Raw genomic sequence first — 72,089 nt, 5'->3', positions numbered from 1 at the left:
TAGACTTTTTATTAGCTTATTCGTTCAGTGATTTTTTTTTAAGAATCTCTCTTCTACTTGGTTTTTCCATTCCTTTTAAGAGTGACAAGTTCACCAACTCAAATTTTAAAGAGCTCTAAGAAAAAGACCTTTTTTATGACAAGGTCTTGACCATTAAATTTCTTTATTTTTCTCCTGACAAAATTTAAGTATGTTAAGTTCCAGAATGTTGGACCAGGACTGTGGCTAAATATAAGAGAATAATTTATATACTTAAACAATTATTTAAATGTTATTTTATAGGAAGCATCAAGAGAAACTTTACATGAATCCAGAAATTTTAAGAAATGAAATATTAAGCTGTGTTTTAAAAATAAGATTATTTCAAATTTTCATATGTATGTACATATGTGTGTCTGTGTTTGTGTGTGTGTGTGTGTGTGTGTGTGTGTGTGTGTGTGTGTATGTCATCTATAGATAATTTTCTATTGTGGTGCTTCAATTGAAGTAGAATAATTCATTTCTAGTCCAGACCTTTGTGGTAGGAAGACTTATCTTTAATAAGGGCCATGCTTTTTGCAGGAAGTCTATATGAGGTCATAGATGAAGGAAGCATTTGCTCTTTGTTTCCTCTCAACTTGCTAGAAAATCCATTTCCTCACTGGCATTGGAGCCTATTTCACCAGAAGTCCAGTATTTTAACACCCAGCCATGTGGGACTGAGCAACTATTAGATTCTTGGAATTTATATTCATAGCTAGCCATTGTTGGATTAGCTGGACTACAACCTATAAGATATTCCAATGAATATACTATATACATATATAGATATAAATGAGAGAGAGAGAGAGAGAGAGAGAGAGAGAGAGAGAGAGAGGGAGGGAGAGAGGGAGAAATTCATTTAGGTTTGTGACTCTAGAGCACCTCAGCTAACACACCATTCAACTTACAAAATTGAGAGTTTAATTGGGCTTATGGTTCCAGAATGTTACAGTCTATGATGCAGATGTGAAGCCATGGTGGCAGAGAGATGGAGCAGTGGGCTGAAGCACTGGAATCTCAATCCACAAGCAAGAGGCAGAGGACACACTGCAAATGAATCATTTGGAGCCTGAATGACTTTTTTCTCAGTAATATACCCCCTCTAATAGTGTACAAATAATCCCCCCAAATGGGCACTAAATCGTCAAACATGTGACTCCATGAAGGACATTCTCGTTCAAGCCACCACATTCCACTTCCAGACTCCCTCAGGGTTATGGCTATATTATAATCCAAATTACTTTTAGTTCAAATTCAAAATTCTCTGTAGTCTTTTAGTTTCCACACAATTTAAAACTCTGAACTTTCAAATAGCTTCTCAGACACAGTAAATGGGAAACCTACTCACGACTATGCTTTGAGAGTAAATGTTCTAAGGAAAATCTGAAAGTAGGAAATGAGTAGAAGAACAATGTAGAGAGTGAATTGAAATAGAAGATACGCATATTTAAATAAATACAAAGAAGAAAGGAGTAGGAAGGAATGTATTGGAAAGGAATAGAAAAGACCAGGAGATATGAAAATATTGAAAAGAAAAGAAAAATTAAGAGAGCAAAGAATAATCTCCCAATAATGGGAAACCTGAAAAATAAAATTAGATACACGAAAGAAAGAAAAAGTTAGAATAAAAACATAGGTTTAAAAAAAAACAAAAACAAAAACAAAAAAAATACTACCATAAGTACTGTCAAAATGGCTTAAAAATAAAAGGAAAAAAATTAATTGTCCAAAAGTGAAAATATATAAATAAAGTTAGACAAATACATGGAGGGAAATAACAAATGGAAACAGTAGCTAATGAGGTGCCTTAGTGAGTCTGAGCACTTAGCTTTACAAGCACAGGAACCACTTAAAAACCGAGCACAGCTGTGGTTTTGTTACTGAAACACCAGCAGTGGGGCACTAGGGACAAGGGGCAAAGACAGGTAGTTCTTGAGAGCTTGCTGGTTGGCCAGCCTAATCAAAATGGCCACCTTCGGGTTTAGTGAGAGATACCGTGTTAAAAAATAATGCAGAGAATAATACAAAGAAGACAACTTCATCTTATGGCCTCTGCATGTACTTGCGCTAGCACACTCACACAAAAGCATACAACACACATGCATGTTCTGCCCCCTGCCCCCACATAAGCACACTACACTCCATACACTTTAGAGTGTTCAGCCTCCTCCGCAGCAACAAGTGAATCCAGAGATTAACCTATCCATGGCTTTGGGCTCAGGATAATGAAACTCCAGTGTTCTCAGTCGGGGTTGGTTCTAGCAAGTCTAAGCTGCGCCCAAAGCCACATGAATCTTTTAGTTTGTGAACATCTGCCCCTCGAATGATTATCTCCCTCATATAGCTGTGTCAGATTAAGTTCTGACACACACTATTTTGTGGATATGCTTGCTTTCAAGTATCTGAAGTAGCTCAGTTTAAAATAACAGTTTCTTTCTCAAGATGGTGCCTTGCCCTGGGCATCTAGTCATCTTCCCTACTGTTGGCTCATCTTGACAAAAGAATCACCATCTCAACAAAGTGTGCAAGTGAATTTAAGGCTTGTGGGGCCTGAATGCTGGTCCAGAAGGTAGGACTCTCTTTCTGCACCAGGACCCTACAGCTGTCCTGCTTTTCCTCCTCCACGCTGAGGAGCTGTGCAAGTGAAGCTGGGTGCTGCTAGGCTTCCTCTCCAAGAGGCCCTTGCTGATTTTGCCAGTTTTCTGGGATCTTGTGATGCCTGAAAAGCACAAAGACCTTTGTGATTTTCTTGCTGCTCTTCCTTTCTCTGCAATAAATTGCTTTCTTATTCGGAGTCTTCTTCAACAGCCCACACAAAGGGCCACACTGTCTTGTCCATCATAACTGTATATTCAGTTCTACAAGCTAGAACTAAAAAGAAAATGTGGGTTCAGTGTTTGGTGCTGATTGCATTAACAATTTCAGTCTGATACTTTTTTAGGTATGTCTAAATGTGTACAAAGAAAGAACATTACTTTAAATAGCATTTTTGGGTCATAGTATTAAAAAATTGAGGGCACAGTTGTAAGATTTACATTCTCAAAAATAAAGTTAGTTATAAAAATTATTTACAATGATTATAAAATATTTATAATATTCTAGCCCCTTATAAACAATATAGGCTAGAAAAAACAGCTCACCTTTTGAAAAACTCAAGACAAATATTAAATAAATGATTTATGATCATTCAAATTTGAGCTATGTAAAAGAGAATTGAACTATGGATTTCACTAAACTTAAATTATGTAATCATTTCCTATCTAATATTTTCTATGTAGAATTTAAACAAATGTTATGTGAAAAAAAGTAACAGAAGAATTAAATATTTAATGCATGTATTTTTTAGTAAATGCCAAGCTAGTGGAGCCTCATTTCAATATTGTTACTCATATACTATTGTTCATAATTATTTTATGTACATGAATATAAGCATTCTATAAGTATTTTTAGAATTAAGCAATATTTCCTTTTAAAACATTATTAAATAGAAAGGAAAGAAAGCTTTTCCATATTCCTTTTAGACATATTTCTCTCCAAAGAGTCTGGCTATTTCAGTTGTATTTCATGATAAGACTTGGAATAGCTAGAGGAAATTGAAAGTAAAGAATTCAGTCAGAGTCTATTCATAGCTGAGTAAGGCACTTCAGCAACATTTCCCCATAGATGCATCATTTGAACAGCTATCAATGTGTCAAACTACCTTCACAAGGTCTAAGGAAGCTCTACAGAAGTCTATAGTGGCACCAAACAGACAAGCAAGCTGTAATGAGCAGGATTCACATTTCTATCTGTTTTGCTAGCAGCTGTGTCATGGCCTATGTGACATGTCAGGTTTAAGACTCAAGTGTGATTGAGTATTCAGGCTTTCTAGCTATTAAAACACAACCAGAGGAGAAAAGAAGAAAACAGAATGAAGGAGGAAAGCTTATAGCCTTACATTTATAGGTTAGTGTCTATTTAAAGTCTCATTTCTCACATAGCCTAAATGACTTATTTAGATTCTTGTAACTTGTATAAGCTTTCCAGATTTCTTATGTATTCTAGAAAAGCATCCAGACATCTTACTCTTTACATATGCCTTTCTTTACTAAAAATATTTTCATTTTTACATCCCAACATCTTATAGTATTTTAATACCATAATAACATTTGTACAAGTTTATCAAGTACATTTCCCATTTGTTATAGAACTTCTTACATCTCTGATGGAATTAAACAATGTATATTCCCTCTTTATAAGATCTCAATCACAAAGTGATTTCTGTTCCTTCCAAAGCTCACCATGGAATACCAATGAGTTTGTTCAGCTTCCTTACAGAGAATAGGCAAGAGATACTGAGTGGAATATGAATGACACGAAAGCAGCCATATTGGAAAGCTTACTGCCCATGCTAGAAAATTCTTTTTTTTTTTTCTCCCTCCAGTCCTACCTTGAAATCTAACAAGTATTCTTGATGAGACCCAATAAAAAATAGACTAATGGGTCTCCTAAAATTTTTACCAAGGCTATTGAGGGCAATTGTACTTTGTTTATTTGTTTATTATATTTCTAGTCTATTTCATAGTTTGTACACTCCATAGAATGATCTAACAGAGACATGCTTTTTATTTTGTGTAAGTGTAAGTAGCAAAGAAAGAGAATCAGCAGATGCATAACAGAACACTTTCCAATCTATATTTACAACCTTCCCCAGATGCAAGAAAGGAAGCCCTGTCAAAACTATTATATTGCCGTGACTGGTTGAGAAGCATCTAGGCAGGAAGTCTTCTCCTTGCATAAGATCATTAGTCATTTTTACTATAGGCATCTCTATATTATGAGATGAGTAATAACTTGTGCTAGAAATAGTTCACCCATTAGCTAGCCTTAAGGACACAATGCCTTTATTCTTGAATTATTTTGTTGTTCTCCTGTTCCTTGTCACAAACTCAGGGGGTGCAGCCTGACTTAGGACAGAGATTTTGAAGAATATTTTGGGATGAACATGCTTGATTTTGATGTGGAAAGACTAAATCTTAACTTCAGAGGCCCCTTCGCAGCTTTAAACAGCACAGAACGGTAGATGTATTCATAAAATAAATTTGCTTCTCTGTAAAACTAAACTCAGTGGCTTATAGTGAATAGGAAACATACTGTTGAGCCCTGTGACAACTTTTGAGATCCAAAGCACCTGTCCTCCTTATCATCTGGATAGACATGGCCAAATGAGACTTACCTTCTGAGACCAGCTTTGGGAATAGGAACTGACAAGAGACAGACAGCATTTTCTTTCCTTTTATAGTGCAATAAGAGACAGAAGAGAAGATTTTTAAAAGCTTGCCCTCTGGTTTCTTTAAGCATTAACAGCATTGGTGTGTGGCAATCTGTGCTTGTGATCAAGCTGACAGGGGTACGTGTCTCCACCAGTGTCTAACCCGAGATCCTTCCTGACAAGTCTTAGGCTGAGCAACTGCTTAAAAACCTGTACTCACAGTGATTGTGTCTAGGACTAAAGATGGAGGCAGACAACCTGACAAGTGTAACAAGTATTCTTCATCCTATACAAAACAAGCTTCTATCTGCTTGTCCTTCCTTTGAGCAATGGAAGAAAGGATATTCAGAGATCTAGGCCTTTGAACTTTTAGGCAGTTGGGTGTTTCTCATGGAATCCATTTTTATGGACAAGGGCTTTAGAGAAATTCTGTTTTAAATTTGATATCAGCACTTTCTAACTCCATCTTATAGGTTTTACTGTGCTCCGGATGGTATCACAGGTAAAAGAAAAATTGGATATAAGAAATTTCATGGGAGTCTCCCCCACATTTACAGAAAAGATCCACAAGTTGAGAAAAATTTTCTTCCTAACACCATGCTCTAGTTTTCCAGGAAGCAAGCCATGGGGACCCTGGAGATGGAGTTCATCCCCATCTGCAAAGCAGAGACATTAGAGAGAGCCTGATAGAGGGGGAAGGGTGCATTTTGTTCCTGAGAAAATAGAAAGAGAAGTTACTCTGTTATAGAGTTTCTCTAGTCTCAAGCTCATTTTCTTTATGTGTAAAGCCACAAGCTATATTTTTAAAGTCCAGATCAGGAGCAAGCATGAAAAGCACTCATGGTAACTTTCTTTTTATTTAAAGAGGGCTGTCTAGATTGAGAAATCCTCCTTGTAATTTACCACATGTCCACTGGATTCAAATTCCTGTAATCCAGAGAATACTAAACAGTAACAGCATGAACCAAACTCAACATGAGAATAAAACTAAAAGAACCAAGAAAGTGATGGCATTTGAATCTTTCCTTCTTCCAAAGTACTCTTTATTTTCTTTTGGATATGACTGAAAAGTGGAAGCAAAGTCACAGGAATCCACAGGAATCCAGAAGCCCATGGGTCAGGAAAGCAGACATTGAGGAAAATGAACCTGGAGACACAAGGAGAAATAGCGGGCACTAAGGGCCCACAGAGACTATGTTCCCAATCTTTTGTCCAGGGTGATCTCCTGCCTTTGTTGTAGCAGCTGCCTACGGCAGCAGCTTGCACAGCACCAGGCAATTTCTCCTTTCATCCCTGTGTGGATCGGTGTGTTACAAATACTCAGACCCAGGCTGCTGCAAACTTGGGAGTGCTCAGTCTATGTCAGTAAGTCAGTGACGGAGGCACATGGCTTGGGAGTCTATAATCTTAAAAAATAAGAAATAATATGGTCTAAAACAAAAATTGAAAACAAAATACAAACAACAATATAATGCCCCCCAAAACCACAACGTTGAATGTCTATTATTTCCTTCTTAGTCAACTGTAAAAAGGGGTGTACTTATCCCCAAGATCAGTGGAAATGGAAAGTTTAATGGATGCTGTTATTTTAGTTTATTCCACGTGGCTGTGCTAAACAAGATGGCAGTGAAGTCACATAGCTTTTGACCTTGTTAGGAAATCATTAGCCTAGAGGGCATCCAAGTTACATGCTCACCTTTATCACAAGTAGGCCAATAGCCAAGATGGCAGCAAACCTACTTTCTGCTGATGGTGATTCAGCTTGATACATTGAATGCATCCTTCATCAGGACACAAATATCGATGAGATGCATACATTTCACAGATTAAGTGTGGACCAGTATGCCCATATTCTTAAAGAAAGAAAGAAAGAAACAAAGAAACAAAGAAACAAAGAAAGTAGGGCACCCAGGGCCAGATCTGCCCATCATAATGTTCTTTTTGTAGGTTTCTAAGACCCTCTGTAGCCTTCTATTTCCCCATTCCCCATGCATCTCTCACCTAGAGTCCCAATAGGATGTCCTCCCTCTGTCCCACTTTCCTGGTAAGTGAAGACTTTCCTGCTCAAACTATGGCACCAGCCAAGGACAATATGTGAAGTAAACTTCGAGCCCCTACCCAGATCTAGCCAATGGACAAGACATTCTTCACAGTTGAGTGGAGAGTGGGGTCTGACTTTCACATGAACTCTGATGCCCCATATTTGACCATGTCTCCTGGATGGGGAGACCTGGTGGCACTCAGAGGAAGGATAGCAGGCTACCAAGAAGAGACTTGATAGCCTATGAGCATACACAGGGGGAAGAAGTCCCCCTCAGTCACAGTTGTATGGGAGTAGGGGGAAAACGGGAGGGAGGGAGGATACAAGGGATGGGATAACAATTTAGATGTAATATGAATAAATTAATAGTATATATATATATATATATATATATATATACCACAAACAAACAAAAAACAAGAAACAAAGAATGAAACAAAGAAAGGGAAAGAAAGAAAGAATAGGAAAGAAATTTTTTAGTTAGGTTAGGTTAGTATAGATATAGGAGACAGTAGCAGTAGCCTCAGAAGGTAGGCCCTAAATAGCAAAATAAGAACTGGAGGAAGGAACTCCATGATCTGTGTAGCTGTAAGAGTAGCTAGAATCAGTGTAGGTCTCTCTCGGGAGGCTTTGAAGAGAGGGAAGAAAAAAAGCCATACAAATTTTAGTTCAAAATAGTAGTGGTCCTATCTCTTTTTCAAGGTTGCAAAGAGACAAGAGAAGAAGGAACACAATGTAGTCCTTTTACAAATTAAAAAAGCTTTGTCTGTCTCCAGATGAAGAATGATTTTCTTTAGCATCTGGATGCTGAAAACTTCTCCCTTACCAGTGTGAGATAACATCTCTGTGGAACCAGGTCCTAGGTTAACAGTGGAGATTTAGTCTCTGTTCACAAGACTTTAGCCACCAAATAGATTACCTTGCTTCCTAAGATACACAGTCATCAGGATGAGAATAAAAAAGCACTCAGAGGACCTTCTTTGTTAGAAAGAAGGAGAAACTTCTTTCTCTGCTGTTCTAGGATAAGGAAAGGGTGCTGGCCTAACAGTCAATTCTTATCCTTTCAGATTTGGCATGGTTTATACTTAGCTTGATGATTTGCTGGTACTCAGAAAAGAGGCAACATCAACAAACTATTACTATCTCAGAGTCTTGACTGGGTTCTTTTTCTCTGCTATTTACAATTAAAAGGCAGGAAAAAATGTTGAATATAACAGGTATCCATAGAGGAAATCTCAGACACAGACAGAACCAGACCTTAAAAGAAAAGCTTTTATTAGGGGTGAGGAAATATATATATCAAAATACACAGACATAAACATCCACTGCAAAAACCCATAGGGAACTTGGGAATTGAAATGTTTAAGTGCTATGAATCACAATCAGCATAGCTAAATGAGTATTGTGCTAAATATAAGGAAAGTATGCAGTAACGCTGACTCATAAGAAATGGGTAGAAAAATTCTTCTATTTGCTTTACGGGTGAAAACAAAGGCATGGTTTCTATGTTGGCAACTTGCTTATGAGTGAAGTTTAAAGGCATTCAGGTATGAAGCTTTGCTATTTTAACATATGATGATCTCAGATTCGGTATTTCATTCCTTCATACCTCACTGTGATCTTGTCTATTGTCTTCCCATGCTATAGACATTTAAAATGCTGTCTGATATAAAAAAGAAAGCTGTTTCTCTATGTTGTGAAAAATCTGGAAGAATCTTAAATCTGGGAAAACAACTATATTTTTGACATGATAGAATGGTATCAATGCCTTCCTGTTAACTCCTGTGAAAAAGTTATCAATTTGATTATAAAATAAATATTTTATTCAAACATTGAATATGTACAGAAGACCAGAAAATTAGATTTTCTTTCTGAGTCATGATTTCATTACGTATCCCAGACTATTCTCTCACAGGCTAGTCTCAGTTCTCTTGGCACAAGAGACAAACATCAGACTCAACCCCTCTGATCTCAGTGCACTGTGTTTAAGGAGTAAGTGTAAAAAATCACCATGAGAGTTTCCACACATTTATTATAAACAGCACAGTACAGTCCTATGTAAATACATACAAGTAAAAACATAAAACAGTTGAAAATTTTCTAGATGCCTCCCTTAAGACCCATTACATTTGTTATCCTCCTAAAAGCATTGTTATTTCCCCATTTAAACATACTTTTTAGCTGTCATTGACTTTGCAAAAATGGATTTAAGCTACTCATATGCATCTATGGCCTGAGTGTCTCAATAGATAAGCTTTTGAAATACATCTAAATTGTTGCAAGTTTCCAATAGTTCATTATTTTCTATTGCTGTAAACTACAATTTCAAGAATTCCCTTTTGACTATCAATAAGCATACAGTGTGTCTCTACTTTATAGTTATTAACAATGCAAAACTTATTAACAATGCATAACATTCAACAGTCCATATTTTGTACATGTGTGTTTGCTTTTCTTGTAACTGTAAATATAGAGACCATGCTACAATCTTGTAAAAAGTTACAAATATTCATATGGCTATACATCTTCAACTAGATTTCCAAAATATGACATTTGATATTGTCATAAAATTGAAGATTGTTACAGGGCATGATCATGCACACACACACACACACACACAGAGAGAGAGAGAAAGAGAGAGAGAGAGAGAGAGAGAGAGAGAGAGAGAGAGAGAGAGAGAGAGAGAGAGAGAAGAGACAGAGAGACAGAGAGAGAGAGAGAGAGAGGGAGGGAGGGAGGGAGAGAGAAGTGGGAGGATTAAGGATTTGAAGCCAGCCTGAGGTACATAGTATGTTTAAAGTCAATCCAAGCTAGAAAATGAGACCCCATCTTGAAAAGCCAGAGGGCAAGAAGGTGGATCTGTGGCAGAGCATGCAGAAGGCCCTAAGTTGGGGCCCAAGCACTGAAAAGGTAGTGGGTGAGTGAGAGCCTATTTTCCAATCTTACCTATCTTATCTTTGACAGTGTTTTTAGACTGCAGTGAGTATAGCGCTTACCACTTTATTTCTATAGTAAAAATGGCAAAGATTCTTTCACATATTTATTCCCACTTAACACATTTTCTTTTACTGTTGCTTACTTAGCTCTTTCTCACATATTTTCAGTTGATCTCTGCCTAACTTTTTGGCTCATAAATTTCCTTGCATGTACTGTTTACACAGATTCTGTTACATTAACTTTGGAAATGTTTTCTCCCATTCTGTGGCTTGTAATTTTTGTTTGCTTGTTTGATTATTGCTGGTTGAAAAAAATTCACATATTTAACATGAACACTTGACATATAGAAAGTGTGTAGAATCAATAAATAAATGATGGGATGTGATCTTTATTAAAGTGTTTCATCAAGGCTGCTTGTGATTGTAGCCTAACACACAGGAAACTAAGGTGGGAGATTTAGAAGTTCAGGGTCATTCTCATCTACATCCTAAGTTTGGTGTCAGTCTGTGTATGAGGCCGTGTCTCAAAACCACAAGAAAACAAAAAATTTCTCTTGTAGTATGAGGACCGCATAGCAAAAGAAACACATATAAACCTGTAAAAAAAAATCACTTAAAATCATTTAAAATTTTTGAATAGCTCCTACAGTAATTCAATATGTCAGAAAGTTATAGCATTTTTTAAGAGATCCTATTGTCAGATCTATAAAACTGTAATACATATCACTTCTCAGGTTCAAATAATAAAAGATAGCTAAAGGAATGATGTAAATAGTCCTTTAAAGACTAGCCTTTAAAAGTGTCATAAAAAAGTTTGCCTGCAATGGTTTTTCTAATGTAACCAACTACTGACATCTATTGGCAAAAATAAGTCATACCCAATTGGCTAATATAAAAACAGATGAGATTTTTAAAATTATTTTAGTTTAAATACAGTATTTACTTAAAAATTATACTTGTAATTAGCTTAGGTTAAGCAAGCTAAGACCTGGATTATTTAAAATACAGAACCTCAAATGTGGAAGTGAAGTGTGTATCGTGGCACAGATAACCTTATTTGTCTTCAGATCAAGAGTATAAGTAAGAAATAAAGCACATTTCTTATTAGAAGAAGATTTGGGTTTTAAGTTTTGATATGTAAGAAAGGGAAGGCTAGGCTCAGCAAATGCAGGCTGCCTTCAATTCTTCAGGGACAAGAAAAGACATACTACTTTTTTCAAACAACTAACCATAGTTTTCATTTTGTGGACATTCATGAGCTCTTATTCATATTTCAAATTCCTCCAACTCATCTCTCCCACCAAATATGACTCCCTTGACTTTTATCCTGGTAGATCCCAGGAATCTGTCATTTCAAGATACCAATACACTATATGAAGTCATTTTACTAGCAAGATTATATAATGTAACTAAGATAATTTGGAGTAAAACAACTCACCCACACATTCAGTTATTTTAAATATTATATGCTGTAAACAATATAATGTGTTTTGACATAAATGTAATCAACTCAAACAGAAATCCCAGCTTTCCTGCGATTTAAAAGAATAATAAAACAATAACAGAATACAGAAAATATACAGAATAATGGAAATATGAGAACAATAGAAGGCATGAAATAAGTTATGCTTGTCAGCATAGAGCAGTCTTATTACATATTGATGGATAAAATAAAGCTATAAAGAGGATAACGATAATTAAATTAGGAACTATTTAATGTCCGCAGTGATGATTGGCTTGGGCATATTAATCCTTGAGATTGATGTGATTCCGGAGATGGAGTGAGCCATGGGAATGGCCATTGAAAGAGCATACAGAAGGAGAGAGAAGCAACAGAAAGATGGCAAGGGATGAAGATTTTACAAACTACAACCAACCGACTAGTGTGAATGGGACAGAATGATTATCGTTTTTTATGGAAGACAATACCAGAGAAGTGGCACAGGGCAAATTCTACAGGATGATGTGTTCCCTGCAGGTTGCTTTAATTTTGAATGTGGTAGAAAGACATGTTACCTAAGGTTTCAGTGTGGAAACTGATTTTATATAACGGAAAAACATACAAAGTTGGCTCAAAGATGTGTGTGAAGCCTAGTGGAAGCATGGCTTAGGTTTGAAGTACTATGGTGGGGATAAAGATGACAGAGGAAAGACAAGACAGTGGGTATCATTTCAAGGTAAATTTATGAATAATAGGGTAACTGAAAGAAAGAGGCATGAAAAAAAAAGAGATAGAGGAGTAAAAGAAAAGTTTAAACAAAATTAAAAATAAATATTTTCTCTCTCCCCCCTTTCCTTATCATCCTCTTCCATATATAGAAAAACAGGCAAAACAAAACAAATGAAAACCACTACAACAACAAAACTCCAATGGGATAGCCAAATATTAACCAGATATCATTTACTTGCCCTTTCATATAACTTGATGAAGGATTCTGATGAGATTCTAAATTCACAATTTATATGACCCGAGATGCCACAAATAAAAATGTTGTTAACTTTCCACGTGTATTTCAGATGCATAACAAAACGCAGTTCTGATTTGTCACACCACCATACAATTGAATTATTCCCTGAGATCATCTAAAAATTCTATTCCATAAAGTTTCTCCTTCAGGCAGAGGGCAAGGTTTATTAGATCCATGTTCCATTTAACTATACAATTCTAATTGATAAAACTCCTTAGTAACAATGTAATGGTGAAGGCTAAGTCACACATCAATACCATAGTCAGATTTGGTTCTGGAAGGGAGGAATACAGACCTTCAGTGGAAGCCCTCATCACTGGGTTTGCAATGCAGATATTTGGTTTGTTTTGAATGCATTCTGTTGGCCACGGGACCTAGGAGCCACCTCTGTGGCAATTATGAGCTCCAGATTTATAATCAGCAGCTCCACATGAGACACTGTGGGTGGCACACTCTCATTTCCTTGTCTTCCCTCCAACTCGGTTTATTCGCTGAAAATGGGCCATAAATACTTTTGAGAGACAGTTAACCCTTACATTCAGAACTCCGTGGAGCTGTTCTTCAACGATTTCATCTTTGGAAGCATTGCCCCGAACTACTTGGAAAAAATCATCGTTATCCAAACATGACTTCTGTTTTATTGTTTGTTGCTCTAGTGCTGGGAACAGAACCCAAAGATAGAAACTACAACTCCTACCTGTCAGAGACGCACCCTGCCACTGAGCTTCACTCCTCCTTACCCCTCCCCTCGCCTTTTCAACGGTATGCTTCTGTACTGCCCTTCCTATGATATCATTTCTCAGACATCCCAAACTCACCGCTTGGCCTTCTTGACCACTCTCATATGTAAATTTCATATGCCTAAATTAGTTAGTTTGCAAAAATAAAATCCCTTAAAAGAATCTCAGAATCTCTCTCTCTCCCCACACCCCCACTCTGTGTGGGTGTGTCTGTGTGTGTGTGTGTGTTTGTGTGTGTGTGTTTGTGTGTGTGTGTGTGCATGCACATGCGCCCACACTCTCAAGGTGCTTTAAAATTACCTTACTTTCACTTTCTTGTCTCTGACTCTGACTTCCATTTCCAATATCCTTTGCTTCTCACTGGATTGTGAATGTGCCCTTTCCCTATGTCTGAAAATCTTTCAACCTTCACCATTCATTCTAAGAATCAGCAATAAGTTATGTTTTTATAGAACCTTTCTTCCAGGGAACAGAGAGTGTTTCATATATATTACCACATTCATCCTTAAAATTTCTCTCACAACACCCATAGCCCTGACTAAAGTATGCCTCCATCGAAACCTCTAGCCATAGCTTTAGTTCTTCCTTCCGTGGCTGCCTTTTCTATAAACTCTGTAAATCAGTTTCAAAACCCAGTGTCTGGAGAAAATATGCATAATTCTATCACTCAGGTGACCTTTCTTCCAACCCTGTGCTGAGAATTCACCAACTTTGTTTCAAGGCTTTGCCTCTTTCTATGGCAAGTATGAGGTTATTATGATTTTGCCACTTTTCTGATATTTTCTTCAATATAGTGAAATAATCTCACTCTATAATATACTGTGTCTCATTTTTTTAACCATGGCACTTATGTTTGTTTTAAATTCTATTTATAGCCTTCTTCATTTTATTGCTTATTAGTAAGTAAAGTCATATCCTAAATTCATATTCATCTTGATTTTGTATTTTAAAATATGATTCATTCAGTATGGATAGCTAACATTTGCTTGTATTTATCATTGTGGCCCTCTGTTTGGTAAAATAAAAAGTGGACTACTTTGTTTACTCCTTACTATAGTTATGGGCCTACGGCCTGTATATCAAAGATGGAACATGAAGCTTTCCAAAGGTAGACCAACTAGGCCTAGGACATACATGCCAAGTGTTTGAACATAAGTTTGCATTGAAGTACACCCGTACTTGATACTTACTTCCTTTCTCCAAGCAATTCCTTAATGCATTAAAAGCTTTAAGAAAACAATATGAAGTTTCATTTCTAACAATTTCTCCATCATCTACAAAATGGCTACATCTGTGGAGTAAATCCCAAACTGAAAGAGGTTTGGAAATTTAGGCTGATATCTGACTAGTTAGAGGAGAGCATCCATGTTCAAATGTGGTGGCTTATTAAGACTTGAAAATAAGTCATGCTCTTTAATCGCACATAACACGATTAAAAGTTTTCTCCATAGGGTATCAAGTCTCTTCTTGGCTACTTGCTGTCCTTCCTCTGAGTGCCACCAGGTCTCCCCCTCCAGGGGACATGGTCAAATGTGAGGCACCAGAGTACGTGAGAAAGTCGTATCACACTCTCCACTCAACTGTGGAGAATATTCTGACCATTGGCTAGATCTGGGAAGGGGTTTAAAGTTTACCTCCTGTATTGTCCTTGGCTGGTGCCTTAGTTTGAGCGGGACCCCTGGGCCCAAATCTGCCTATCATATTGTTCTACTTGTACATTTCTAGGACCCTCTGGATCCTTAGGGGGACGTAATCCCCCTCAAGAACAGTCATAGGGGAGGGGAATAATGGGAAAATGGGGGGGGGAGGAATGGGAGGATACAAGGGATGGGATAAACATTGAGATGTAACAAGAATAAATTAATAAAAAAAAAAAAAGTTTTCTCCAGCTGCACCAAGTCCTGAACATTAACTCCGAACCAATATGCATTTTTACAATGGTATGTATATACATGCTCATTCTGCGTGTGTGGTGCATGCGTTTGTGTGTGTGTGTGTGTGTGTGTGTGTGTGTGTGTGTGTGTGTGTGAAGAGAACATGGGTGCAAGGATCTGTATAGGTTGGAGGTCAACCTTAGGTGTCTTCCTCAACCTCTTTCCACCATAGATTTTGAGATCATATATCTCTATGAACCTAGAATTTACCAAATTCACTAAATGGTCTGCCCAGAAAACCTAGGATCTTTCTGTCTCTACTCTGCAAGCACGGGAGGGTGTGGGTCCACCTCAAAAAGCTCTGGACGCTTCATGTGGTTGGTAGGGATCCTAATACGTGCACATTAAGCACTTTACTATATAACACATTTTATTAGATTCTGGTTATGTACTTTTACTGAAAGCTCAGAGCCGTTAGAGCTTAAAAGAAATCTTATTCTAGATTAGTTTGGTTATTAAATTTATATTACATTTATTTATTTAGTCTTTCATGTGGAGACAAAAGAAAAAATATCTATAATTAAATCCCTTGTACCTGGGATGAAAATTGAGGTTATAAGGCTTAGAACCAAGTGTCTTTACCCACTGAGCAATCTCACCATGTCATACTTTTCAACCCGTGTCATAGAGAACCCACATTGGTTTAGTTTGGTTTGTCTTCAGTTCCTAAGTAGAGTGGTCAGTAAAGATGCTCTTCCTATAGCAGCTGTTACACTGTTGATATATAAAAAACATACTTCAAATGACCTTAGTAACCAGTGTGATCGTATATTTCTATTTCATATTTCAAGTATATCCTATTACTCTAAACCTTTTTAAATAGTTTGACAATTTTCTACAGTGTCTTCTTGATAAAGATGTTCTTTATATGTTGGAAGCTTTTAAGTACTTTAAATGTGCTCCAGATGCACTTTGACTGACTGAAACTAAAGAATAAGGTATGCATAAATTGAAAGACGAATTTCCCATGCAAACATTAGGATCATATGAAGCCATGCAAATATAGCCTTCAGAAGGAAAAAAAAAAAGCTTGTCATTATTTTTTTCAAATTGATCTCTGTAGTCAGAATACAATTGCAAAATAATGATTTACATTTTTTGACTGAAAAAAAATTTACATATTAGAGGGTAAGTGACTTCATAGTGTGAAAATTCCAAGACACACACTCAAGCAGTAGACCATTAAAAAAGAGACCAGAAGATGTGAGCAATAGGTGGATTTGATTTATTGCACCATGAAAGAAACACCACCAAAATCATTGAAAATAGAATTTAAATATCTTGAGTATGGAATGGATTCAGTGGTGTTCAGAAATTAAACTAAAGAATAATGTGATTATTTGAAGGTTGTTTAGTAAAAATAGGTGTTAAGGGCCATGTTATAGAAAAGTTACATATTGGAAGAGAAACCATTTAAGAAGCAGGAATCCTCGCATCTGCCCTGAGAGCAAGGACCACATCAAGGAACAAGAAGTGATTTCCCCTGCAGCACATTTGTGTGAGTATGAAGTGATTTAAACTTTGTTATATATATTAAAAAAACTTACTACAAAGAGGAAACGGATGACATTTAAAGATAAAAATTCATGATATTAGATTGTATTCATCATACTCAGCAAGTTGAGAATCGTAAAATGAAAAACTTTTAATAGCTAATCATTTGGTAACATTCACACAAAATAATATATTGTCACAGTCTGTCAGAACACTGACAGTCTGCCAAATAGTTTGATTCAAATTTGAAAAGTAAAATTGAACAGAGAATAATATCAGACTTCACAGGAGGGAAGAAGAGACAAGATGCAGAATAGCAGAGTCCAAAGAATTATAGAGCAAAGATGAAAGTAAAATATAATCTTTTCCCCATCTAAGAAAAAAACTAGGATAATTAAGTAATGAAGCCTTTATCAAGGACATAGGGAAATAATTACCATACCCCAAAAATAAGTTATTTTTTAAGGTGAAGATAGAGTCAAAAGTTGCATATAGTACATACTTAATATAAAATAATATTTAACAGACTTAGGAAAAACTAGAGTACTTTTAAAATGCATAGTTTGAGTTATGTATGTTAGTCTTTTCACCATTTTTTCAGTTTTATCCTTAAGATACCTGAAAATCCATCTTTATTCAACACAAAATTAAAACTTTGATGAAATCTCTAGTTTAAAAAATATTCCATAAGCAGGTTCTATGCTGCTCATCATCCTCTTTGAGGTAGGCTGGGTGTTGCCAGGAGTTAACCTGATTCATTGTCAATGAATCTTTAAAATAATAAAAACATTTTTAAATGCCATAGTCTGTATGTCTCTGAGGTTTTTGAGGACTTTATCTAATATTTTGCCTTATCTTTCTATAGAATCATATTTATCTGCCACATCTAAAATCTATATTCTTGTGATTAAAATTAGACTAGAAATTGGTATGACCATGATTTGATCAACTAACAGTTAACTTGTATAGCTTATTTATCCTAAACAGCCTGCAATAGCACTTCTTAGGTATTGGAATTAAACCTTGTATTATAATTGAGTTATATGGATACAATACCTTATATTATGTATTGATTTACATTGAGAATTTTAGACTCACCAAGATAAGAAAGATATTTTCTTCAAGGCTGCCAAATACAAATAGCCAAAACACTAAGAATGCAACATTTATATAAATCCTGATTGTTTCATGGTTCTTCTTGCTGTAGGTAGATATATGTAAAAATAAAAAATATTTAATAATAAAGGAAAAATATTCCATACATGTTTAATCCTCATCTGATAGTCAACATCTGCACTCTTGGTTCAAGATGTAATGACTCATCACATTAGTATTTATGTGGATGCAATTACATGTTAGAAGTTTGCACTATGTGCCAAATTTCTGACAGCTCTTTTTATCTCTTATATTTGTTGTATTCTAAAGCAATAAAGTAATAATTACTCTACTTTTTATGGTCTGTTTTTAAGAAATCAATAGAAAATATTAAAGTATTGTATTATTTTTAAAAAACAGTTAATAACCCTAGAAATATCAATTATACCTTCATGTACTCTAATGGGATACTATGACTGTCTATATGACTTCAAAATAAATCAAGCAGCTACAGAATTCACAAAGTAACAGTATTAATTACTTCTGCTAATTACTTCTGAGCAATTGGGAAAGAAGTAAAACTTAAGTCTTGGTTTGCTGAGGGACACCACAAGCCCTCCCCCCATCAGCCCACTTATAGCTCCCTGTCTCCTGTGTCTGGGCTATGGCCATCCCAGAGCAATGGAACATGTCAAAATTTTTGTGTTGAGTTCAGTTCTTCATTTTGCCTGTGCCATGATATTGTTCTCGCTTAAGACTTTTTTTTTTTTTTTTTTTTTTTTTTTTTTTTTTTTGGTCTAAGGAGATTAAAAAACACAGCCTTAGATACACAGGGATATGACTTAAAGAAACACTCTTAAGTCGGGTATAAGTTACTTCCTAATTAAGCTACTTTTCTGTAGGTGATTTCTTTCAAAGATCATTCCTGTGCCTTACCATAAATGGATGCTGATCCTACCCAAGAAAAAGATTACCTATTTTAAAAAGTAAACTTTAAACCCCTTCCCAGATCTAGCCAATGGTCAGAATATTCTCCACAGTTGAGTGGAGAGTGTGATACGACTTTCTCACGTACTCTGGTGCCTCACATTTGACCATGTCCCCTGGAGGGGGAGACCTGGTGGCACTCAGAGGAAGGACAGCAAGTAGCCAAGAAGAGACTTGATACCCTATGAGAATATATAGGGGGACGTAATCCCCCTCAGGAACAGTCATAGGGGAGGGGAATAATGGGAAAATGAGGGGGGGGAGGAATGGGAGGATACAAGGGATGGGATAAACATTGAGATGTAACAAGAATAAATTAATAAAAAAAAAACGAAAAAAAATCAAAACAAAAAAAAAAAAGATTTTTATTTAACATTGTCTTGAAACAGTAACCCATTCAAGAACGGTTACAGGCATTTGTATTTAATAGTTCTATGTCATCACCATCATCATAACTATCTGCTGACAATTATGTGTAATAGTAAACTGAGGGCAGAGGTAAAGTTGGGGCAGTCATGAAATCTATCTGTAACCAGTAAACAAATGGGAGGCAGCGTCAATGTCTAGAGTGAAATAAACTTTTAATTACAACAGCCTATTTTGTAGTTTCATAATATTTTTCTAGCACAATCAATTCATATACTCAATAAAACATAAAATACATAATTCCACTTTTTCATGCATTCATTTGTTATTTAAGAAAATGGGAAAATAAACATACAAAACTAATGTTAAAGCAGGGCTCTCCATGGAGTTCTGGACTCTCCATGGAAATGTTGTTAAGGCTATGTATACAAAGTAGGGTTACATTAACACCTGTGTAATGCAGCAATCTTGCTTTTTAAAAAATTATATATTGGTAAAAGTGAAAAATTGTAATCTGGTAGCAGAAAGAATCTGAGGGTAGGCATTTTAAGTAAATACTCGATCTGATTCTGCAACAATTCTCACTCACAAACAACGACATCTTCTGATTAGTTAGAAAGAGGGAAGGCATCCTATTGGGACTCTAAATGAGAGATACATGGGAGAATAGCAAAGTAAAAGGATACAGAGGGTCCTAGAAATCTACAAGTAGAACAATATGATAGGCAGATTTGGGCCCAGGGGTCCTGCTCAAACTAAGGCACCAGCCAAGGACAATACAGGAGGTAAACTTTAAACCCCTTCCCAGATCTAGCCAATGGTCAGAATATTCTCCACAGTTGAGTGGAGAGTGTGATATGACTTTCTCACGGACTATGGTGCCTCACATTTGACCATGTCCCCTGGAGGGGGAGAGCTGGTGGCACTCAGAGGAAGGACAGCAGGTAGCCAAGAAGAGACTTGATACCCTGTGAGAATTTATAGGGGGAGGTAATCCCCCTCAGGAACAGTCATAGGGGAGGGGAATAATGGGAAAATGGGGGGGGGGGGAATGGGAGGATACAAGGGATGGGATAAACATTGAGATGTAACAAGAATAAATAAATAAAAAAAGAAAAGAAAAGAAAAGAAAGGTGTCCCAGGGCACTTAGCTGGGTAAAGTCAAACAAAATTCTGCTACAATGCATCACAGAGAGTTGACATTTTGTAACTATTGTTTCTTTTTCCACTTCAGTTTTGATCAGAGCTTTTATCCATTAATTCCATATTCTGTGGGTTATTATCAGACTAATGTAATTCAGATGTAAACATCAGTCATTGAATTATTATTCTTCTTTTATCTGTAAGCAAATATTAGTGCTAGTATAGTAGTTTCAGATCATACCATTCGAAATATATTTCAACTATGTTCATGGCTACCAAACCAGAGCTATTCACTGTTCATGCCTTCTACAAGAGTGTTGATAGAGGGGAATCTGAAGTAGTGTGTTCATATTACCTGTAGTTTCTATGAAGTAAAATTATTTTTGTAAACAAATGCTATGAAAGACACTCTCAGTAAAGTAGAGTGTAAGACAAACACAGGAACATTGGCAAAGCATTGTCAAATGCACACGGTGGTTGAAACATGTTAAGAAAACACAATGAAGTTCTTTCCATGATGCCACCTGTTTAAATTAGTCTATGACTGACTGAACAATAACAAAACACATTTTGCAGAAACACATGCATACAGAATACTCCTCATTACAATAGTGGCATGGGAAGCTGAGAATCAGAACACCTCATCTTGAAGAAGCTCAAACAATAAAAATGTAAACAGAACTCAGAGTGTACAACAATGAGTTGTATATCTCCATGATTTTCACATTAGAAAACAAATGTGTTCTAACAGAATTACTAAAGATGGATTCAAGACACATTAGAACAAAATTTCTATGATGTAATACATTGTTCATTTAATTTTCTGTAATTCCATTAGCATTTCCAGAACAAAATGAAAATAATAAATAACTTTAGAGGCAAGAAGACACGTTTAGAATTAGCTAACTGAATAAAAATACTCAAGATTTCTTTTTCAATTAAGCCGACTTTAATCATTTGTATTCTTTTGAGTCTGGAGTGAAAAAAAAACATAAAGACTAATTATAACACTTAAGAATTTACAAAGATTTAATCTCCATGTCATTTATAAAGCCTTCAATTAGCATATTTTCAAAGAACAGGCTCTAATATTAACATTACTACCTTTAATTCAGCAAATTAAATACCTGTTTTGAAATTGAAATCACATACTAATGAAGAAAGATCCTAATATTTAAATCTAGAGCAAAAACTTCACATATTTGAAATACATATTTTAATACTTATTAATAAAATCAAGTCTATATTCATACTAAATTTACTTGATTCCATTACATTTAGAATTCTGTTCAGCCCCATTTTCCATAACTAGTTCTTTTGAAGATAAAAGAACAATGTGCCTTGATTTTCCAAGAGAAATAAACTCTTTGAAATTGTCCATCAACTAATAAAACCACCAATTTAATTACTTTTCCATTCTTGAGACTATAAAATGATCTAATTTATAACTAGTATTATGACAAGAACCTAATAAACTTATAATGACTTGACATTAGGGCTGAATTTTCATTGGAAATAGATGGGAGGTTTATGACTTGGGGAATTTCTAATCCCAAGGCACATTGATGAAATGCAACTCAAGTTAGATCCTCCTGATCCTTGCTGCTTTCTAATTATAACTTCAGGTACTAAACACTAAAAAGACCAAATGACTGAGGGAGTTATTAACACTTTATAAGTAACAAGTGCTTATTGATTTTATTTTATCCCTTTTAAATTGCTTTTATATAAATTATTTGCATATTCATATATTATAAGACCCTGATGATAAGAAAAAGACATTAGTTAGATGTAGAGCAGACTAAATCAAACTACTTCCTTATGAATTCTAAAAAAAAAAAATTTTAAAGAACATGCTTTTGTATAACAACAAGAGCCTGATCAGAAGATAATGAGCATTTAGGATATAAGTTTTTCATTTCTAATAGTTAAACATTTTTTTAATTTCACAATATATCAAAGAAAGAGATGTACTTTAAAAATAGAGCCAACATCATAAAATCACATTCACACATATTCTAGCAAATAAAGCTTTTGTGTGTGTGTATATATATATATATATATATATATATATATATATATATATATATATATATATATATATATATGTATCATATTTTATTTTAAAGGCATTTAATGCTGTTTTTTTTTCATATAATATACTCAGAGCTATATAATACATTCCCAGGAAATTAAAAGTGGACCTGATAATCCAATATCCTGACTACAGGGTCGATAAGAGATTCTTCAAGGGAAATAGAAAGCTACACAGATTTTACCCCTCAGGATAACAAGGAGATGACTCAGACAGTTGCCCTACTGAAACCTGAAAAAATCTATGTAAACATAGATATACCAAATTTGGACTGTGAAAGTTAATTATAAATTGTGTATAAGCAGAAACAAGACCCAGTTGGGAGGTCTTAATCCAACCTAATTGGTCCAAAACTCTGAGTACCAAAGCCCATTCCCCTATAAATAGGTCATTCAAAACCTCACAAAGAACCCCTTAGGAGGGAATTTGTAAATGTGGGCCTCTAGTCAATGACGTGTGTTTTATTGTTTCCAGATATTTTCAGAGGGTAGAATCATAGATATATTTTTCTGAAATATAATTGAAATACTTGTGTTCTAATGCTCCTCACATTTGAGATCCCCTAATTTAAGGGCTTCAGGTATTCCTGGCTTTCCAGAATTCCCAAAAGGAAAGAAACTCCAAGCCCAGAAGCCCATACCCATCAACCCCCCCACCCACACACACACACACATTTTAACTCTCTAAATAAGTTGCCGTTTGCGCAACTTTCTAAAGGGTATATTAATGTACATTTTCAATTGCTGTAGTCAGTTTTTCCTACATAAAGGAATAATGTGTTTAAGCATTCTGAATTAAATATTGAGAAGAGAAAAATAAATCATAAGCAAAACAAATGAAATAGGAATGAAATTTGGAGTAGAGGTAATGGTAATATGCCCTGAGTCCTTTTTAGCTTCAATATACAACACGATAAAAGAATGTTAAGTGACAAAAAAGGATAAAGGGTAGTTTACACTCAGTATCAGCTTTGCAAATTCCATGTACAACTGAAATTACTCAAATACACTTTTGTTTAAAAGCTTACGTGATGTGTTTTTTCATGAAGAATTCAACTTGTTAACATAAAACAAGCACAAAAATATTAGATGTAATGGTGTTGCAAAGCGAGAAGTTTGTGCTGCTTCACCCATAAATGCAGCTGCCTCTCTCTGTTTTTGCATAAAGGTTGGCAATGAAGGAAATTGTAATACTTTGCATGACATCTGGTCAAGGAATGATATTAGCTCAGATTTGTTTTGCTGAAAACAGAAACCTGTTGCATTATTGGGTGTGGTCTTTCCAAAGGGGAGAGTGAGTGCTAGATGGGCAGTTAAGGATCCCTTGTAAAAATGTCGGCAGACATTTTATTCTAGTGAAGGGAAAGACAAGATGAAATAAGTCATGAAATATGAAAATAAATAAAATATGTTGAAAGAGAGGAAAGGGAAGAAAGTGACTCCCAGATACTTGCTCAGAATATTGAGTAGATGGGGAAAATGACTATAAAGAGCTACATAAAATGATGTTATAGTCAAAGAGCACAAAACACAAAGAGAAAATTATCAATAAGAAAGCCGACTCTTTGTACAGTGAATACATGCAAATTTGAATGGGAGGAGCTACTTAAGATAGCAGCAACCTTGATGAGGAAATTAAAGTGTATAGCCAGTGAAATTTTCAAGTATTGCTACAAAGAAAAAATGATCAAGAGTGTTTAATATATATAGGAAGACAGAATACTCATAATGCAATGTTACAAATTTAGTAAAATTACTTAAGTAAGTAATGAGATTACCCACAATGAAAACATACAATCAAAAGGAAAAAATTAAAGATGTGAGGCATAAGTACACAACCAATAGATTATTTACCATAATATTTATTAGAAAGATTGTAGCATTAAACTAAATAGTTTGTTCCAGAAACAAACAGATTTCTATAGGGAAAATATTAGTATTTAATAATCAAAAAGAGGTCATCAATTGAGAGGGAGTGAGTGTGGGACATGGCAGGTGTTGTAGGAAGGACAGGGAAGTGAAGAAGTGATTATTGTGTTTCTATTATACACACACACACACACACACACACACACACATATACATATATATATATATATATGTATGTATATATATCATCCCCAACAGAACTGTAACTGATAAAGCAAGTATCCAGCTAGATACAAATAGAAACAGGTTACTTACAGATTCTTTATACAGACATTAGTATAGGAAATGAAGAGATGGCTCCATAGGTTAGAGACATAGAAGTAAAAGCATGAGGACTGGAGTTCACATCCCCAGAACTCACATAAAAAGTCAGGCATGTCTATCCAAACCTGTAGTCAAGTATTGGAGAGCAGAGTCAGACAGATCCTAAGAGCCTGCTGGCAAGAAAGCATAAGCAACAGAGATCGTTCTAGACCCTTCTTCAAGACAATAAAGAATAGAGCCATAGAGAAAGAAATTTCCTCCTTAGCTTCTTGTGTGCATGTGTACACACGCGTGCCCACACACACACACACACACACACACACACACACACACAAACACACACACAGGCATTCAGTGCACACAGTTTTACATATACCACACACACAAAGAAAAATCGAAGGAAATCAAAATAACTTCTTTTACAAGTAGATGATCAGTGAGTCTTATCATGAACATTAATTATATCTCCATATTGGTTAAAACTAAGACAAATCACGAAATAAGAAAAAATTCTACAAGATACTAAGAGAATTTTCTTACTATATGAATGTTTATTTGGAAATAATTATTGCTCTACATTTGAACACAATTTCTCCCTTTCTGAGGATTGCCATGAAGATTTATTTCACAGAAGGTTTAGGCATTGCCTGCTGCATTTGACTGAGATTTTCTGTTACACTGCTTACAAAATTAAATTGAGAGTCAAGAATAAGACTCTTGTTCCCTAAGAATAGTATTTTACCTCAATATGAATTTTTCACAGGGAAATGGCATTAATTATTACTTTGCACTTGGAAATGTAATCATAACAAAATAAAAATATTTGTATATGTATATATAGAGACTATTTTTACCCTTAAAAATGTATATCCATAAAAGCTTATGTTGGTTTGATGTACTTTAAATACTGTTCATATTCTCTAACCTTAATATTTAAAATAAGTTAAATTGTTCCATACCAAAGGCAAGCACACACCATCTATTACATGCCAACAAATATCTTCATGGCACAGACAGTCATCAAAAGTTGGATGGAAATAATAGGAAACTGATAGGTCTAAGAGTGGGTAGGGAAGGCAAGACTTCTTTAATGGTGATAAACATTTATTTAATGATGATATATATAAACATAACCTCTTTGCATTTTTTGAGGCAGTGTCTCACTATCTAGGCCTGACTGACCTAGATCTCTCTATGCAGACCAGGCTGACTTTCAACTCACAGAAACTGCTTGCCGTTCCTGAAATTATCTCTTCTCTGTCTTTTATTTACAATGATATGAGAAAGGACATAATATAGGATAAATATCTTACCATTCAAATTTTGGTCTACTTGCTATGACTACCTTGTGCAAACATATCTTAAAGTTATGGTGTAGAAAGGAGTAATGCTCTATGTGAGAGATCGTTATATTTTATGCATTACAGAGATTAAAATATGGCTATTCCATGACTAATAATTATTATCATTAACTATGGGATCTGCAATTACTGATCCCTAGTACCAAGATGATGGAATGATTATTGACTTTATTGATTCACAAGTCTGGATAGTCTTTTTGTTACTGTAATGTAAAAATGCTAAGCATGTTATTAAAGTAATGAGATGTCTTTTAATATTATATCACTTGGAGGAATGAAATTGTTTTAAATATTTAATAGTTAGAGTAAAACAAAGATGCACTCTGCTGTGTTCCTGAGCACAACAGAGAAACAATGACTTCAGTATAGACTCCCCAGATTATTGCAATGTGTATCTTCTAATTCTAACTGTATAACAGTGCCTATGTATGTTTTTATGGCTGATTGTTTGGTAGATAACCAATTAGTGTGCTCATTCCTAGAGAAGGAAGAGGGGGAAGAAAAACTGTAAGAACCAGAAGATTGGGGAGTTTGCTGTAAGATTGGGTCTCCTATTGATTCCACGTTACGGCCACAAAACGTCATCAACATGGCTGCCTAAATGTGATCTGAACAAGCATGATGCCAAAAAAAAAAAAAAAAAAAAAAAAAAAAAAATGAGGAAATGTCCACAAAGCCTCAACCTTATACAAAGACTTACAGGCAACTGAGGAATTTTAGAGTATGCTACTACTTTTTGAAGGACTCTTGTGACATCACAATCATGTATGAAATGTGTTGCTATATCCACCAATTAATATTATTCACTTACTCTGAACAAGGATGATACAATTCTTATCCCTCTTGACTTATGTGATGAAGATACACATGAAGAGGCTACTTCTTAAGCTTAGGAGATGGTGGCACATGCATGTAAGCCTGACACTTGGGGAAGAAAAGAAATAGGATCACAGCAGGCCAGCCTAAACTGTACAGAGTAACCCTGTATCAACAGCTCCATGAACAAGACTCAAAGGTTGAATACTGAGAATATTGTAAATACAAAGTATGTTAGTACATCTTTCATGTGAAAATAATAGATTTCAATTTGTAGAATTATTCATCATCACTTGAAAACCATAAAATAACTTTGAAGTAAATTTCAATACTTATGCTTCTTTTAGATATGAAAACATTAACACACTTAGGTTAAAAAATATAAAATTTGAAGAAGAAAATATAGAGAAAGAACTTTGTGAGATGGTCTACAAAATCAGATCAGAACCACATATTGAAAAATGTGAGAAATCATAAAAGGTTTGTGTAAAATGTACAGTCTTAGTACAGAAAGTTCTGGGATCATACCTGCCTTCCAATGACTGTTTAAAAGTGTGCAAAATGGACTTGAATGAGAACAATATGTTTAAATATTAGTTAAATAAAATCATAGACATGAGTGAAATTGACAGAATTCTGATGATAGACAAACATCAATTTTTTCTAAGTGCAACCTAATAAAGTACTGTCTTCCAATGTTTTTATACCTTTAATATGTGATAATAGGATGACTTAATGCATACTTTAAACATAAGCAAGAAGAATAGGCTTCTGGGGAGAATAGGAAAAGAGAAAATAGAAAGGAATATAAAATGGCAAATTCCTCTTTAAACACATTAAATGTTGTGTGCTGAGGAGACTCAGTGGTGGGTAAGTAGGAATAAAGCAGAGACTTTACTGGTGATTAGTTGGGTGAATATGGCAGTGTATTATATTCATGTCCATGTAGCAGTAATAGGACTTCGCATTTCAGGTTGATGGGTGTGACCCATCTGTGGGTATCTATATCACATTAAGACTCTCTGATAAACCATTCTGCTTTTTAGGATAGGTCTTGATATAGCTTTGGAAATTTCAAACACTTTTCTACCTTCATTTTATATAGATCAAAAGATACAAAATAGTCTGATGAAATGCTTTCTGTTTCAAATATAAGTTTAACATAACACTTATATTTTTGTGTATTACAAATATATATATAGATATATATACCATGTTTAACTGAGAATATAAACAAAATTCTGAAAGAAACTCTCTAGATAGGAAAGATGTTTTTCTTTAAGGCTTCAAAATACAAATAACCAAAACACTGTGAATGTAACATTTATATAATTCCTGATTGTCTTATAGTTTTTCTTGCTGTAGGTAGTTTATTTATATATGTGTAATAATATAAATATTTATGTAAAAACATTTAACAAAAAAATTTTACAAAAGGAACAAACTTCAAAAATGTTGACATACCTAAAAACTTAAAAGTGTTACAGTAAAAAAGTTGATGGTTTAAAACTAATGTACACATTGGGAAAACTGGTGCATGACTATAATCTCAGCATTCTATTGGTTGAAAGAGTAAGCCTTGGCCAAATAGTGAATTTGAAGAGATCAAGACCTGTCTCAAAAAAAATAGAAATAATGCAAAACATGCAAAATGAAAAAAGTAGAAACATTTGATTTAAAACACCTTGAAATACATGAAAGCATGTTTAAAAAATTTTATAAGATATTTTGGAAGTTGTGTTAGAGGATTTTTTTAATTTAAGAACCTCTACTTTTGCTAAAAACTCTTTAAAATAATATTAAAAGAATAAATATTACATAAATCAACAATAATGATGGTATATTTGAAATGATCTTAAGTTTTAAAAGTAATTATTGTTAGAAAAAAATACATTATAAACAAAACTACATGAAAAGGCAGGCAAGACAAGACAATAGGCCAAGGATTTATTGGATACTCACAGTTGATTTGACAAAGGTAAGGTCCAGAGAGAAGAAAAAGTAGAGGTTTAAACAGCAACTGTTGGGATTTCAAAAGGCAAATTTTCAGGTGAGAATTCAGATCAGTCTACTAAAAGAATATGTCCTATGTCTAGATCAATAAATGAAAAAGAGACATAATAAGGAAAAAATAAATACCACAATACCAACAATAAAGATGTTTTAAAAAATAAAGGCTTGGGGGTCGGTCAACAACATTGGACAGAATTATCAAGGGAGCAACACCATCTAAACAAGACAGCCAAGAAATGGCAAAAACACAAAACCCATGCACGCTGAAAAAGCCAAGGAAAGTAATATTCTTTCTGGAAATAAGTAGGTACTCAGATTCTTTAATATATATGTACATAAATACAACAAATATTGGATCAAATGTTTTAAATATATCACCTATATAAACATGTTACAACAGTCGAATTGTTTGTTGGTTGGTTGGTTTTTTGAGACAGGGTTTCTCCATGTAGACTTGGCTGTCCTTGACTCAGTCTGTAGACCAGGCTGCCTTTGATCTCACAGTGATCTCCCTGCCTCTGTTTCCTAAGTGATGGGATTAAAGGTGTGTTTCACAAATCCATAAAATGTTAAAAAGAAAGCATTTTCAACAAATGGTCTAACTGGATGGCTACATGTAGAAAAATGCAAATAGACCCATAATTATCACCCTGCACAAAACTAAAGTCCAAGTGGATTAAAGACCTCAATTTAAAACTGGACACCCAAAATCTGTTAGAAGAAAATGTGAGGAAGAGCCTTGAACACATTGGCACAGAAGACAACTTCCTGAACAGAACACTAATATCTCAGGCTCTAAGATCAACAATCATGAAACTGAACAGTTTTTGTAAGGCAAAGAACACTGTCAACAGAAAAAATGACAGCCTAAAGACTAGGAAAAGATTTTCATCAGATTTATTTTTAATAGACTAAAAATTTAGACCACCAGTGTTCTTCAAAAAGTGGATGATGAGATAATATAATAACAATAATAGAACATTAAATGATGACTATTAATAGGGATGTTCATATGAAAAACCTTATGAATTATCTTCAGAATGATGACAGGCGTACATTGTCATATACTGTATGATACCATTTATAGAAAATTCTTGAGATGACCAAAAATAACGATGAAGAAAAATTAATGATTTGAAATTATGTAGATGGGTGTCCATAAAAGCTCAGCTTAAAGGATATTTTTGAGGCAATGGAATAATTCTCTGTCTTGATTTCTATGGTGGTTAAATAAATACAAGTGCTATTTTTTAAATGAAAAAAAAAAAAAAAAACAATAGGTACACATTCACCAGCGTCAATTTTCTGGTTTTGTTATTGTGTGTACTTTTATACGGTGTGAACCACCGGGAAAGAGTGATGAGTCTCAAAGACCTTTTTGTTCTATGCTTCCATCCTGTTATGAATCTAGAGTCCTACAAAAATAAATGTTTTTTAAAGACTAGGAATGTAGCTGTTCAGTAATAGGGCACTTGCCTACCTTCTATGCAGGCCAGGGTTGAATCTAACACCACAAAATATAAATGAATAGTTATAAATCAAATATACTGTTACAAAATAACAGAAAAATCAATGTGTATGAGAGGAACAAACAAAAGTCTATATTTTTACAAAAGTAATTTGCAAAATATCGTACTAAGAGTTTTGGACACAGTAAGAAAACAATAGGAAACTGGTGGCTATATTGTTTAGTGATTGTTAAGGAGTCCACATCATTCTGATAGCATCTAGGGTAACAAATTGTACACTATCCTTTCCTGAGGAGCATATTTTCTAAAAACCAATTGATTGAAAATTAATGCATGTATGACATTTCTGAATTTCCTGTAGCCAGTCTATAAGTCAGGCTTAAGCACCACTAACCAGAAGATTAAAAGGCTCGACAGTCGGAGGATGATAGATTCAGTGGGAGACTTGCTACTGTCTGATTCCCGGCAGTGCACTTATTTGATGACTTCCTGCCTTCTTCATAATGCTGAAAAGGGAGTTCTTTCAGCAATAATCTACAAATTAAGAGAAACCCATTTAGCCTGTCAGAAAAGTTGCATGATTGAGTATCCCTAAGCAGCATGCCAGATATTTAATCAGTACTTTACAACATTGTGAATAGAATAGTTCTTATTGCCTTTGCTGCTCAAGAAAATTTATTTTTTTCTAATTTTAAATGATAAAAATGTGAAATCAAAGGTAGATAACTGGATATGAACAAAAAGTGAAAACAATCTTATGTATTTTGGAAAAAGGGTAATTGGCTTGAAAGTAATTTTATGAACATTCATTGTTCATTAGGGTTAACTAATAAATAAGATAGGATAAGCTAGCCATCTGGGAAATATAAATTTCATTGATATGAAATAAAATAAGCTTTAAGATATGTCATGTCTTATATATTTTGTTCCAATTTCATATAATAAAGCAATTGAAGCTGTTATCATATAATGTAAAACAGAACGTATACAGTGTTTTAAGTATATTGGGATGTTATCCTGAGTGTGTGTGTGTGTGTGTGTGTGTGTGTGTGTGTGTGTGTATTGTGTATTTCAATACATGTCTGTTCCTTTATTGTTAGAGATATATGCCTTCAAATACAAGGAAAAATCTAATCAACCTCTTCTAGCTATCATTCATTATTAAGTATATTATTAATAGTTTACAGAGAATTGTTCTTTTCAATATATAAAAATTTCACTGCAAAAAGGTGAAGCATGTGAAAATTAACAAAGTAATTTTGCCAAAGGATGTGCTTGTCAAACTACAAGCTTCTTTTAATATTATAGTATTTAGTTTTATGAATATTTCCCAAGACTATTACCTTGCTTTGCATATTTTTGCATTGAATATTAAGCTTTTTACCAGAGAGTTTAAAGTAAAGGGAAAGGTACCTCAAGAGAAGAGTTAAACAGATGCCGCATATATAAAATGGCAATATAGATATTTGAACTGTGGGAGGGAGGAAGCCAATTAAGGGTGTATGTCTAGTTAGAATATTCAGGAACAGTAAGGAAAGTTTAAAATTCAAGACTCCAACTAAGAGCAGATATTGTAAGACTAAAGTCTAAAATTCTTATGTTTCTTCCTAAATTGAGCATAGATTGCTATATGGATAATCCTAACTTTACTAATTTCTATCACTCCAGGAATTAATTTCAATTAATTTCTATGTTTGACTAAGATGCAAATGTCATTTAACTTTTTAAAAAAAGACAGTGTTTTCACTTCTAGCAGAAATCTGGTTTCTCTTTTCTGAGGCCAATGTTTTTTTGATGGCAGTACTTGGTACCCTAAGTAGACTATAGGAATATATATTAATTCATGTTACCAGGAGGTATGACAAGAAAGTAATGTGGCCTTCCAAAACATTTATTGTGCCATCTCAAATTGCAGCAGGTCTAAATGTGCCCTCTCCCATTGAGGCCTGACAACGCAGCCAAGCTAGGGGAAAGTGATCCAAAGGCAGGCAACAGAGTCAGAGACATTCGATACTCCCATTGTGAGTGGACCCACATGTTGAGCTGGTCAGCTCACCATATGTTTATGGGGTCTAAGTCCCACCTGTGCATGCTCTTTGGTTGGCAGCTCAGTCTTTGTGAGCATCCATGGGCCAAGGTTTAGTGTACTCTGTAAGTCTTCTCACCGTGTCCTTGACTCTGCCTCTATCCTTCCTCCCACTCTTCCACTAGACTCACAGAGCTCAGCCTATGTTTTCACTGTGGGCCTCTGCATATTATGTTTCCATCAGCTGCTGGATAAAGCCTGTACTTAGACATTCTTCCTATTCACTTCACATGTATCTTAAGCATGTTAATTCCCAATGTTATCAATTTCAAAACCATCATATAAAAACTGGTATTGCCAAGACACTTAAGAGTGCTAAATATTCAAAAAATGCCTACAGTAGATTTCCTTTCTCCCCACAGAAGCTTCCAGTAATTTAAAGGGGTCAAACTGTCTCCAAAATACACTTCACTCTATCATCTCAACTCATCTCCCATGAAAATTGAATTTAGGAAAAATAAATAAAACAATCATACATAAGTAGTAACATGAAAACATGCTGACTTAGTGCTGGATACAGCATTACTCTCATATCAGAGCTTTGTACAATAGATATTTGATTTCACTAGAATGATTCTCAAGGAGATAAAGTTACTATGGCAAACTTTTAAAAGTCAGATTTATCTATGAAATCACTGGTATATACCTGAAATTTATACTTATTGTATAATATACCTGTCTTCTTTTAAAAACTCTAAGGAGTGGATTTCCCAGGATATATTGTACATCTGTTGCTGCTCTAAGAAATGGCCACACACGAAGTCATAGTCCAAAGTTAGACTCATTGGGTTAAAGCAACGTGTTCTTATGGTAGACTCCTGCATGCTCTGAGGAGAGTGTTGGTTTTTAACCCTTTGTTCAAGTGTGGATGCCATTTGAATTCCTCAGCTCTTGGCTTTTTCTCAACTGCTTCAGTCTCACACTGCTTCCACATGCATCCTTCTACTCACTGAAACCCTCCCCTCATGCCTCTGAAGTGACCCCTCCTATTATCTAGGTTGTGGGGTCATCCCCTCTGGAAAGACAGTATTCAACCTTCATTACTAAGGGATAGCTCTGATACCAAAGGGGAAGCCATTGAATTAAAAACCAGTTATGTTTAGAGGCCCAGGCAGTATCTTCATTGGCCAACTGCTTGTGAGAATGTTTTGAACACTGCACAAAAGCCACAAAAAAAAAAGTTTATTCAGTTTCCTGCTCATTTCATTATGGATCTTCATTTTGATAATTAAAATTTCATTTTAAAACTTTCCTGAATAAAGAACAGAAGCTTTTTAATGGGAACTGAAAGTCATAAGTAAGTAAGTAGTGGTTATGAATTGGAGAAGGATTTATGAAAAATAATAATTTCACTGAACACAAAGCATAAATTTCAATTTTGTCTTGATGTTTCAATGGGAAAAAAGCTTACTTCTATCTCCTATTTCTTCAGTATTTTGACAGATTTTACAAAGAAAACATCTAAATTTTACATTTATTTTCTAATATAATGTATATTGAAAATGGCTTCAAACATACATTATAAACTTAGTGTTGTGCTGTCACCTCCCAGCAAAACAAAAAGTCAAAATATGTTTAATGATTCAGTCTTTGCATATCATAAAAACATTACTTAATGGTGCTTGAATTAAGAAAATTAATTGAGTTCATTGATGATTTCCTTGCTTAATGATACCCTGGTAGTTTAGGTCATAGTTTCTGCTTTCATTAGTTTCAGAACTCCAGGGCCATTCAAATATTAGGAATTTTTGTAGAGAAACCAAATAGGGATGTTTCAACTCTAAGTTAAAAGGAGGCCTACCTTTACCACTGTTATGGTTGTTACATTACAACCAAAGCTTTACAAATCATAAGGTTACCAAACATCATTTACTAAAACACCAGCATAGGAATTTATTTTGATAAATATATTGGTATTATTATTTTAAGCATCAGTGTTGGATTAAATTATATGGGCATAAATTTTATAAAATTCATAGTTTAAAATATTAGAGAAATTCAGTAGATTAAGCCATGAGCAGCTGAACAAATTGCAGGCAACAGAATAATGCATGTGCTACAACATTTTTGTATATCAGCAAAATTTTTAAACTTAAGTGGTTGTTTAAGTGTGCTAAAAGCTAAAGCCCACCTCATAAAATCAAAGAATAAAAGAAAATGAGTGATCTTTAAACATACTACAAGCATAAAGGTAATTATGAAGCATATATAATAATAAAATATTGACCATCTTGGGAATACTAGGTGTCATAATAATGAATGCATATGAAATTTAGCAAGTAAACTAGAAGAATTATTATTCTAATGGAATATTTATCTTTTATGCCTGACTCAGAGAAATGTCACATTTATTCAAAAAAGTATTTGTTCTTTAAAAGTTAAAATGTTTTGACCAGAAAAAACTTAACAAAATGATAAAAGCTGAGACTAGCATGACTTAAAAAATGCCGACTTGTAACCCAGGGACAGGTATTTGCATACTAATTGTAATGTTCCTGCTGTCATATTACCTTCAGCTTGAAGATCAGTCAGAAAGAGAAACTGCATCATCTGTGACAGGCAGACAGTGGGACGCAAAATGCCAGTGAAGTGAGTTGACGTTTAAAGCTCTTTTTATCTCAGAAGATGTATAAATGAAACATTTGAATCTTCAGTAGTCTACATGACTTTCTACTTTCATTTGTGATAAAAATGTTAATTGCTCATACTAAATTTCTTGCTTTTCTCTATTGATGCTTGCTATTAATTTATTAATTAATTTATTTCTAAGACTGTGTCAGCAATGTGTGGTTTGCTTCAGCTCTACATTTTCTACTTGCTAGATAAAGAACATTAAAGTAAAACACAAAGTTGACCTTTCTATCATAGTTTTCTAAACAGTGAATTAGAGATACAACAGATATGATCTTTGTAAAAAATATTCATTATCATAGTACTTATTAAGAAACTTTTACATGGATATTAAGTGGTGGGTAGGGAAGCAGCTGTCACTTCCTCAGGCACATGAACTCCTTGCTTGAATTTTCCATTCTCCAGCACACTGCTAATTGAGTGTGAACAGCTAAGTTGCTGGATCCCACATTTTTTAATGCAATACAACTGGTTCTAGCTGGCACAATTAGCAAGATAACTGGTAGCTTTCACGCAGTTCCCATCTGGTCTGGCTCTTCTCTGGACATATAATATGGGTACTGCCGGCCTTGATGGCACTTGCTTAATGAAGAAAACAGACAGGAAATCCGCCAAAACCCCATGAAATACTAAGTGCAATTTTGGCTCCAGATACACAGTGAATTTCTTGGCAAATCATACACACATGGAAAGTTACTCTGATGATGCCCCAGAATTTTATAATTTTATAAAGTTCTTTCTCTCTCTGTCTCTCTGTCTCTCTGTCTCTCTCTGTCTGTCTCTCTCTCTCTCTCTCTCTCTCTCTCTCTCTCTCTCTTTCTCTCTCTCTCTCTGTCACACACACACACCCACCACACAAACACACACACAAGAAAAGACCCACATATACCTCCATTGACTTTATAATTAAAACACAAATAAAATGAAAAACAAAAATATAATAATGAGGAAATGGCAAATAAACCTTTTATCTCAGGTAACACACAAGTTAAACAATTAATGAAGCCCATACAGTTTTAAATTATTTGCCATTTTCTTATTCTTTAATTTTTACTTAATGCATTTTATTGATATTTCTATAGCTGCATTTTATAAAACATGAGATTGTAGTTCTCATGCACAGCTAACTTAAGATATTTTCTGCAGTTATTTTATAATTTAAAAGTCTTATGAATGCTGGCATAAACTTTCTATTGAGTAATTAAATGCCACAACTTAACTTTGTAAAAGGCATCTTGGTGAATTTTGTAACACTCTATTGCAGGAAAGCTACTACATGTGTTCCAAAATGAACAGAAATTGTGGCCTTATGCATTGGGGGAAGATGTTTAAAAAGAGGGTCTTAAGCAGAATTGTGTTAAATAGTAACTCTAGCTTCTAATATCTGTGTGATAGTGTACAAGTCACCAGCATTTACAACCTATTTAGTCATTGATATAGGGAGAATTCAATACACTATTATTGTCAAGTTGGCTGATAGAAGATATGTGACATGCTTAACTCAATGCAGAGTATATTATAAACATTCGAAGCATGGTTGGACATTTTAGTGTTCTTATAGATAATAGCTTTTACTTCCTTTATCAGTACCAAAACTTGTACTTCCAAAGAATAAAAAAATCACATAAGAAACTCAAATTAAAATTTTTAATAGTAGGAAAGATTATTACTATTGCACTATGCATAATTTTAGAAAAGGAAGCACTCCCCTTCTCCCAGCTCTAAGGGTATAATAAATATTCAATATTGAATTATGTAGGTAAGAAGCAGGTCAGGAAAGTGAGCATTCCAGGCATCTTCACAAGCAGGCAGGGGGCCGGGGTGGGGGTGGGGATATTTCATCTGAGAACTGAAAAGCAGCTCACCCCTTTAGAGCCAAGTCAACATTTCTTGACCTGAGTTTATAGTAGAACACGCTAGTGACTCTAATTGTAGAATGTCTAATAGTCTATGTGTCTATCTGTAGAATACAAAGCACTTAAGAGCATCTCTGTAATTCAAGACATTGTTCCTCCTTTTTGTTCATAGTTCCACATTAACTTGCAGACTTTTTTTTCCTTCTGTTTTTCCTGTTTTCACACAGTGAGGCAAACAATAGGAAAGGCCACTCCACCTTGACACACTTCCATGCTCAGGCTCTTTTACTTCCAAAAGTGTCTTCTTGGTTTGTTACCTTTGCCTTTAGCTCCAATCCTTGCTCAACCTAAAGGCTGTGTTCCCTTTGCCCTCACTTCTCTTGGTGCTAACAGTAAGGGCCTGTTGTTCAGTGGGTCTCCAGGCATGCTGCCACACTCTATCTCTGCTTCCTCTGCCCACAGCACTGTAGGATGTTCAAGCTGAACTATTTACCTAATCTTTTTAGTAACCTTTTTCATTGTATTCTCCCAGCATCCTGAAAGTCACATCTCTTTTTAATCAGTGGTCTTATTTACTTATTTGTTTATTTACTTATTTAGTTAATATTTATTTATTTATTTATTTATTTATTATTGTCTAGATTTTGATCATTAATTTCTTTGCCTAGCCACATTCTTCTGGGTGCTAAAAAAAAAAAAAAAAACTACTTTTATTTGATATTAAAGAACCTACATGTGAATAGAGAAGTAGACTTTTATACTAGAATGGATTTGCTGTTTCTCTGTGTTTTACCTGATGGCCACTTCTCTTTCAGAAGGATGCCCTGCATGGCCAAACTCCTCTCTGCCCTATGCATAAGCATGCTCCACAGATAATGAGTTTCCTATCATTTAAATATGACATCAACTGCCACATTTCGGTTTGCAAAGACTATTTTATTTTTTACAAAAGTACAATTTAAATGACCTTTATAATAATTTTAGAATTCTGACAAAACTTAGTATGAGAGCAAATGTAATACAACATAATCTTAGTAAAGTAACAGGGTATAAACGCACAAAAGCACTTCAGTGTGAAATTAAATCTAGGATTAATCCTAACAATTTATGAACAATGAAAACTAAACAATGCAAATCTTTTCTGCCCATTTCAATGAGACACCACTATTGCAAATGTCTCCTAGATAATATGTACCTTCAAATGCTAGGAAGCAAAGAAAACATGGAGCTCTGGGGTCCATCACTTAGGAAGGAAAGTTGAGATAAAAAATGTCAGTAAGAGAAGAGAGTAAAATGAATTCCCCTCAATCCTCTTATTATATGAAAATGCAACTAATATTAAAACAGCAGAGAAACACAGTCAACCCTTTTAAAAGCATATAAAAGCTGCTTAAGATTTCAAACAACAGACTATGAAAGCATAAACATTTCACATAACCATATTTAGCATTATCGGTATGCAATGCAACAATATGAATCACAATGCAACATTTTCTGAGGATAGCTGGAAGTGAGACTGTCTCTGTTTTATTGTCAATTGTTCTAATATAAGTTTTAGTTAGCTCACACCTTTCCCTTTTGAACATAACAACTACAAAACCAAACTCTTTGGCCTGGAGTGGATTCCTGTGGATAGCGCTTGGTTTCAGCAATATCGTTATCTGTTAAGGGGAATAGCACATGGTATATTTGTATCTCACAATGATTATATTTTAAAGCTGATTTATTATTTTATATAATATCCCCCCAAAGTATAGCTTCTTCAGAAAACTGGCCTCCATAAATTTTTAACTGCTTTGAAAAAAACATATCACAATTTCTCGACAGATTCCTACATTTAAGTAAATCAATGAAGAACTAGTCTACCAGGTTATGAAGAAAAAAAAAAATCTGATGCAGAAAAGAGTAAACACAACAAAAATACTAAGGCCAAACATCTTCCATATCATCACATTAGAAATCGTTAAAGCCTTTCTATACTTTCTAAATATTCATAATTATTAAACTGGTAAATTTTGTGTGTTATGAAAATATCACTCATTGATTATGGTTGCTATCAGAAGAATTTTTCAATAGGACGAAGTGACATATAATTAGCAATATATTCCAAAAGATTATAATTGCTTCACAGAATATATCTCTGGTGCCATTAATGTAATTTCATTATTTATAAATATTAATTCTATTGAATAGATTGATAAATAATGTTTTATTATCAAATTGTATTTCTCATTATGTTTCTATGACAATCCACATTGGAAAAACACTATGATTTTTGTTGACATTTGTTGTTTCATCAATAGCTCATTTTACTGATGTAATTAAAAAAATACCTTCAGCTCAAGTATTACTATAAGTTATCAAAGAAAAAGATCACAATGCTATTGTCAAGGGTAGATGCTGTTTCTCCAGGTCTCCAACTACAGAACGACTGGCATGGTCTGAAAATATGGACTCACTCTTAGCTAATCAAGGTAAGACTACGTCCTAAAGCAGAATGTGAAACAATCTACTTAATACAATTACAACTTAAGTACAACTAAAGATGTTCACTAAAAATGTTGTCTATATGAAAAACTTTTTTCTAAATTAGAAAGGGGGAGTTTCTTGTGTTCTTCTGTGTGCAACCAAGGGAACAAGTCAAGTTCTCTTAGAATCCCTCTACTGCCTGTCATGTGCGTGGTTCCTTCACTGCAAAGGAAATGATTTCTCTACAAAAGCCATGGAGAATATAACTGAAGAGGGCCCTGAGATGGAGGCAATTGCACTCATATACACACTTTCTGGGTATTTATTTAATACTCACACAAAAGCCCAAAGCCATAGATTCATCAAAATAAAAATCTAGGTGATACAGCACTAGCGTTCCGCTAACCTATAGTAGTATACTGTATTTGTAACCCTTTAAATACCTAATCAACCATCAAACTACTTAAACATTTTACCAGCTTTGCCTCTATGTGGACCTGGTTTTCCTGGTAGTTTTCAATTCCTACTGTCCAAACCCCAGAGATAATTGTTTATTTTGAGCTTTGGGTGCAAATTAAGATATGGAAGGAGTGTGTTGTTCAGGCCAGGCCTTCCTCGAAACTGAAGAGTTGCAAAACACATCATCATTTTTTTTTTATTTCTAATGTCCATTGTTCTAGGATACATTCACATAATTATTGAGTAGAAAAGCTTACTATGCTCTAATTACACACAAAATATTGTTAGGCAAGAGTAGAAGTGTTCCTTCTTTATTAATAAATGCTTTATTTTATATGTTTGGATTTCAAGTGTGTCACAGTTTGGATTACTTACAGAGAAAATTTATCTTTTACTACAAAATTTTAAATCTAAAATTGTGACAGATCAGTTTAATAAACAGTTAATTCAATTTTCCTTTGGTTAATGATAATTTTCATTCCTTAATGACAACCGCACTCCCTAACATTTATTCTAATAATTTTAATTATTACATGATAGATTTTTATCATGAATATTCATTTATACATTACTTCACATGAGAATAATGTTGTGCCCCTTTTATTCAGTGTGTTAGCCACTAGAAATTTTGTTCCAGCAGCTCTGCTTTATTTTTATTCCTAAATCTGACTTTCGTTTCCCACCTGCAGCAACCTATAAAAATTTGACAGGTCCCATTCCTTTCATATTGTCTATTTTGTAGTCACTCTTTCAACCCCCAGAATCTTCATAAGCTTACTTCTTCCAGATGATTAGGCAAGAGGGGGTAACTGTTCACTGCAATGGGAAGGCAAGTACTCTGGGCACCTACAAAGGGACCTTTATGGCACCTGGAGAAGAAAGCCACCAGTGTTTCAGCAGCAAAAGTGATGAGTGACAAAGCCCTAAAGAGCAAGTTCCTTATCCAACGTAGAGCCTCCTTTACAAGCATATCTGCCCAAACACAAACTGCAATACTGAATACCATGACTTTAAGATAGCAGAGCAGTCTGGTCAATACACAAGATGTGAAGATAATTTTTTCTAACATGATACATAGCTAGCAGCATACTTTCAAAACATTGAGCAAGAACCACTTTTTTTAAGTTAGCTGTGGATACATCGCAAAAGAATTCTACAAGGCACATTTTGAAGAGGATGACAGCAAAATAGAAGTCTAAGCAACAATTCAGAAACATATCTATCAAAGCAGTAAATAGTGCTGCATGTTTACATAGACGTATTAAAGCACATTATCAAAAAGATATGACTGGGTTGTTATTTTTCTATATATCCATATCCTAGGAAAGGCAAAAGAAATGAGCCTATAAATAAGTGGGCCCTTATGCAGCCCTTTCTTCACAGTTGCCAGAGACATGCATGCCAACAAGAAAATGAGAAAGTTAGGGGAAATATGAGGCATCTCACATTGAGGACATTGTTTAAAGCAACATAGGGAACCCCCCTCCTTTTTTAATTTCAGAATTAAAATTGTCCAAAGAAGATAATAAACACTCAACTTCCAAATGTCTTGCTAGCTACACTCTCGGTTTTAAGATCATATTTGTCCAACATAGTCACTACAAAACAAGTAAGGTCAGCATTGTTCTTCTCTTTTGAGCATAAAGCAACATAACATATTATCTCATAACAAATTATGTCTCAAAAGTATATAGCAAAAATATTCTTACCCTAGTTAGTATAACATACTTAACCAGAGCTAAGTATTTCAATAGCAGAAGGAGTCTCTTATCCAGTAGTCCTCAAAACATTCTATGAAACATTAAGTCAGATCTAGAAGTATAGCATTTTCTTTGGTTAATGAAGTTAATTATTTAGACTTATGATTACTCACAGAAACTTTTTTTCTAATTTGGAAGTGAAAATATATAAATATTACTTTAAGCTAGACGATAAATTTTTTTGCCAGAGCTCATTTGATGCAATGGACTTATTTGGGGAATGTTATAGATATAATGTTATTATCTTATGGATCATAGCTTTCTTAAATGTGTTGTAGCTGGCTTGGATGCTTTCCGAACATTTCTAAAATCAGAATATAGTGAAGAAAATGTTGAGTTCTGGCTTGCCTGTGAAGACTTCAAGAAAACAGAAAGTAGAGAAACGATTGCTACCAAAGCTAAGATGATTTACTCTGAATTCATTGTAGCTGATGCACCAAAAGAGGTGAGTGAAGTATTTAAGGAAGGTGAAGCTGCACCCCACACCTGCTTTTCACACTTAAAAACAGAGTTGACTCTATCTAAAGAGTAAGCCCATCATTTCTTTAATAGATAGAAAACATCAGTAGACCTCAATAAACACATTATTCAACACTGTTATATTTTGAAAAACAATGCATGTGAAGGAAAACTATCTAACCAGTGGAATACAGCCAGCTTAATTTTTGAGGTCTAGAAATCTGCCTTAGCCATTCTGATGTGTGTAAGATAGAATCTCAGAGTCTTTTTGATTTTTATTTCCTGATGGCGCTCAAAGAAAGAATAAGCAGGCTACCAAGATGAGACTTGATAGTCTATGACCGTATAGTGGGGGAGGAGGTTCCCCTCGGTCTTAGACCTAGGGGCAGGGAATAGAATGAAAGTGGGAGGGAGGGAGGAACGGGAGGATGCAAGTGATGGGATAACAATTGGGTTGTAATCTGAATAAATTAATTAAAGAAAAAAAAAAAAAGAACTCTGCCTTATAGAATGTAATGTCCTATGTTCCAAACAGAGGTGTGAAACTTGTGTGAAAATGAGCCAGAGGTATTTAGGAAGTTAAGTCAGTCTCTTGTGTACAACTTAAAGATAATCAAAATATAAAGAGTTATAAAGGGGAATCTAAATTGCTCTGAGAATATCTCTTGAAACATTGTTTTTTTTTTTATTTTAATTGTGTACACATGTGTGTGTGTGCTCACTCACATGCACAGATGGGTATTATAGATTCATTTCATTTTGTGTGTGTAGGGGCCAGGCTTTGACTTTCTGGCATTTTACTATCTAACCATCTACCTTAACTTTTAATTTTTCTTTTGTTTTTGAGATTATAATAAAATTATATTACCCTGTCACCTCTCCTCATTTCAAAAGCTCACATATACCTCTTTTTGCTGTCTTTCAAATTCTTTTTTTTAATTTTTATTTTTAATTTTATTTAGTTTATTTAATTTATTTTAAATTTATTCAGATTACAACTCAATTGTTACCCCATCACTTGTATCCTCCCATTCCTCCTTCCTTCCCACTTTCACCCTATTCCCCTCCCGTAGATCTATGACCGAGGGGGATCTCCTCCCCCACTATATGGTTATAGGCTATCAAGTCTCATCTTGGTAGCCTGATAGTCTTTCATTGAGTGTCACCGGGCCTCCCCACCATCGGAGGTGATCAAATATGGAGCAACAGAGTTCATGTCAAAGTCAGTCCTCACTCTCCACCTAACTGTGGAGAATGTCCTGTCCATTGGGTATCTGAGTCGGGGTTTGATATTGGAGATGGGGAAATAAAAGGACCCAGAGGGTTCTAGAAACCTAAAGAAGAACATTGCACTAACCAAGGACAATACAATAGTAAGCATCCTTCAAATTCTTGTCTTCAATTTTTTATCCATTCTAAAATAGACAGGGAAAAGTTCACAAGGCATCAAGCCTACATGAAGAAATATAGGTAAGCAGAGAGGAGAGATGGTCTTTCCCAAGGAAGAGTACACCAATCTATTGTTCGCCTTAGTTTTGAGACAAGGTTTCTAACTGACTCTGAAGCAGCACCCAGGATCCATCTGTCTCAACCTCCTCAGCTTGAGGGTTACACGCCTGCCCAGCACTTACTTGGGGCTGGAAACTTAAACTCAGACACTCATACTTGTGCGAGAAGGTTTTTCATTGAGTCCTTTAACTGTTTTTCTAATATAGAGAGTTTTCCTTAGTGCTTGGCTTTTTTCCAATCCATCAATACAAAGACTAGATAGGCCCACAGTCTACTATTAATTTTAACCAGTATGTAAACATTTTACATGTTAAAGTCGATAAAGATGCCTTGAAAATATGTAACACGGAACAAAAAGCTTTGAGAAAACGGACAGCTGATTTAAACTAGTAATAGCAAAGATTAGCTCACAGAACCAGTGTTCTGATTACATGTGTCACTAATAGTCACAATATTTTCTGATCCAACATTAGGATTTTAGCCGAGAGAAAAGTGGTGGTCTTATAGGTACTGAATAAGTCAAGCAGGATGCAAATACACTGATAAAATCTAGTACAGAAAATTATAGCAAGTTCAATTTTTAGATGGGCATTAATTGCTGCTGTTACTAGTTTGGTATAACAGACATTAGAACCACTGAAGTGAGGCTTGACATTCTCAGGGGTAGAAAAGAACTTTAATTCCTGTGGAGATACTTCAACTTTCATTTCGAAGTCACCACGTAAAAATCAATGAATGATTCTGGGAAATTGGAATTGTACTATGAATGATTTGTCAAGCTGGTTAATGTGCCATTTCCTAAAGGGTTTTGAAAGCAACCCTAAAAAAAGTGTATTTTATTGCACTTCTCATTTGAAAGACAGTGTTTTTTTTCTTCCTTACTATTCTTATTAGCAATGGTTACTTTAGGATAACATTAGTAAACATTTATGAAAAAAATCTAATGAAAACATAGTCTTAAAATGGCATCTGAGAGACTGAAGAGGTGGCTTGGCAGTTAGGTGCACTCAATGCTCTTGCAGAGGATACAAGTTCAATTCCCAGCACCCACAAGACAGACCACAATCTGATGACCTCCTCTGGCATCCAAGGGTTCCAGGGACACATGTGGCACAAAGTCATATATACAGACAAAAACATTCATACATCTAACATAAAATTTGAAAAGGTAAAACTGTACAGCTGAAACCACAGTTATAATTAACAACTATGATAAAACAGTTCTGTTTAATTTTCCTAACCTTTCCTTATGAAATAAACATCCTCAGTAATAATTTAGTTAACAGTGCAATTACTGTCTTAGTACATAAAACTTCTATAATTTTTTTCATATTTACCTATCTCATTTAAGTAAATAAAATATAAATAAATTTATGGCTCCTTTTCAAGTAATGGTTGTATTGTTTAAAAATCACACCAACCTATGTAATGAAACATGACAAAATTCATTGCTGTCAAAGTGTGTGTGTGTGTGTGTGTGTGTGTGTGTGTGTACATATAAACCATTCTTCAATTATTTACCATTCACTGTTTCTAATGCAACAGAGCACTTGAATGCGTTGTTTACCAACTAAGTTGTCAAAGTATTTATTCTCTTTCAATTACATATTAACAACAATACATTTACTAGTAGGTTTATTTATTAAACAGAACTTTTGAGTCTATGTTCACATAATAAATTCAGGAAGATAGAAGAAATTGACTTGTAGGAGAGAATTTAATTTTAAACACACTCAAAGTTAATATTTTCATAGTAGAAATGAGACAATATAACTACATGGAAAAACAGAGTAGAGTTTTAGAGTGACTCACCAATTAAAGAGTCAGATCGTTAAAAATAAGTCAAATGAAACTAGAATATTTCAGGATGAAGACATACGGCTTTCGCACTGTGATATAAAGCACTGAAGTATTTTCACAAATTACAAGTATTTTGATATTTCCAATGTCAACAGAAGGATGGAGAATAGGTTTGAGATCTTTATCTCCATTTTTGGAGATAAAGAAGTAATAGGAAAGATTCTGGATTCATCTGGTAAGCAAACTGATGAGACTACGTAATTATTTTTATAAGTAGGTTAGGAGATACAGTGATTTTCATAAGGAGAAAATTAATTTTATAGGAGTTCATGGGAAACTATTCTCCTTTCTTGTTCAGCTGAAGCTGCATGGCTCTAATAAAGATTTAAATTATAATCAATTTCCTTGGTAGAAATCTCTCCACTGAAGAATAGTGCCATAGGCCTATTGTCCAGGTGTCTACTAAGTCTTTTTCCTTTCACACACTTTTGTCTTTATTCCTTCATCTGTAAAATTGCTACAGATTTAATCAATTTTAATTGATTATATCTAGACTGTACTAAACTTAATTATTGACCCTTGTCTGCAAAATGACATTACATGGTTGTCAGAATACTGCCCTCACAGGCAAAAACTACACACAAAAACTGGCCTTTCCATTTTCTTTGACAGATTTAACCATCTCAGCTTCATTTTTGGCCCTCTCTTTTTAGTGTCACCTTTCTTCTGGCTCCCCCTTTAACTATGAGATGCTATAACATGGCACAAGTCTAACATTTGGATATGTCTCAAATTTGGACTCAAATCCTGGTCCCCACTTTTGTTGTGCAGGCTTTTCACCTCTGGGATTCACTTTCCTAGTCTAAAACAGAAAAATAACATATGTACACAAGACAGATAAAAATTGTGAAAATAAAATATTATAATTAGGAATTATACTATGTGAAGAGTTGTTGGGGTTTTTTTGTTTTTTTGTTTTTTTGTTTGTTTTTTACTTTTTTATTTTTATTGTTTGGTTTTTTTTTTCTTTTTTCTTTTTTTTTTTTTTTTTTTTTTTTTTTTTTTTTTTTTTTTTTTTTTTTTTTAGACAGGGTTTCTCTGTGTAACTTTGACTATCCTGGACTTACTTTGTAGACCAAGCTGGCCACAAACTCACAGAGATCTGCCTGTCTCTCCTTCCCTGCATGCTGAGATTACAGGAGTAAGCCACCAGGCCTGGCTGTCAAAAAGCTTTTAAGATAGTTTAGTTATACTTTTCTATCAGCCTGTACGTATGTGAGGAGTTAAAGTTTAACATATTGAAACATCACTTGAAGAATTCTGTAAAGATGTAAGGATTTGGTAAAGTAAATGTGAACATACATTGTAAAAATACATTAACACATCATCATCCTCCATTCAAAGGAGAAACTCACTGAAGGAATCCCACCTTGATGGGCTAAGGGGAAGGTGTTTCATGAAGAAAAGTGTATGACCCAGCCATTTTGAATAAATTATTAAACATTCTGAATATTTTAGACAATTATTTTTGTATTTGACTAGTTTACATGAAAAGTGCTTGATAGTAGCAAAGAAAACTTAATTCTAAATATTGGACTTATTGATATTTCAGTTTGTACCATTAATTTCATACATTTAAATATTTTTAAGTCAAAAATTAATTGGCTTTGATAAATTGTCTTAGAAAAAATTTAAAATACTATTTTCATTTTTTATCCATGTATTATATGTCATTAGTAAAGATACTATTGGGAGATGGAGAGTTGACTCAGCAGTAAAGCACACTTGCTGCTCCTGCCGAGGACCTGAGTTTGGTCCCCAGCACCCACACGTTAGCTCACAACCATGCTATAATCCTCTAGTTCCAGGGACCCCTCTCCTGAGCTCCCCAGACACCAGGCTCCCATACACAGATGGAGACAAAACATTTATATACATAAAATAAAACAAATAAATCTTTAAAAAATAACAGCAATATCAAGACTACTGTTATACCCACTATTACTAGTAACCAGAAGGCCACTACAGTTCTGTCAGAATAGAAAGCACAGCAGACACACCACAACATAATGTCTATGAAATATATAACTTCAGAGGTACAGCCTTCTGTCAAATTGGTTAATGAGCATGCACAAGGCACAATTGCCAGCAACTGAACTAACTGAACAAATAAAAAGGATTTCCAAGCTCCGGTTGATTTTATCACCAACCAAGTAACATTTCCTTTCTTTGTTTGAATTTTATATTTTCTATTACTTTCTAAAAAATATTTTGAGGTGGGGCTGGAGAGATGGCTCAGAGGATAAAAGCACTGGCTGCTCTTCTAAACATCCTGAGTTCAATTCCAAGCAACCACATGGTGGCTCACAACCATCTATGTGATCTGGTACCTTCTTCTGATGTGCAGGTATACATGAAGGCAAAACATTGTACACAAAAAATAATTAATCTTAAAGTTTTTTGAGGTAATTTCATATATGACTACTGTATTTACACCATGTCCCATTTCCTTTTTCTCTTCTACCCCTCTTCTCTCTCTCTCTCTCTCTCTCTCTCTCTCTCTCTCTCTCTCTCTCTCTCTCTCTCTCTCTCTCTGTCTCTCTCTCTCTCTAATTAATAAGCTGCTCTTTAATAACTTTAAATTCATTATTTAAATTTATACAAATATGCATCCCGCTGAGCTCCTTTAGTATTGCTGACATGTACATGTAGTTAAGGCTGACCACTTGAGATTGGATGATCTTATGGGGTCACATCCCCAGAGAAAACTGATTCATTCTCAACAACCATTGATCGCCTATATTTCTTCATCTGAGGGTAGTACCTAGTGAAATATCTCCCAGCCATGTTGTCATGTAAACCAGTGTTGTCGATGGATGCAACTCCCCTGTGGTGTTGAGAACACACTGTCTTGCAGCAGCAGGTGTGCTGTACTCTGGCTCTTACAGTTTTCACTCTGTTGCTCCAGTGTTCACTGAGACTTAGATGCAGGTGTTATGTGATCCATGTACCAGTAAGGAATAAGCACACAACAGTTAGTTATTCTCAACATTTTCACCACTGGTGGGTCTCATTATTACAAAAACAAGTTTCTTTAATGAAGGGTAAAAGCACATTTACCTGTGGCTATAAGGATGCATAAAAATTGAGGCATTTATTTATAAGTTTCTTCAGTTTTTAATTAGAAAAATGTCTTTAGATACAATATTAAGTACAAACAGATGAAATTTCATTATATCGGGACAGACATGATGATTCCAACATAGGGCATTAGATTATTCTTTATTTCAAAAAGCTGGTTAGAACTGAAGTGGAAGACATAGTAGGTGTGTGGCTTGTTAATAGAGAGGAGCCTATGAAAACAGGTGTGCAGTCACACTTCTCTCTGTTATTATAATAATACTTTGTATCTTACATTAAGTTTTGTATAATTTACTGTCAATTACTCAATGTGATGAAGTCATTTTGATAATCATATTTTAGTTACTTGTTGACATCAGTTCACTCCCAACTAAAATTACCTCCAAATATATTGGGTTTGTTCATTTCTTAGTTGTCTTTTATATTATTGATTCACTTAGATTTGTGTATACATTGTATGCTCCACACCTTTTAACATCTATTAAGAGAGACAATAGTGATTCTTAAGTGTATGAGCTACCCATTTTGGAGGGAAGACTTTGGATTTGGGGAATTATTGTAGATTTCACAAGCATTATGGTGGAAATATACAAAGTAAAAGGAAATTGTGTAATGGAGAACTTGGAGTCTAGGTAATCAGAAAATATGTATCAGAAAGATTAATTAGTAAAGAGGACTAGAACTTGAGAAAAGAAGGAGGTAAGTAAAACAAGAAGGGAGGAAGAAAGGGCAGTAGAACAAGATAAACAAAAGCAAAGGAAAGGACCCTCCAATCCTAGAGCAAGCCACACAAGCAATGACAGCAGCTTGGGGCTGTGTGGCAGTGTGTAAAAAACACCAGCACACCTTCCTGATCACCTTGAATTCTGCACAATCACTTAATCTATATTCAGTTAAAGGCATCTCTTTAAAAAAACCAGAAGAGTGTCAGATATGACCGATGATAACAGACAAATGGATAGATAGATGATAGAGAGAGACATAAAGAAAGAATAATAACTAAAGAAACTGAAGTAGTTGTCGAGGGCTTTTATGTGGACTGTCTTGTTTCATCAGCACATTCATTCACTGCCTCAGAGAAATGTTACTAGCATCTATGGTACAGGAGAAAAATGACCCGAACTTCAGAGAGGTTAAAAAAAAAAAAAAAAAAAAAAAGATGAGCCTCTTAGCTACCAGGATCCATGTGGGAAGCTTCTAGGTTTCAAATTTCTTCTCTAGATTTCCTATTTAATTTTAAGTTTTTATGACATGCCCTGGGAGCCTTGATATTTATCATAAAGACAGAATAAAACGTAAATAGCCACACAAAAATCTATTTTCTTTTCTATGAAATATTCTATTTTCCTTCACCTATTTTCTATAATATGTATGGAGTATAAAGTCCAGCTTCAAATATGTTATTTAGGAGACAAAAGGTGACATGAATGTTTCTTACAATTATACATTTGTTCAAAACAACAATTTATGTGTTTCAATTTAAAAAAAAAAACATAAACCTCATGTATTCTTTAATCTGTCCTGTATTCTTGTGTCTTCTAACCTGGGACAAGCAGGTTGATGCTGGTGATAGGAAGCTATCAGTGCGACTCCCTCCCAACAGCACTAACAATAAAAATAAGCCCCAAATGTATATTTAGAAATCTGTGTGCATCATGATTTTTATATGTGTCATCGCCTTTTCCCACAGAAGCAGAAGAGGCATCTGGTTCTTATTCAGTTCCATCTTTGCTTTGACTATGTGTCTAATTAATCAAGGTGCTTTTTAATTCTATTCCCTGCCTTTCTCTAGACCAATTTAATGTGTTAGCAATGCCTCCCAACTTATGTCATCTCTTTCTGTCACCAACATCACTGATAACAAGAGAATGCACTCTTGAGCAGGCATAGATTCCTTGTAGTTGCTGCAAAAGGCTATGTTTTCTTTAATCGCAACACTTGTCTGTTTTTCAGGATATTCATTTGCCTTTAATGATGCCAAATCTGAAGTAATACAAGAAGTGTTATTGGTGATTAAATAGAATTAAGTAACCTAAAACATAACTACAGATGGTTTTAATTTAAATAGTAATTTTTAAGCATGGTGGTGAATGAGGTCTAAGATGGTATGTGGTCAGGTTTTGTAAGGTGTTTTACGGATGCGTGCTTACATTCTTGGCTTAAGGACAGTCTTCTGCTACACTATACATTCTAAATGAGGAAAGGCCACCTAATTTGAATGTAAGAGCCAAAAGGAAAACTTCTCATTCAAATTGCATTTAAAAATATATAAAGCACAGCTTAGAGTCAAAAGAGAAAATCAACAGGTACACTTTAAAATACACTCTTCCTGTGAAAACAATTTGTTGAAAGGTGAAAGAATTTAAAACTGCTGCTGTAGAAAAAAGGAATTTGACTTGCATAGCTTTGGACTAACCAAAGCTCATGAATATTAAAATATTCTGGATCTTATAATAAACAATATTTTAAGCAACTACAACATCCAGACAGCTATCATCTCAATATAACGAATTGTTTGTTGTCTGAGTTAACTGTGCCAAGGCCATTTCAAAGACCAGCAGGATTTAAATGCCTCAAAATGGTGATGAATATACCTCAACTCTCCTTTGAGAAGAGCTACAACCTTGTGTTCTGCTTTTTATGATTGGCAGTACGGCAGTCTGAGTTATATAAGATAACTTTTTAAAAAATTTTTATCTATTTTTATTTTATGTGCATTGGTATTTTGCCTTCACGTATGTCTGTGTAAGGGTGTGGGATCCCCTGGAACTGTTACAGACAGCTGGGAGCTGGGGATTGAACTCAGGTACTCTGGAAGAGCAGCCAGTGCTCTTAACCACTGAGCCATCACTCCAGCCCAAGATAACTTTGTGAAATATAGTCATATAAAAGACTATATATCTGAAAGTATCTAACACAAATGATTACCTATACAAACAAAAAATATTCATCTATATTATTAATATAAACTATTATATATTTACTTTGATATAAACAGTATATATTGTTCACATTTAATATATAATAATTTAATATTTATATAAATCAAAAGATGAGTGCTAGCTCCCACTTAAAATTTTTATCTACTGGTATCTTTTAAATGTTAGCTAATGTAAATTCTGATTGGCCATTGTTGTGACTAGATCATTGTGAACCATTTCTTCATATTCTTCCCTCTTTCATATTTCATTTCTAATCAGTATTTCCTATCATTCTTTAGGATATTCCTCAAGCCTAGCCATTCTTAAGATGTGCTCTCAGGTTATAATAATGGCATAATAAGTCCTCTTGCTCTATTTACTAATTGTGTTTGGAAAATACATATTACATCCCTGGGGCATCAGCCTCAAATCCCTCATCTATTGCCCACAGATCTGATAAGGTTTCTAACTCATCATCCTCATTTTCAGACCTTGCTATCAAGGCCACTCAGAATCAGTGAATATTGAAACACCTGTGGACATTATTATCTTACTAAAAATTCTCATTACTCTCACGATACATAAAAGAGTCATATAGTGCTCCACGGTCTGCCACCTACTGCACTCACCCAGGTCTTGTCTTTTCTTTGAAGCCCAAGAGACTTCTTTCAGTGAGTCCTCCCTCAGGCATGCCCCAGATTTCATATTTCTTACTCGTTTAATATTTAAAAAGCCAGTTTCAGATCACACTTTCTTGGGAGAGACCCACATCTATACAACATATTTTTTCTTTTGAATTGCCTTCTCAAAATCTGATCTTTTAGTTGACTTTTCATTGTGATTTTCTTGGTGTCCACAGATTTTAGCACAATATTATACAACAGTTTGTTAGATTTCCTAAATGACTTAAACTCTGGAACAACATATATAAAGGCTAACTTCTAATATATGATACAATTTTAAGAAATGAGGAAAATTACTGTAATCATCTTACAATTATATGTACAGTTCACAAAGTGTTGTTAACACTAACAATTAGCACATAATTATTAATATTCTATTTATAATCATTTTCATATTAAAAATCATCTTTATATATTCTTGCAAGTTGGAGTTGCTAAGAAAAATAAAACTGGAAGGAAAAGAGAGAACAGAATACTGGAAATGAGTATCCACTCTGCTAATATTTTTGAGATCTATAGAAAATGAATAATTAAAAAAAAAGGGAAAACCTAGTAAATACAAGACAGCTTTAATTCAGTTCCCCGAATTGTTGATTTCTTTTGTTGTAACAAATCTCATTTTTCAGATAATCAAAATTAAACACTTAACATTAACTATTTTACCCAAATCTGTTTAAACATAAACCTAATTTCTTAAGAATTATACATCAAAATTACACATGATAACAAGAAAGTCATAGAAAATATTTATGTGACATTGGAAGGGTTCTTGGGTAATACTCATTATAATCTCAAGCACACGGAGAAAAAATGCTATATGGAATACAATACTCAAAGCAAAGAAGGTTTAGGTGGGAAAACAATATGAAAAAGAATTCTGTGAGACTCACTTTGGGAACAGAGAAGACACCTGCATGTTTGGAGATAACACCAGGGACAATCAGGATGGTGAAAAAAAAAGAATGAGGGACACAGATGTTACAATACGGTGTTTCATATGCATATCACAGAAAATAAATGGAATTTCAGATAAATCTCCATGTAATAAACAGTATTTTGGTGAAGTTGATTCCGTATTATAGTCCACAGGGTTGAGAGAAAAGATTTTATAAGAAATACCAAAGATGAAGGGAAGAGGTTAAGTACTAAAACCTAAATTATAGACACAAGAGTGAAAATAAAAATAACTACTGTGAGCTCCACAGACACAGAAACACATGCACAAATGGTCAGAAAAGAAAGAATTGTTGGGGATGACTCCTGTGTGTCAATATTAAACAAGTTGAAGGAAAACAATGACGTTTATATAACCATGTGGGTGTGATGTTTTTGTCACCAATATTAAACTGAATTACCAAGACATATCTTCATAAAACTACTGGTTATCTCCTGGGAACAAAGATCTGCTCATCACTGAGGTATCAGTAGCTAAGGTTGGCCTACCTTGGAAGGAAAGCAAGCAACTCAGAAATGAATGCATCTTTATAGTAATATTAATTAATATTAACATAATTAATGCCGGGCGTGGTGGCGCACGCCTTTAATCCCAGCACCCGGGAGGCAGAGGCAGGCGGATCGCTGTGAGTTCGAGGCCAGCCTGGTCTACAAAGTGAGTCCAAGATGGCCAAGGCTACACAGAGAAACCCTGTCTCGAAAAACCAAAAAAAAAAAAAACATAATTAAATGCAATTATTTTAAATTTTAGATTATTTTGAATGAACATACAATGATTTCTTCACTTGAGTTTAGCAATATGTATTTATTAGGTCCTTAGCTTTGTAAGGAATGTAAACAGTGTATATATCTGGCAGACTTTGTGTGACAGAAGACCTTTGTAAGGTCATAATGTTTTAATCTATTCAAAAGCCCAGAAGAAAAATGTCACTTGAATTTAGCTTAAAGGGCAAAAAGTATTGTGAAAGACTACCATGAAAAGAGTGATTTAGTTAAGTGGAATGGTACATAAAACTGTTCAGAAGTAGCAAAACATAAAGAATATGCTGAGAAAGTTCTAGTTTTGTGGGAATAAAAGTTTCCATAGAAGTAGAGGAGGTACATCTCAGTGGTAGGGCTGTTGGCTGCAGGGTGGAGAGAGAACAAAAGATATGAATAACAGGACAACATCTCAAAGGATGGGAATGCCTACAGAAGATATGATTATGATCATGAAGATGGTGATGATGGTAGTATAGGTGATGGTAATGGTGATGTGTGATAACAGTATTTATGACTATACAATAGGCACCAAGTAGCCCTAATGTCAGTCACACCTCTTCTGAGAATGGCTAAACATAACAGGTTAAGTAACAGTAGGAAAATATAAATCACTAATGATGCTGTTGATAATTTCTACATATATAAGTGAAGAAACAAATTACAACTTATAATCACATATCCCTATAACTTAAGATACACACATACACACACACACAAGTTAGCATGGGTGTTCGCAAGACAAATTCCTGATAGTAATCACTTGTCATTTATTCTACTATGAAGAAGTCTAAATTTCTTATCGCAGCACAAAAAACATATTAGATATGGCTGGGCCCCCGCTTCAAACTTCATTCACACTTCTCAAAATTTGAGTTTCTTCTCTTGCATAATACACTGCAGCTATCCAGGCAAGTAGTTCTTTAAAACTTAAAATCTGCATTGTTTATCTGTTTGAAATCTTTCTCTGAATTCTTAAATATGTGACAATTTTATTTTCACCTTCTAACTATGACAAATTTTATTGCATAAGATGTTATCCCCCAAAATAAAGAAAACATGTGGCATGTAATCGATACCCCCAATAATTTGGGAAAATCAATCATTGTATCTCCCATCGGTGACATCATCTGATTCAGGCTTTCAATTGACTAGTGCAAAGAAACAGAAGCTCAGAAGTACCCAGATCCATCTCCCAAAGTCACCAAGGCAACAGTGTTAGAGGACAGATTTTAATGGCTGGTGCCCTCTTTTATGAAGAAAGAGCAATTGATTCCAGGTTTGGGGATGTTTAAGGAAATTTCAACATTTTACCTGAATCTTTGAGGAAGGACCAAAGAAAGTATCAAAAATGATGGAATTTTAGGTGGAACTGGAGTCAGTGTCTGAGATCCTCATCAATGGAAACTGTATGAGAATCAATCATGAACTTTTTATGATTCCTGTCCAATTAATTATATTTCATTATTTTCTCCCTAAAATATTATTCACTAAAATATTTTATAATATTTATTCATTAATAAATAAAACACTTTAAGGTAAGAGCCCTTACTGTTCACTTTTTTGCCTTGGAAACTGAAATTAAAGATTTTATTTTCACATACACACAACAAGTTTAAGAGCTGAATTGAAAAGAACAGAAAAGCAATTCTTTGGGAGCCAACAACATTTCCTAAGTATATGGAGAATGATGAAAAATCTAGTATTTTATAGTTATTACTATGTAAAGTACACATTTGCAATTAAGATCAAAATATTAGAAAAATGAAATGAGACAGAAAAGGATATTTCAAATAATAAGGTGTCTTGTTTGAAATTTCATTTTGCCTTTTTGAAATATTAAAAGTCAGCTTTAGAAGTTTGTGTCAGTGTCACCCCTCTCAAGCATGGGTACATTTTAAACCAAAAATGTGTTCATGTCAAAAATAAATGCATGATCTTGCTACTGTTTTCCATCAAGTAACTTTTCGCTTGAAAAAATTCTTCAGTAAGTATAGCTAATATCCTGGTAAGACATGCATGTTTTGAATAATAACATGCAATGACATACAACTTTTGTTTTCTGCAGATTAACATTGACTTCAGCACCAGAGACCTCATCTCAAGAAATATTGATGAACCAACTCCAAAATGCTTTGATGAGGCTCAGAAATTAATTTATAGTCTCATGGCCAAAGATTCATTCCCTCGTTTTCTAAAGTCAGAGATTTATAAGAAACTGATAAATAGCCAACAGGTTGGAAATCATAAAAGATGGCTGCCTTTCCTGTGAAGAAGGTAAATAAAAACAATATACTGAAAGGCTACAATATTTAAGATATACAAATATTCAAAACATTTTAAGGTTTAGAAAATATTTTTCTATTAAATTTATATGTGTGTGTGAATATCTAAGTCATGTGTTATCAATTTATACACTTTATTAGGTACTTAAAAATCTACTGGAAGAATAGGATGAGTTTATGTAGATAAATAAACTTTTCAACACTAAGTGAATATTTTTATACATTGTAATTTCATGAAAAATGTACATATCATCATATCACAGAGTTGAAGACTGCTTAGAATCATATATAGCATTTAAATACCACTTGCATTATTCAAAAGCCTCACTTCTGTAAAAAGAAAATTCTGAACCTAAACATAATTTTTCATTTGCTGGATTCTTCTATTCCTTGTGAACCCTAACTGATAATGTGATGATTGTCTGAACTCCTGTGGCTTTAAAGTTAAAAGGAATAAAGTAATGGAAGTGCATATTTATACATAAGCCTGATAGTGCCAGAGACCGAATTTTTCTAAATCTATTACTTGGCTCAATAATAGCCTGACATAGATGTATATGTGAAAAGGGCCTTGTGAGTCATAGTTTTATTATATTCTTCTATGAAGAGGAATAGAGAGGAAGGAGGCACAATCAACTGTAGATGATTAATAATGTATCAATTACTGTCCCATAAAGTAAAAAGTTATTACAACATCCTCTACCCATTGTAGGTTAAGATAGGTCTATTTGCCCACTCAGTGCTATAATTTTCTCATAATACCTCCTAAATTGTTATTAATTATTACTAAATTATTTAATGATGTTAATGTGACAAATGTCAATTTTTCCTGTATGTATAATGTTGTAATGATTCAATATATCATCTGTGTTTCCATTTTGTTTTCACAGATTTATTTCAGTTCATTGCCATACTGAAATTTTTTAAATAGAGGGAAAACATCAGCGACTTATTTTGCTTCCCTAAACTATTCATTTGGTAGACAAAAATCTTGCTGCCTCCTCCTCATGAAAAATCAACACTTAAACACATGCAAATGGACTATTCCCTGTGCACTTGCAAATTCTTCCGAGCTTGACATAATACAAATGAACTACTGTTTAGGGGAGTTGTACACTAATGTAAAATATCTATCCTATTCTAGCATTAAACCCATTTTTTAAATGAGATGTTTTATTTATTCCAGGAAATGTAATGACAGGAAGTACCCAGAAATCACAAAATCATACTCTTTACTTCCAAGTAAAAAAAAAAAACCTGAAAACTCAGTTATTTCTTGAGATCACACATCTGGTGAGTGACAGAGCTGTAAGTGCAGTAAATGCCACCACGTTGTCACAATGATGCTTGATCCAAGAAAGCAGTGTGGTCCCTTCCCACTTGAGTTTCATGGAAGAGTGGAATCTAAACTCCAACAAGCCTCCCACATGCTGGCAAGGACCACAGACCTTTGAATCATCTCTACAGTGAGTTTGTAAAATTTTATCACACAGGCAAACTTTTTTTTAAGAAACTTTTATTTTATTTTATGTTATTTTTTTACATTTTTTATTAATTTATTCATATTACATCTCAATTGTTAGCCCTTCCCCTGTTTCCTCCCATTCTTCCCTCCCTCCAACTTCCCCCCTTCTCCCCTCCCCTATGTCTGTGATTGAGGGAGACCTCCTCCCCATTTTATATGCTCTTAGAATATCAAGTCTCTTCTTGGTAACTTGCTATCCTTCCTCTGAGTGCCGCCAGGCCTCCCCATCCAGGGGACATGGTCAGAAAAGGGGCACCAGAGTTCGTGTGAGAGTCAGATCTCACTCTCCACTCAACGGTGGAGAATATCATGTTCATCGGCTAGGTCTTGGTAGGGGTTCGAAGCTTACCGCCTATATTCTCCTTGGCTGGTGCCTTAGTTTGAGGAGGACCCCAGGACCCAGATCTGCCTGTCATGAAGTTCTTGTAGGTTTCCAGGACCCTGTGGGTCCTATTATTTCCCCAATCTTCCATGCTACTCTTGCCTAAAGTCTCAATAGGATGTCCTCTCCTCTGACCCACTTTCTTGGTAAGTAAAGTTTTTCATGGTACGTATCCCCTGGACTAGTGTTTTGATATAAGTGAGTATATACCGTTTGTCTCTTTTTGCTTCTGGGTGAACTCACTCATTATGATAATTTCTAGACCAATCCATTTTAAAGACCTCAACTTAAAACCAGAGACATTAATTCAGTTAGAGGAAAAAGTGGGGAAGAGCCTGGGACACATAGGCACAGGAAACAACTTCCTGAACAGTACACCAACAACCCAGGCCTTAATGTCAACAATTAATAAATGGGTCCTCATGAGGCTGAGAAGTTTCTGTAAGGCAGGAGACACTGTCAGTAGAACAAAGTGACAGCCTACAGACTGGGAAAAGATCTTCACCAACCCTTCATCTGACAAAGGTTTAATGTCCAAAATATATAAAGAACTCAAGAAATTAAACACCACAAAACCAAACAACGCAATTGTGAAATGGGGCTTAGAACTTAACAGAAAATTCTCAACAGAGGAATATCAAATGGCAGAGAAACACTTAAAGAAATGTTCATCCTCGTTAGTCATCAGAGAAATGCAAATCAAAATGACACTGAGATTTCATCTTACACCCATCAGAATGCCTAAGAACAAAAACTCAAATTACACCACATGTTGGCGAGGATGTGGAGAAAGGGGAACACTCCTTCATTGCTGGTGGGAATGCAAACTAGTAGAACCACTTTGGAAAGCTATCTGGCGCTTTCTCAGAAAAATGGGAATAGGGCTTCCTCAATACCCAGCTATCCCATTCCTTGGAATATACCCAGAAAATGCCCTACCACACAACAGGGACATATACTCAACCATGTTCGTAGCTGCTTTATACATAATAGCCAGAACATGGAAACAGCCTAAGTGTCCCTCAGTAGAAGAATGGACTAAGAACCTGTGGTATATTTACACGATGGAATACTACTCAGCTATTAAAAACAAGGAATTCCCGAAATTTGTGGACACAGCCAAACTTTTATCATTGTTTCTCAGAGAGTGAAGGAGCCCCCATTCCATGTTCACAATCTTGAGGCCATGGGAGTTTGGTATAGTACATAGCAATATACTGAGGTCGGCATGATTTGTTTAAGACAGAATGTTAAATGACCTCTTCTGGAGTACCGCATGGCTGAACCCTCCTACTACTGCTTCTACTCACTGTCCACTGTGAGGCATAATTCTACAAATTCCAGTTTAATAAATCAGAAAACAAATCAATGACAAATTTTCGAAATGTCCAGTAATGTGAATGTTGGAAAAATATCATGAGTCCCTCATGCATACATGATTCTATTTATGACCTCTTTCACACTACATGCTATCTTGGTCAATAGTTATCATGAGTCGTTATATAAATATAAATGCAAGCAGAAAAGATTACAGAAAATGTGAAAAATAATGTATATATCTTGATTATGAAATTAAATATTCAATAATGTTGTAATATCATTATAAAACATTTTAATTGACTTAAACATATGAAATTATCGAAATTTAAAACAGCATTAACAGTCTAATAAAATTATAAGACAATTGAGCAAAATTGACTTTCATATTGCAAGAAGAAGATTATATTGTTTTAGTTCTTGCTCTTTTGAGAGGTCTCTGGTTCCACCCTGCTGGCCTCAAACTAACAATCTTCCTGCTTCAATCTCTTGCTACTGGGATTATAGTCATAAACCATCCTGCCCACATATTTGCTTTTTCTGTTTTCTCACACTTCTCACAGAGTATGTTTTAGCAAGACAGACTTGCCAACACTAGGTTAGACTTAAGAAATTTAGATGATCTATTTACTACAGAATCTTAGGCTTATGTGTTGCTATAATCATACATTTACTTTAACCTCTCTTTATTGTTTGCATATCAAATATTAATAATTTAATCAACAGATTTTTCTACTTACACAAATGTAGTTTCTTAGATTTGCCTAGGAAATATCTATCTCAATTTCAAAATATAACCAGCCAACTTTGTTTTGTTTTGTTTTCTGCCTACTATAGAGAGAAACAATTCCCTCACTTTCATTGCTTCATTTTCTCTACAGCAGTTCTTAGTTTTTTGGCCCGGGGTTTCTCTTGTAGTCTTGGCTGTCTTCGACTCGCTTTGTATACCAGGCTGGCCTAGAACTCACAGAGCCTCTGCTCTGTCCTGGAATTAAAGGTGTGTGCCACTATGGCCGGACTTCTATAGCTGCTCTTAATTTGTGTGGTCTAGCAGCTCTATGTTCCCATAGTACGCTTGAGAAGAGTACATGCTGCTTAATAAAAACAAAGAAAGGATCCTTCTGTTTCCTCTCCAATATACTTTTTTTCTTCTTTCTCTCTCTTTTTGTTTCTGTTGTTTGTTTGTTTTTGGAGACAGGGTTTCTCTGTGTAACAGCTTTGGCTGTCCTGGAATCTGCAGACCAGGCCGGGCTCGAACTCACAGCAATCTACTTGCCTCTGTTTCTGGAGTGCTGGGATTACAGGCCTGCACAACACCTGGCTTTTATATGCTTTAACATAGATTAGCACCATTTTAGCTTTTTAAACAATAGTAACATTCAGGGTCAGAATGTTGAGAATAGTCTAGAAATTTGTCCCTAAACCTTTAGGAAGCACTCATGTCTATTACCCAGAAATTGAAATTTGGAATAAATTTCTTCTTTACTCTTATTGCCAAACTCAGTGCATCCCAACCCAAAATCATCAGTGGTGAGCCTTTCTTCACTCCCTTAGCACACATGATAAGTGTTAATTTTGTATCTCCCAAAATAACAATCAGAAAAGAAAACCTTATGATATTTTTTAAGTACTTATCAGATGATACTCTCAGTCATGAAAGCTACACTTTCATGTTCACATTATGGTCCCATCACTGTAACATAAGCAGTCAATCTGAGTCACTACTAAAAACCAAACATTCATCTTAAAGAGAGAGAATGGAGGAGGGAAAAAGAGGGAGAGGAAGGGAGAGAGAGAGGAAGAAGGATGGTGGGAGAAAGAGAGCAAAGGACAGGAGGGAGAGAGACAGAATTCTCTTTGAAAACTAAGAGTGCTTAGATCCACCATCACCAGTGTTCTCATATTTACTTCCTATGCAAAAAAAAAAAAAAATCTGTTTCTAGCCTTCACCCACATAAGCCCTATATAGCAATTTGAATACAATTATGTCTAATGCTGGTCTGTTTTACTTTCTAGCCACATAGTAAAGCAATTTATTTCATAGTGTTGTCAATTAATTTAAAATGAACTCTTTATGGCTATGTAAAAAGGTGGGGTGTTGTCCGAATAGTAATCAATTATTATATGAATAAAGAGTCACACAGACCATGTGCCTCTTTTTGTCAGATGTTCCATTGCATTTTAATGAGGAAGTAACAGGAATGAATGTTAAGTGGTAGCTACTTGCAGAATGCCATTGAAGAAAAAGAAGTGTGTTTTTGTAATTGCTATTTATAGATTATATTAGAATACAGAATATATACATAATTACTTCTAATTATAAAGGAGAATACACTGGGGTATTTTCAACTGAAACAAAGACTGTTTTTCCTCTTGTTATTAGTGTGCATTAGCTGAACAAAGCTCTGTTTCACTGAGGTATTTTCATGAATATGTATAATATATCTCGATTACATTCACCCTCCACTACCCACGCTTGTCCCATCCCACTGGTCCATTCCTCTTCCCCAAAGTCTTCTATTTTCAAAAAATATTTTAATTTTTAAGAAACTACATATTTTTTTCTTTTAAAATGAAATTGGCTGTAAACTGTATACAATGGCACATGTCATTAAGTCTACCACTTGAGGCCTATGACAGGAAGAGCTCAAGTTTGACCACTGCGTAAGCCAGACAGTGTGTGTGTGTGTGTGTGTGTGTGTGTGTGTGTGTGTGCGCGCTAGTGTGTGAGTACATACATATATATGTGTGTGTCTACAAATATATATGTGTGTATTGTAACAGGAAAAATTCTAATGACATTTAATCAGGTTATTATTTTGCCATTAAATAATTATGTTTAGTATTATATCTAAAATAAGGTTTTGAATATTCTTAAGAAATAAAAGTTATCATTGTGTGTATGAGTGCACAAGTATATGTATACGCACATCCATGTACTTCTGTATATGGAGATCGGAAATAATGTCATATATCTTCCTTGATGATGTCTCACTTTAATTTTTGATAAGGAGATCTGTAATTCTTCAGTTAGCGAGACTGGCTGGAGCTGGCTCATTACCATCCCTGCAAACCTAAGGCATACTGAGTAACTGACCTCCAGTCCTCCTGCCTGTACGGCAGGCATAATTCTGAACTGAGCCATCTCCGCAGCCCTGGAAATTATTTAACTCTGGGTTTTTTCTTACATAATTTTAAATATTCATTTCTATTTTCAAAAGTAAAAATTTTTGAAATTACCTTACAAAAACAGTATGGATTCTTTGTTAAAATAACTTTACTTATGTATTTGGGAAAAAGTTTGTAATATTTGAAACGTTAATGTTGAAAATGGTGATGACTTAGACAAAAATATAATAAATGGTTAGCTCATTTAATAAAAGCTAATGAGAAAAAGTTACCTTTTTGTAATTTAGGTATATTGAATGCATATATTTATTTCCTTTAATATTAAATAATAGAGTTGCTTGTACAGTATCAATATGAGCCTTTACAAAATAAATATTTTGTGCATAATATCTTTGAGTTATTTCTTTCATTCTGATTTCCAAACATGTAATGTTTACTCTATAAATATATAATCCTAAATTCAAAATCAAGTGTTTAACATGAAATTTTTAAAAATAGCTATTGGTAGGAAGGAAAAAATATGACTTCAATATTAGTCATTCAAATAACTAACTTGAGTGTCAATCTTCTGTGGAAATATGCCACAAGTCTTGGCTTTAAAAACACTAGACATTAGGAAAGATTTACATTAGTGAATTCACAATTGATATACGGAAATTTTTACTTAAAATATTGTTTCATGTAAAATAAAGCCACTGATTCCTTTGCAGCTTTTTCTTCTAGAAGCAAGCTTTTTAAAAATTAAGGTTACAAATTGACCTCCATCAATGTTTTAAACAGATAAAATTCATTTCTCCAATGTGGATTTTTAAGTAGAGAGTTGTCATAATAACAATGGCTTTAAAATTTTGAAAAACCTGTTGAAAAATCTAAAAACATATATATTTACGAACAACATATCTACTCAGTTGGCTTTGCTTAATTTTCTAAATTTGTGAAAGTATTAACTTCAATTTTAATAAATTCTAATTGAAACAAAAGAAAAGCCTTAGAAATTTATAAAATGAAACAACATTATTCAAGTCATAAGACACATTTTCCTGATCAATACCTTTCTTAAGAGATGATAAGTAGGAATCCAGTGTATTCACTTCCTTGTTCTATTAATAATTAAAAATAATTATGAATTGTAAATATGAGATCATTTCTTGTCAATGTTAAAGGCTTTTACAGTATGCTCAGATGTATTTAATAACTCCTATCTAACTATTCTTTTTTTAAGTGATTTATTCAGATTACATCTCAGTTGTTATCCCCTCACTTATATCTTCCTGTTCCCCTTCCCTCCTTCTGTTCTCCTCCCCTAGAGTTATGACAGAAGTCTTCCCCTACCAGATGATCACACTCTATCAGGTCTCATCCTGGTAGCCTGCTCACCCTTCCTCTGAGTGCCACCAGGCCTCCCCACCAAGGGGAACTGGTCAAGTAGGGGTCAATAGAGTTCATGTCAGAGTCAGTCCCTGCTCTCCACACAACTGTGGAGAATGTACTATTAGCTACATCTGAATAGGGGTTCTAGGTTTATTGAGTGTATTGTCCTTGGTTAGTACAATAGTTTGAGCAGAACCCCCTGGGTCGAGACCCACCAGCCTTGATGGTCTTCTTGTAGCTTTCTAGGACTCTCTGGATACTTCTATTTCCCCATTCTACCATAAATCTCTCATCTTGAGTCCCACTAGGAAGTCCCAGCATCTATCCCAAACTCCTGGTAAGTGGAGACTTTCATTGGACATCCTTGTTGGGCTAGTGTCCAATTATGAGTGAGTATATACCATGTGTATCTTTCTGGGTCTGGTTCAACTCACTCAGGATGATCATTTCTAGTTCCATCCATTTGCCTGAAAATTTCAAGATTTCCTTGTTTTTAATAGCTGAGTAGTATTTCATAGTGTAAATGTACCAGGGATTCTTTATCCGTCTTTGACTGAGGGACATCTAGCTTGTTTCCAGATTCTGGATATTATGAATAAGGCTGCTATGAACATGGTTGAGCATACGTCCTTGTTGTGTACTGGAGCATCTTTTGGGTATATTCCAAGGAGTGGAGTAGCTGGGTCTTAAGGAAGCCTTATTCTCATGTTTAACTATTCTTAAGATTTTTTTTTTACTAAATTAACACTTTTAAGTTAAGCTACAGAAATCAAAAAAGGATACTAAAAAGCTTTAAAAGTATACCACAAACAAACAAAATGTCAGGTGTTATTGTTCAAAACATCTCCTCAAAGAAAAACATCTCTGAAAAAACAAAAATAAAAAGAATTTCATAATATACATGAGTGTAAATTTTAAATTCATGTTGCTACCTCTCAGTATATAATAATTAAGAACAGATCTCATTTAAATGAGATGAGCTGATAAGGGAAATTGTGAACCCATGTGTAGCAAATACAATGATTACATAGAAAAGAAAAAAAAAAGAATGCAAGAGAAAAATATGGGAAGATACAGGGAAAAGTGTATAGAACCCTGGAAGTAGAACAGAAAGTACAGGATACAAGATGTAGAACACAGGAACAAGACTATAAAGCACAGGAAATAGAACAAAGAGCACAGAAGCGAGACATATGGGACCAGAGAATTGTTTCTGAGCAGGAGTAGCATTGAGATGTGTACAAACTCTGAGTAGTATTCCATAGTGTATATGGACCACAGTTTCTTTATCCACTCTTCTACTGAGGGACACTTAGGCTGTTTCCATGTTCTGGCTATTATGAATAAGGCTGCTATGAACATGGTTGAGCAAAGTTTCTTGTTGTGTGCTGGAGCATCTTCTGGGTATATTCCAAGGAGTGGAATAGCTGGGTCTTGAGGAAGCCCTATTCCCATTTTCCTGAGATAGCACAAGATAGATTTCCAGAGTGGCTGTGCTAGTTTGCATTCCCACCAGCAATGAAGGAGTGTTCCTCTCTCCCCACATCCTCACCAGCATGTGGTGTCGCTTGAGTCCTCAGATCAGCAGGAGCAAGACCACACAGGGCCTGCCAGCCTCAGTGCATGTCACCCTGTGCAGACATCCTTGTCCTCCTGAGGAGGTCACACTGCCTAGCAGCCAGCTTAAACTTCCTTTCCAGCACACCTGGAATTCCTCCTTATGGAGATGAGGCATCCTCAACACCATGGCCTCAGAAAATGTTGTATACGTACACAATAGTCCCTACCAACCTCGCAAAAGCCTTTGTTCCCCCTAATTACACGGGGGAACTGTCCCACTGAAACCTGTCTCCCAAGAAGTCTGTTTTATGCAGCACTCACTGCCACCTGAGGTCTCTTTCACCCCAAGCCATTTATTCCCACCTCTTGTTTCCTCCCCCTCAGTATCTGGGGCTCAGGCTGCAGTACAACTGTGCTTGACGCTGGAATGGGTGGGGAAAAGGATCCCCAGTGACAGGAATATACAACACAGGAAACAGAATACAGAATGCAGTAAAACAGAGTATAGAGGGCAGGAAAATGGCACATTGAGAAAGAAATAATGTGAGTGAACAAGAAAGTCAAGCAAATGTTGATTCCTAGAGTTTGTCTCTGCAAGAATGGAAGACTATTGCTAGAACTATAAAGAACACTCTTCAGGCTTACAGTGGCGAGATGGTATCACCTGGCGAAGGGGTATTGAACTTAGTGTGTAGAACTGCAGTGTTCACTCCATCCTCTATCTAACAAGGGCTCGAAGGAGCTGAGTGTTGTAACTAGAATACATACCTCTTATAAGCGGGTAGAAAAGCACCAATGATCCACCTCTGAGGGAAGAAGCTCTCCCTTCTTTCATACACTTGGTCACTGTTCTATAGCTGTCCTAGTTTGCATTCTTCATAACATCATGGAAAGTTTGTGTACATGCAGTAGTCTCATCATGAACCCATTATCTATCTTAAAGCATGCTTAACACACTTTAGGCTCTTGGCACTGACTCATTTTTTTTTTCATTGAAAATAATATGCCTTATGGGAATAAAATCACTGGCAATTTTCTGTGATACCATTATGAACAGTATGGGTTTTTTTTAAATAAATTATTTCCTTCTGAAAAGCCCAAGGACTGAGTGTTTTCAAGGCCTACTTGAGCTTTTCCTTTCATTTCTTGGTCCTCTTCTGTCTTCTGCATTTTTCTTATGCTCCCCGTTCTAGCTTTCCAATGCTATTCCCATGTTGGTCTCAGAACACAGAGGTTTTCTTAAACATACCCATAATCCTCAGTCTCCCCAATCTATATGTTTTGACTGTTAGAAAATTTAAGTCATTAAAAAAATTTTTTAAAAAGAAAATATAAGTCATATGAATTTAGACCCTTGTACAACATAAAGAAAACTTTTCCCAAAAAAAGGGAGTACAAAGTTCTGAGTCTAAAATTAGTGTTTAGAAAATGAATATATTGGACTGGGAGTGTATTTTAGCTATACAGCAGTAGTCTTCCACGTATGTGACCCTGGATCCAGTCCATTATGCTAAACAAAGTAAGTTCATGCAGAATTCACATGTATTTTCAATTCCAGAAGACAGAGGGATAAGTTAAGAAAATTTCCCCACAGCCCAGTTTCTTTTGCGTACAATTCAAACTCTGTTTCTCTTCCATTACCCAGATACTTCCTCTCCAGGCATCACAGGAAACTTGGCTCTGAGGCCACAATGCCAGGTGAGCTGATGCAAAGATACATTTGTGTTGAAGGGCATTTCTGAACCAGGGCGGCTAGCAGAAACTCTATTGTCAAAGGAAATCACTAAAACATCAGAACTTTATACCAAGCCTAAAATAACGTATTACCCTCTCTTCTTCTCTGCATTCTAAAATTGTCCTTAAACTCAACTATCAAGAGCAGAGAGTGGAAGGAAGTCAGAACCTATAGTGATAGCCATCTTTGACACTTGTATTTAATGTTAACTTTTAAAATCTTTAAAAAAAAAAAAAAAAAGCCTTGCGTGAAAACATTGAAAAGATTTTCATTGTAAGCACACAGTTACAGACTAAAAGTTATTTACCCAGATGGGCATCAACAGCTAGCTATCACTCAAACACTTTGAATTATGCATAACCGGAAATGATTCACCATCTTGTTTGCAGTCCAGAACATGTATGATATTCTCTGGTGTCCCTGCTTTTGTCAGCTACATATCACCTGGCTTCCCAAGCTTAACACCAGTCGTCAATTTTACGTGGTTCAGTATTATTCATAACTAATGACAGGTACCACTGAATCTCTACCTTTCTCTCACCTACAGTCTACCATAATAGGCGTGCCTCATATTTCCTCTTCTTTTCTGAAGACTTTCCTAACTAGCCTTTTCTCTGCCACCCTTAGGATGTTTATTATCTTTTGTTCTGTGCTTAAGATTATGTTCTGAGCTGAAAACATTATCAGGTCTTCTTCTTTCTTGAACTCTTAAGCGGACACTCTATCCTCAAGGTAGTTCCTTGGATAAAGAAACTGTGGTACATATACACTATGGAATACTACTCAGCTATTAAAACAAGGAATTCCAGAAATTTGTGGATAAATGGATTGAGCTAGAAATGATCATAATGAGTGAGTTAACCCAGAAGCAGAAAGAATCAAATGGTATATACTCACTTATATCTGCATACTAGCCCAAGGGGCATGTCCCACAAAAGCCTTCACTTACCAGGAAACTGGGACAGAGGGGAAGGCATCGTATTGGGACTCTAAATGAGAGACGCATGGGAGAACAGCAAAATAAAAGGATACAGAGGGTCCTAGAAATCTACAAGTAGAACAATATGATAGGCAGATTTGGGCCCAGGGGTCCCGCTCAAACTAAGGCACCAGCCAAGGACAATACAGGAGGTAAACTTTAAACCCCTTCCCAGATCTAGCCAATGGTCAGAATATTCTCCACAGTTGAGTGGAGAGTGTGATACGACTTTCTCACGTACTATGGTGCCTCACATTTGACCATGTCCCCTGGAAGGGGAGACCTGGTGGCACTCAGAGGAAGGACAGCAAGTAGCCAAGAGGAGACTTGATACCCTATGAGAATATATAGGGGGACGTAATCCCCCTCAAGAACAGTCATAGGGGAGGGGAATAATGGGAAAATGGGGGGGGGGGAGGAATGGGAGGATACAAGGGATGGGATAAACATTGAGATGTAACAAGAATAAATTAATAAAAAAAAATAAAATAAAAAAAATGTCACAGGAACAGAGTAGGAATAAAAGAGACCTGGTAGAAAGAGAGCATCGATGAATACTCCAGCAGGGACATGCCATCGCTGAGTCAAGGTAATAGATACACAGAGCACAGTCATAGTCAAAGACAGAACCCTTGAAGCCTATGTGTCCTATTATATACTAACATTCTTTAAAATCCAAAAGTCATCTCATCCAACCAATTACAGATTATTTCTACCACCAAATAACAGAAACAACAGGAACAGTAGGGAATAATTTGTGTCTTTTATGAGTTAAATACAAACTCTTTTGTTCTTTAATGAAAAATACACCTACCAATTAACACAGAGACCCACAAAGTGTAGAGAGTGAAAGATGACTTCATCAGACCTCTTCCTTAAAGGCTGAGGGATCTATGCTAAGAAAGAAATAGAAAGATTATAAAGGCCAGAGTTGGTGGATGACTCCAAAGAAACAGTGTCTTCCAGACACAATAGACCTGAAACACATAGAAACTCACAGAGACTGTGACAGCAGTCACAAGACCTGTACATCTTCAAACCAAAGAAAATGTCAGCACTGAGATGAGGAAGTGAACAAGTCTCACCCCTAAGCAAGAAGGTATTTCCAATCCATAGCTGTTGGGAAAGGGAAAATGGGTTCTCCAATGGACTGTCAAAGGATATATCAACCACATGTTAAGCAAGCCTCACTCAGGAGTAGTTAACCAAAATGTTTTATATGGGATTGGCAGGGCTAAATTTTATTTGGCTTGGTGAATTTTTGTCTTAGTGGTTGTTTGTTGACTTGTTTTTGTTTGTTTGTTTTTCTTTTAAGAGAGAAAACATCAAGTTGTGTAGGTAGGGAGGTGAGAAGGATCTAGGAGGAGTTACAGTACAGGAAGAATAGGATAAAATTTATGAAAAATTAAATAAATAGAAAAACAAGAAATTCCATCCCAAAGGGTCAAGCTACAACCAAAACTACCCAGGAAATAGATAACTATCCCATGGCAAAAACACAACTACACAAACGCTCGACTGGAAACAACATCAAATATAAGACTCTTAACAGTCACTGGTCATTAATATCTCTCAGCATCAATGGCCTCAATTCTCCAATAAAAAGACACAGACTAACTGAATGGGTACATAAACAAGATCCAACATTCTTCTGCATTCAAGAAACACATCTCACCCATAATGAAAGGCATTACCTCAGGGTAAAAGGTTGGAAAAAATATTCCAAGCAAATAGTCACAAGAAGCAAGCAGGCGTAGCCATTTTAGTATCGAACAAAATAGACTTTCAACCAAAATTAATCAAAAGGGATGAGGAAGGACACTTCATACTCATCAAAGGTAAAGTCAACCAAGATGACATCACAATTCTGAACATCTATGCTCCCAATACAAGGGCACCCACATTTGTAAAAGATCTCCTAAGAAAGCTTAAACCACACATCGATCCCCACACAATAATAGTGGGAGACTTCAACACCCCACTCTCACTGAAGGATAAGTCATTGAAACAGAAACTAAGCCGAGAAATAACATCATTAACCAATGCCGTGGGTCAAATGGATCTAACAGATATCTATAGAACCTTTCACCCAAACAAGAAAGAATACACCTTCTTCTCTGCACCCCATGGAACCTTCTCCAAAATTGATCACATCGTAGGTCAAAAAGCAAGCCTCAATAGATACAAGAGGATTGAAATAATACCTTGTATCCTATCAGATCACCATGCTCTTAGGCTGCAATTCAACAACAACAGAAATAACAAAAAGCCTACACGTACATGGAAACTAAACAACTCTCTGCTAAATGACACCTGGGTCAGGGAAGAAATAAAGAAAGAAATCAAGGAGTTTCTGAAATTCAATGAAAATGAAGAAACAACATACCCAAATTTGTGGGATACATTGAAAGCAGTGCTAAGAGGAAAATTCATAGCACTAAGTGCCTTTAAAAAGAAATTGGAAACATCACACATAAGCATCTTAACAACACAACTGGAAGCCCTAGAAAAAAAAGAAGCAGAAACACCCAAGAGGAGTAGACGCCTGGAAATAATCAAGCTCAGGGCTGAAATTAACAAATTAGAAACTAAGAAAACAGTCCAAAGAATCAACAAAACCAAAAGCTGGTTCTTTGAGAAAATCAACAAGATAGACAGACCATTAGCCAAACTAACTAAAAGGCAGAGAGACAGTATTGAAATCAACAAAATCAGAAATGAAAAGGGAGACATAACAACAGACACTGAAGAAATTCAAAGAATCATAAGATCCTACTTTGAAGGCATATACGCCACAAAATTTGAAAATCTAAGGGAAATGGACAATTTTCTTGATCAATTTCACTTGCCAAAGTTGAATGAAGAACAGATAAACAAGCTAAATAGTCCCATTTCCCCTACAGAAATAGAAGCAATCATCGATGGTCTTCCAACCAAAAAAAGGCCAGGGCCAGATGGTTTCAGTGCAGAATTCTACCAGACCTTCAAGGGCGAGCTAATACCGATACTCTTCAAGCTACTCCAAAAGATAGAAATGGATGGAAAATTACCAAATTCATTCTATGAGGCCATAGTCTCATTGATACCTAAACCTCACAAAGACTCAACAAAGAAAGAGAATTTCAGACCAATTTCTCTTATGAACATAGAAGCAAAAATACTAAATAAAATGCTTGCAAAACGAATACAGGAACACATCAAAGATATCATTCATCATGACCAAATAGGCTTCATTCCAGGCATGCAGGGATGGTTTAATATACGGAAATCCATCAATGTAATCCACCATATAAACAAACTGAAAATAATAAAACCACATGATCATCTCCTTGGATGCAGAGAAAGCATTTGATAAAATTCAACACCCATTCATGTTTAAAGTTTTAGAGAGATCGGGGATACAAGGCACTTTCCTCAACATAATAAAGGCTATATACAGCAAGCCAATAGCCAAAATCAAAGTAAATGGTGAGATACTCAAGGAAATTCCTCTAAAATCGGGAACAAGGCAAGGCTGCCCACTCTCTCCATATCTCTTCAATATAGTACTCGAAGTTCTAGCCAGAGCAATAAGACAACAAAAGGAGATCAAGGGTATCCAAATGGGAAAGGAGGAAGTCAAATTATCCTTATTTGCAGATGATATGATAGTGTACATAAGTGACCCTCAAAATTCCACCAGAGAACTCCTAAACCTGAGAAACACCTTCAGCAAATTGGCGGGATACAAAATTAACTCAAAAAAGTCTGTAGCCTTCCTATACACAAATGACAAGCTTGCAGAGGAAGAAATTAGGAAAACCACACCCTTCACATTAGCCACAAGCAATATAAAATATCTAGGAGTTACCCTAACTAAGCAAGTGAAGGACTTGTATGAAAAAAATTTCAAAACTC

The 72,089-nt window shown here is 35.1% G+C and overlaps 1 protein-coding gene across 1 annotated transcript; it reads left to right on the top strand.

Annotated features, from left to right (window-relative positions):
* Window positions 1–35,086: 35,086 nt before the first annotated feature.
* On the top strand, window positions 35,087–56,217 carry Rgs21 (regulator of G protein signaling 21). The gene is made up of 4 exons (XM_051147535.1): window positions 35,087–35,097; window positions 39,393–39,469; window positions 41,962–42,128; window positions 55,978–56,217. Exons 1-4 carry the CDS (start codon window positions 35,087–35,089, stop codon window positions 56,179–56,181), a joined length of 459 nt encoding a protein of 152 aa, XP_051003492.1. The 3' UTR covers window positions 56,182–56,217.
* The last annotated feature ends 15,872 nt before the right edge of the window (window positions 56,218–72,089 follow it).

Source organism: Acomys russatus, chromosome 6, assembly GCF_903995435.1.
Source record: "Acomys russatus chromosome 6, mAcoRus1.1, whole genome shotgun sequence".
NCBI classification, from domain to species: domain Eukaryota; kingdom Metazoa; phylum Chordata; class Mammalia; order Rodentia; family Muridae; genus Acomys; species Acomys russatus.
This window is presented reverse-complemented; position numbering and strand designations above follow the sequence as displayed.

Bases quoted from the DNA above. Each gene is read 5' to 3' on its own strand.
- Rgs21 (XM_051147535.1), top strand. The intron at 39,470-41,961 runs GTAAGACTACGT...AATGTGTTGTAG, and splicing joins CTCACTCTTAGCTAATCAAG to CTGGCTTGGATGCTTTCCGA. The intron at 42,129-55,977 runs GTGAGTGAAGTA...TGTTTTCTGCAG, and splicing joins TAGCTGATGCACCAAAAGAG to ATTAACATTGACTTCAGCAC.